This window comes from Pinus tabuliformis, chromosome 7 (genome assembly GCF_031772625.1).
Source record: "Pinus tabuliformis cultivar Carrire ecotype Pingquan chromosome 7, CPIR1, whole genome shotgun sequence".
NCBI lineage: Eukaryota > Viridiplantae > Streptophyta > Pinopsida > Pinales > Pinaceae > Pinus > Pinus tabuliformis.
Window position 1 is genome coordinate 182663369 of NC_142293.1, and position 72089 is coordinate 182735457.

Genomic DNA, 72089 nt, shown 5'->3' on the forward strand with positions numbered 1-72089 from the left:
TACAAAAAACATCAAAGAAAAGTGAGTATTTCAAAATATTTGATTTATACTTAAATTTTAGATGTGAAGAATTATTTATTATTGTTACCGAAATTGACTCATAATTTCTTCCATACCTACTTATTATTGAGAACTCCTCTTTGCAAATCACTCGCTATTATTTTCTAAATAGTTAGGAATATCTAGTTGAAATTTGCGGAGTATAAAATTCCACAGTTGATACTTGGAAACTTACGAAATACTCAAGAATATTACAAGATTGGGGTGTGTTTTGAGAGTAAAGCTCAGAGGAAATAGAACTATAATTGTAATTGTATGGCTCTGCTTCGCACGATGCAACATAAAACACTAGAACGGATCCCATGAATACTTTGGAGAGGAATATTTGCTCAGAGGAAATAGAATTGTAATTGTAATTGTAATTGAAGCCCAAGGAGGTTTGTGTTGCTCTGCTTCATACAATGCAACATAAAACAATGAAACGGATCGAGCGAATAATTTTAATTCAATGAGATTATAGGCTGAAATGAATTAAGAAGAAACTATAGAGCTGAGGAAACCAGAAGGGAAATGGAATAATAAAATTGAGATGAATGGACTGGGTTTTGCTTTGAGAGTAATGGTGGTTTCTTTAATTCAACTATTTTAATTCAAGAAACATAAACTTAGTATCATTCAAGATGAAAGAAACTACATAGAAAGAATAGAACAGAGCAGGGTTAAAGATCGAAAACTACATAGAAAGAAAGAGCGGACTATGAAGAGAAAGAAAAGAATGAAATCCAGAGAGAATTTAAAAACATTATCATCAAGCTAGTCCGGTTAAAAATTCTACTTCAATCTATGCAAACAAAAGCAATCACGGTTCCAGGAAGGTTCGCAGATAGTTGAGGCATTGGCCTTGTATCAGGACATAAGAATACAACGTGGATCTAAAAGTGAACAGAGACAAAGAACTATGCAGCAAGATCAGAGAAGAAAAGTAAGTACCTTGGTCTGGGGTTGATCTTAATGTCTGTGATTCGATTACTGCAAGACATGCTGCTTTTTCTTTTCGTACTGCCCTTTATGAAATTTGGGTTTGTTTAAGTGTGTCGTAGGGGATTCTTATAAGCTGGATATTCTGCAGCAGATGGAGAATATAGGTTCACATTGCCAGAATTATCCTTTGGCATTAGGGCCCATGTTGTTTTTGAATTTAACAGGATGTGAAACAAATCTAGGTCCGCCCCCTGCCGTTGGGCTCCTTTAGTACTGAGGTATAGCCCCATTTCATGTTGGGTAAGACCATGTTCTGCATGTGGATTGATATTCCGATACTCTAAAATTGAAATGACTCCATGGAATAGAAAATTTTTCCAAAAAAAAACCTAAACAAAAACTTTTCTAAACAGGTCCTTTCTAAACGTTGGTTGAACAAGAAAACAAACTTTTGAATTCTCTGGAATTCATTATTGAGGATAAATATAATACTTATGGAATAATGACATGGGGTGCAAATTGAGATTCTGATCATTGGTTTTAATGGTAAAATGCAGGTTATAGCCAGCAAGAAGAAGGTTTATCTAGTCATGGAATATGTAACAGGGGGGTGACCTGTCTGACAAAATTGTGAGTTGTTATCATGGCCGAGGTCCTCTCATTTTGTGTGCTGCAACTAATTTCAGATCAACAAAGTTCACTAATCGTTTTTGTTTGTACATAAGTAATGTAATTTATGTAAGTGAGTGGTGTCTTTTACTAACATAGTTTGGTTGTGGTGTGATTATGCTGGTTGCTCAGCCTTTCCCTCTCTTTGTGCAAAAAATTTGAAAAGAGTTCTCACTAGCAGTATTCTACAACATGCCTTTCACATTATGCCCATCTAAATTGCCCATCCCTGAGTCAGATTTGCCTAAACTCTCTGCATTTTAGAGTTATTTCTATGAAATAAATACCTCTCTATTTTGTCAACTGAGTGACAATGCTGTTAGACATAGTTGTTTATTGTTATCATATGGCATTTTAGAGATGATAAGTTTAAATGTTCTATCCTGGACTATTCTGTCAACCATTTTTGGAATCCAGCTATATAATTGTTGGTGATATCACAATTTTTTGTTGCTTAAATTACATTTTTGAATGCATAAATATATTGAACACCCTGAAAACTCCTTGAACACTCAAATTGCAAAGACTCAACAAATTTGTGCATCTTGGAATTATTTCTATGACATTCTCTATTTTTTTGTTGCTTAAATTACATTTTTGAATGCATAAATATATTCAACACCCCGAAAACTCCTTGAACACTCAAATTGCAAAGACTCAACAAATTTGTGCATCTTGGAATTATTTCTATGACATAAATATTTCTCTATTTTGTCAACTGACAGTGTTGTTAAACATAGTTGTTTATTGTTATCATATGAATTTCAGAAAAGATGAGTCTAAATTACATTTTGGAATAAATAAATGGATTCAGAAACATGAAAAATCTCTGGAACATTCAAATTCCACAGATTCAAAAATTCAAATCTACAATTCCAACAATTTTCTGAATAGATTTCTGCCAAAATCTAACTGGAAAATTCAAATCTACAATTCCAACAATTTTCTGAATAGATTTCCGCCAAAATCTAACTAGAAATTATTCCAGTGAAAGTTCTAAAATTAGAACATTTAGACTACACTTTTAGGAAAGTTGAGATACATAAACTTGACCACCTTATAGATATAATATTATGGTTAATATGGAGATCAAAAATCTCATTATGATTTGCTGGCTTTTGTACAGGCTTATCTTCAGAAAATCACTGAAGAAGAGGCCAGGAAATATTTTCATCAGCTTATAGATGTTGTAGATTATTGTCATGGTAGAAATGTATACCACAGAGACCTCAAGGTATGCAGTTTGACTTTCAATATTTATGAAAATTGCTCTTTGTATATGAACCCAATGAGAGCTTATGTAATTTTAGTTGATAATGCTCTGTGCTAAGATACGATTTAATGTTAAATTGGTTTCGAATTTGGTGAGCAGCCTCAAAACCTACTCCTAGATGGGAAAGCCAATTTGAAGGTGTCTGATTTTGGACGGAGTATCTTGCACCAGGTATTTTATTTGCATAATGCTTTTGTACCGACCATGAGTTCTTAAAGGTTTAACGTTTCAAAATCACAGTCACCTATTTAAACTACCGGAAACCCTGTTCACCCGCTTTTTTACCGATCATGAGTTCTTAAAGGTTTAACGTTTCAAAATCACAGTCACCTATTTAAACTACCAGAAACCCTGTTCACCCACCTAAACTACCTATAACTAAAAAACACAGAGAATAGTATGCTTATCACATGGGGCAAAAGAGCGACCAGTTGATATGCAACTCAAAACTTCAATTCAGATTTAGATAGAAAAATTCGGTCCAGGCATAAAAGCAACATCAGTGGGTCTCTGTTTATATTTTATGGAAGGGATGCCCTAGGCATTCATCCTATTATTACTCGTACTGGAGATTGATTTCATTTCATTTCATTTCTGTCTGCTCAGTTCAGAATGGATTCTTAGAGTTGTGGTTAGGAAGGGCATCAACTTAACATTTGATCACAAACCCATTTCCAAAATTCTGACAAGGAATTTTTAAAATTAATAATGTAATCATATCCCCTTTTCTTATTTCAACTGCTGTTAGATCCTAATGTTGTGTCTATACACACTTTGTGCAGATAGATCCTATACTTTCTACATATTGTGGCTCCCCAAATTATATTGCCCCTGAGGTATACAAATCAAACTCTTCATCTAGGATTTGTTAGAGATAGTATGGGAATTACACCACAGGTCTTTTTCCTTTATCAATCTAGCATATTGATTATGGTTGGCAGGTAATTTTTAGTCAGAAGTACAATGGAAGGGCAGTAGACATTTGGTCTTGTGGGGTCATTCTCTTTGAACTTCTTGCAGGTTTCTGTCCCTTTGAAGGTTCTAATCAAATTGAACAATATCGTAAGGTATACTCAAAATGACTTTCAACTTTATGGTGAACCTCAAAAATTTTGTTGCAAAACTCTTGAGTGTGTCAAATAAAAAAAAAATAGGGAACCCTGAAATTTCTGTTTCCCGTAAGGGGAAACTGGTAACAGTCATGGCTCTCTGTCTCAGATTTAAATTACATTGCAGAAAATAAATAGTCATAGTAGATCTTATACAGAGAATTTGGACCTATTGGACCTACAAAATATGACACTGACATTGTTAGTGATGCCAGTATCAAAGAGAAATGATTATGTTTCATGATTATTTAGCAAATGCAATGCTCTAAGCACGATAATGACGAACCCATAACTACGAAACACACATCCAACTGAATTATCACACTTTCAGTTCTAACTCAACAACTGTGAGTTGGGTTACCTTCAACTTTCAGCAGGGCACGAGTTGTTGAAGCGCTGAACCACTCGCTGGGCTATTTTGGTGGATCTCGTTCTGAGCAAGGATACACTTATTGACTACCTTTAACTATCAGCGGTCATGAGAATCAGGGCATCTATGTTCATATTAGATCAACCAAAACAACCCACCAAGCGGTTGAGCTCTTTCGAAACCCAGGATTCACTAGAGATCTAGCAAGCGCGATCGTTGTGTACCCAACTGTTCTTTTTCTTAATGTTGATCTGTAGTTGAAGCCAAAGATTGAGCTGATGAAAACATCCATCTGAGCCTTACCGGAACGGACCTGGCATATGTATGGAAGGCATCCAGATCGCTTGACATCAGTCTACAAAAATTTCAGACCCCTAAAACCCCTAAAGTCCAATATCTTCGAAACATGTTTGCATTGAATGCTAGTTTCATCACGTCTCTGAAAAAGGGTACCTTCTCTTCTACATGCCAACCTTGAGAGAATGACGAAACCTTATATAGATCCTCTGCAGAACCCAGAGTTGAAGGTAAGTTACTTTTATTTTTCATATAACCAGTGTCCCGCGATTCTAAGACATAGTACAAACCCATAGAAGTTCAAACTTGAATTTGTAAGAAATATGGGTCGTTTTACAAATCCTTAAAAGTATTTGCTTATACCTTAATAGATTTAATCACAGATAGCGCGTGGAAATTCCAAAAATAAGATTAAAGCATTTGGCAAGGTTTTTCCTTCTGGAACGTGAGATCATGGAGTTTCTTAGTGTCAGATCATACTCAATATTATCACTGATAAGACGCAGAAGAATATGGACCTTCTGATACTCACTGCCACCGTTATTCACTTACAGCTAAGAAGCTAGGATCAAGCTTCGCCATAGTATTTAATTTTCTAAGTATAATGCCACTTTACAACCCTATTCCTAATCCGGTTCATGTGATCAAATTAGATGAGCAGAGGACCTTGACATGTATGTGAAGAACCGTCCTTATGCCACGAGATTATTGGAAATTTACAGTGTCAAGTTTGCTGATCTTGACATTATAAAATGCCCTTTGCTGCAAGACTCAGAACTCTAGGAAGCTATTCTGAGATTCATTTTTTCAGAGTTGTATTCGTCCTATTACTTAAAAAGATTAGATTACCTGTCTAACAGGATTGAAATGGTAATGTTATTCAATCCATAATCAACAGAGACACTGTGACTGATAAGCTAAAGTAAAGGGAGTAAATGAACCATGTTCATAGTGCCAATACACCGGTTTGAGGGTAAGTGAGGTATTATAATACCTATCCTCCAGCCAGGGTAACCTGTTCAGGTAGATTGACCCTCTTGGGGAAGAAACCCCAATTTCAAAGAAAGAGCTCCATTGGGGAAACTGGGAAATCTCTGCTGTAGAAATTATATACAGCGAGAAAATGCAAATAACAGTATTCCTCAAAACGATAAGAATGAAACCCATAACCCTGTTCATTTATAGAATGAACTGTAAAGAGAGATTTCAGCAATCTTATTCATTAACTGGAAATGAGTAAACCTGTGAAACACCGATGTATACTGTGAAGTCTATGCGAATAATCTTGGAGGAATAAGTCTATGGGAAAGCCCTAAGATACATGATTGAGTTTCATAAACAAAACATTAACAGAAAACAAAGAATTACCTGTCCTTGTCTGGAGCTGGTTACCTCGGGATGAAAATCAGTGCCTATATAAAGTTCTGGTAGGAAGCAGAGCGGCTGTCATGCAGGGAAGAAACAAAGACAATCTCTGCCTATATAAAGCTCTGGTAGGAAGCAAAACGCTACGCGAGCTACGCGGCCGTCATCAGAACGCTACGTGAGCTACACGGCCGTCATGCAGGGAAGAAACAAAGACACGTTTCGTGTGGCCTGGTGGAAAAAAAGACATTTTAAATTAAAAAAAAATATTAAATCAACGGCGGAAAACATCCCAATCGTCTAACACAGAATCAATGGCTCAAGATTACACACGTCACATATTAGGGATGTCTTTCTTAGAGGGAACGCCTTACGGCGTAAATATAGATATACATCAAATTTATCATATATATTATATTTTTAATTTAAAAATCATTAAAATTAATTAAATTATAATTATAATTATTATTATTATTATTAGTAGTAGATAAGTTAAGCATATGTATGTATTTATAGTTAACAAATTTATTAACTATAAATATCCATTTCTAGTTTATCATAAAATTCTTAATTTATAAATAGGTTTTGTTACAATACTACGAGCCAATACTACATGTCAAAAAAATTATAATTAATTTCACATCACACTTGCTCATGAAACCTTTTTTTAATTAATGAATTTCCTTAAAAGTATAAAAAAGGAATCACTACTTTTCAGGTAAATCTCAAGCTTTGATTTGTATATACTACTAAGAATATTCTAAAATATTCTACGGAGGTTAACTCCCTACCATCCACCTAAAAATTAGTAATGATTAAATTACGATTGTGGAAGCCCTATTACAAAATAAATGCTTATCAGTCTAATTAACCTTGATTGTGGAGTGGTGTCAATTTTATTCATAGTGATATACAAAGTTATGTTAACATATTTAGTTAGATTTATATATAAAAGTTAAAGGGTAGTGAGAAATGTTCTTTAGTAACCTAGTTAGCCTTAAAGTAAATGTGAAACCAATTAAAACCTCAAAATGTGTTCCTATCTAGAGTGATATATAAGGCTCAAGATGTTGGATTTTCACACTCACCTCATTGGGAATCGATCACGCGGACTAACTGCCACTCTGGGATCGACCCTAGGACCACTCAAAAGGTAATGATAATGGGTTGGAAGTTTACTAATGCCTACAGTGTTTGGTGTAACAAAAAACTCAACATGGTATCAAAGCCTTGGCTCCAGTTTGATTCCCCGATTTTTGTTTGAGTGGGGGGGGGGGTGGATTTTCACACTCACCTCATTGGGAATCGATCATGTGGAATAACCGCCACTCTAGGATCCACCCTACGACCACTCAAAAGGTAATGATAATGTGTTGGAAGTTTACGAATGCCTGCAGGTTTTGGTATAATGGAAAACTCAACACAAGAAGTTGTAGGGAATGTCCTTTAATAACTTAGTTGACGTCAAGTAAATGAAGTTATTACATTAAAATTTAGAGTTTTCAAAAATATCTTAACTCTCATAAACTTAAGGTTCATAAACCATCAATTATCCACAAAATAGTTCTTACAAACAAGTCACATGTTAAGCATAAATTTAAGGTGATAGGATGTGAAATAGATCCATCTTATATCTTTTTACCTCTTCCTTATTTTAACAGTAACACATGGAAATGGAATTATAAGAAACTTGACATGATGGATTATAACATCAAAGGTGGGAGTTTATTCTCTATGGTTAGCTTTCACATGTGCCTTTGGAATACCATTAAGGTTAGGTTCATAGAAATAGTCATAATTTTGGAATACCATTAAGGTTAGGTTCATAGAAATATTAATAATTTTGGAATACCATTAAGATTAGGTTCATAGAAATAGTCCTAATTATTTTGGTCCAAAGTTTTGTTGTTTTTCTTGAGTTCTTATGTCAGTTAAGTTCTTGTTTTTATCTCCTAGCCTTATGGTTTCCCTCTAGCCTCATTTGAGAAGTGTTAGTTTTCTCCAATCTAGGAGTTGATAAGCGGTATATTTATGTTGTATATCAACAAGGCATGATTCCCAAGAAGGCCCCATAAAAATAAGACATTTATCAATGTATACTCCCCTCTAGATATCAAGCATTAGTAGGTTCCATATTTTATTATTTAAATCATCTCTTAAGTTTTGTGTGCCTATTTAATTAGTGATTTAGTTTCTAGGCTACATGTAAATAGTTATATGGTTAACGATATTTTAATGTTTGGTCAACTGATTGCAAACCTATAAAAATTCCCTCTAGCTAATGGAATAATTGAAGGAAATCATTTTGGTTTTCATTGATATAATGTGTCTTCTTTTATATGGCATTTTTCTTCTCTAATTCATGGTTGACATCATCATATTTGTTAGATCAGAGCATACATAACACAAAACATATTTATACTCAGGGACTTAGACGGCAATAGCAGAGGATAATTCACAGAGACAGACAAATGGAGAAACAACAAGATTACTTAGTAAAAAACAACGGAATAAATAAAACAATCACTGGAGAACAGAAATCACTTAGCATTACATACCAGGCTTGGGCATTGGCTTGCAATCCCTAGCCAAAGAAATTACAAATTTATAGAGGCAGAAGAAGGATTTAGAATCTTGTATGTGATTCAGATGGAGATCTAGAAACTAATGGTGCTGTAGCAGATCTAGAAACTAGTGGTGGTGTAGAAGGATCTAGAATCCTGCATGAATTTGGCTTCACACTTAACATTCTCCCACTTGAAGCCAAATAAGAGTCATCAAGTCACATTGAGTCCTACCATGCCTCTACATAACTCATGTTTATCTTGTGGTAGAATCTTAGTGAGTATATCAGCAGGGTTCCTATCTGTATGGATCTTTTCTGAGGATAGTTGTTCTTTTTACAACACATGCCGGATCCAATGGTACCTTAAGTCAATGTGCTTGGTTTTTAAATGAAATGCTGGCTTTTTTTCCAAGTGAATGGCACTCTGATTATCACAATATAACACATACTTGTCCTTCTTTACTCCTATCTCTCCTAGGAATCACTGCTTCCACAACATCTCTTTACAAGCTTCTGTTGCAGCTATGTACTCTGCTTCTGTTGTAGAGAGGGATAGTATTCTTTGTAGCCTTGACACCCAAGATATTGTTGCACCTGCAAATGTATACAAATAACCTATAGTGGACTTTCTGGTGTCCATATCTCTAGCCATATCTGCATCTATAAATCCTTCAAGCACAGTCTTATTATGGCCAAAACATAAACAATAATGACTAGTACCCTTGAGATACCTCAAAATCCACTTTACTTCTTGCTAATGTTGTTTGCTTGGATTGGCAAGGAACTTACTCACTACTCTCATTGAATATGCAATGTCTGGTCGTGTGCATACCATGACATACATCAAGTTGCCAACTGCTGAAGCATAAGGGATCTTGTTCATCTCTTCTTTCTCCTTATCATCACTAGGACATAATTCAGTACTCAGCTTGAAGTGGGCTGCAAGGGGTGTACCAACTGGCTTGGCATCCTTCATATTAAACCTATCAAGCACCTTCTTGATGTATTTCTCTTGTGACAGCCACAACCTTTTGTTTTTCCTATCACGTATAATCCGCATGCCCAATATTTGTTGTGGTAGTCCCAAAGCCTTCATTGAAAATTTGCTACAAAAATATTTCTTCAACCTATTTATCTTGTTCTTATCATGACCAACAATCAACATGTCATCCACATCTAACAATAAGATGATATACCTTCCTTGATCATACCTCTTGATATAGACACAATGGTTAGCTTCTAGCCTCTAAAAACCATGTTCCAACATGAATGAATCAAATTTAGTGTATCATTGTCGAGGTGCCTGTTTTAACCCGTAGAGACTCTTCTTCAACCTACAAACAAGGCCTTATTTGCCTTTTTATATGAAGCCTTCTGGCTGCTCCATATAAATTTCTTCCTCCAATTCACCATGAAGGAATGAAGTTATTACATCTAACTGTTCACATTCTAGATCTAAAGTAGCAACTAGACCAAGAATAACTCTAATGGATGACATTTTAACAACAAGTGAGAAGAATTTAGTAAAGTCAATACCTTCTTTTTGGGCAAAACCTTTCACCACCAGCCTTGCTTTATACCTCTCCTTATTTTCGTCACCTTGATTCTTAATCCTAGAAACCCATTTGTTTTGTAGAGCCTTTCTACCTTTTGGGAGGTTTACCAACAACCAAGTTTTATTTTCTAGCAAAGAGTTCATTTCTTCTTCCATTTCTTTCTTCCATTCTTCACTGTGCTCAACTTTACAAGCTTCTTGTAAAAAATTAGGCTCACCTTCATCAGTCAACAAAATACAGTTTGAAGGAGGATACCTCCATGAAGGCTTATGAGGCCTAGAAGATCTGCGAACCAATTGTGGTGGTGCATTATCAAGTTGAATTTCCTGTAATGGTTCCTGCAAGATTCCTTCTTCTTGTTGTTCATCATTTTCCACTTGTTGTTCTTGATGCTCCTGAATTTCCTCTTCATTTTCTTGTATCAGTGGTATGTTTTCCTGCTGCTCTTTAAACCTGTCAATAACCTTCTTTACCTCCAACTCACCTATAGTCGTCTTGAAAATTTATGACTCATTAAATATAACATCCCTGCTTCTAATAATTTTATGTTTGATTGGATCCCATAAATGATAACCAAAATCTTCATTTGCATATCCCAAAAAAATGAATTTCATAGATTTATCATCTAGCTTAGTTCTATTTTCTTTGGGAATATCTACAAATGCTTCAGATCCAAATATTTTCAAGTGAGAATAATTCAAATTCTTACCAATCCAAACTTCTTCAGGGATACCGCCATCCAAGGCTGTAGTTGGAAATCTATTTATGAGGTAGCAAGTAGTACTGACTGCTTCAACCCAAAAATTCTTCTCCAAACCGGAATTAGATAACATACTTCACACCTTTTCCATAATGGTGCAATTCATCCTTTCCGCGACACCATTCTGTTGAGGAGTATTAGGCACAGTCTTCTCATGCTTTATGCCAAGCCTATTACAATATTCCTTAAATGCATTTGAGCAATATTCTCCACCATTATCTGTTCTTAAACAATAGAACAAATTTTTAGTCTCTCTTTCAACAACGACATGAAATTTTTGAAATATTCCAAACACTTCACTTTTACTTTTCATAGGATATGCCCAAACCTTCCTGGATGCATCATCTATAAATGTTACAAAATATGATGCTCCTCCTAATGATTTGATGTTAACAGGTCCAAACACATTTGAGTGTACCAATTCTAACACATTTTTATTTCTGTCATGGCCACCTCTAAGGAATGCAACCCTTATTTGTCTACCATATATACAATGCTCACAAACATCAAGATTGTAGGATTTCAAACCTGGCAATAAATTTTTACCAACAAGGATTTTTAATCCCTTCTCAGTCATGTGACCTAAATGGTTATGCCACAGATCCGTTGAATTTCTTTCTTTTGTGACAGCAGCCAAATGTGATTTTTCTATTAGTGTCTTCAATGTGTATAATGTTCCTGTCTTGGGTCCTTTTGCCACGACCAATGCTCCTTTTCTAATTTTCCAGCCTCCTTTTCCAAATCTTGTGGAATAGCCTTCATTATCCAATCATACCATAGAGATTAAACTCATGCACATTTCCAGTACATGTCTAACATGTTTCAACAATATATCTTGTCCATCTTTCATCCTGATTTGGACATCTCCCACTCCAACAATACTGCAAAAATGATTATTCCCCAAATGCACTCTAACATAATCATCAAGATTATATGAAACAAAACTATCTTTGCATGGGGTTACATGGTGAGATGCCCCATAGTCAAGGATCCAATCAAAGCTACTGCTAGATGTATATACACATGCATCCTCTACTAAAACAGTAAGCAACACATCACCATGTGTGGCTATAGCAATAGTCTCACCTTCATTTGTGCTGTATGACTTGTGATTTGTACTGGACGGTCTCTGATCCTTTTGTCCTTGCTTCCAGAATTGACATTCTTTCTTCATGTGCTCGGGTTTTCCACAATGAAAGCAGATGATCCTGCCTCTCCTTGATTTTGATTGGCCTCTGGATCTTGATCGCCCTTGGCGGCCTCAATCCATTCTCCTACCATGATCAGCTAGAGCTAGAGCTTCTCCTCCTTGGTTTTCCACAATTGACTTGCGTCGCAACTCCTCATTCATTAAAATGCTACTGACATCATCAAACGGCACGGTCCCTATAGTTGGTGAAGTGCTCATGGCTACAATTAAATTTTCCCAACTCTTTAGCATAGAACACATTAGCAAAATGGCTCTAATTTCATCATCTAAAATGATTTTAACAAAGGCAAGCTGATTAGTAATAATATTAAATGCATTCAAGTGCTCAGCAACTAAAGCACTGTCCTTCATTTCGAGATTATAAATCTTCTTCATCAAGAAAACTTTGTTTGATGTTGTGTTCTTCTCATATAGATCATGGAGCTTCTTCCATAATCCTTCTGTCGTATTTTCTCCGAACACATTGAAATAAACATTCTTTGCTAAATATTGGTAGATTGTTGCAATCACCTTTATATCTAGCTTATTCCACTCTTCATTTTTCATCGATGAGGGTTTCTTTGTTGTGCCCTCAATCAGCAAATACTGATCCTTTAAAATCAGTATATCCTCCATCTGTGATTTCCATAGGGAAAAATTAGCCCTGCTCAACTTCTCCATATCTATGACTACTGTCTCCATTTTCAATCAAATTCACGCCCAAAAACACAAAAACTCCACATAAAAATAAAACTTTAATTATTACTCTTTAAAATTTAGTAATAATGACCTTCCTCCTTTTAAAATACCCTTTTCAAAATTCCTGCTCCTTTTTAAAATATACTTTTCAAAATTCCAACACATAATTATATATGTTTCATAATAAATATAAAAACATATATAATTTTTTAACCTTTTCACATTTCACACATATATATGTTGGTTTGAAAAAAAACTTGACGTATAGGTGCAAGATTGATGTAAAAAAACTTACGAACACCACGTTTCAACTCCAATCTCCACGGATCTCCACATTTCAACATAGGTCCATGACCTTATTTTTCTTGCAACAATTGTATTTTAGTTCCAATGTTCCACAGCTATTTCCTAGACAGATCCTTCAATAGCTCCAGAGGTACAGCTCCAATGGTAACAACCACCGTTTTAACGAACGCTGCCAAAGTAAGGCGATGGCACTAAGAGACTTGCACAGTGGATATTAGACCCTAGATTTGATACCAGTTGTTAGATCAGAGCATACATAACACAATAGATTTATACTCACAGACTTAGATGAAAATAGCAGAGAATAATTCACAGAGACAGACAAATGGAGAAACAATAAGATTACTCAGTCATAAATAACAGAATAAATAAAACAATCACTGGAGAATATAAATCAATTAGCATTACATAACAAGCTTGGGCCTTGGCTTGCAATCCCTGGCTAGAGAAATTACAAATTTATAGAGGCAGAAGAAGGATCTAGAATCCTGTATGTCATTTAGATGGAGATCTAGAAACTAATGGTAGTATAGAAGGATCTAGAATCCTGCATGAATTTGGCTTCACACTTAACAATATTAAATCCTATTGATTATTTTAAGGTTAAAGTTGATAGTGGATTTTTTTGTTTTGGGGTTCATCACTTACCTCATAATTTCACTAATGCAAGGTATTCAACTATGTCGATATAATTTGTTGGGTTTTATTTTCTAAAATTTTGATTCATTGATTTGACTAGTTATTTTATGGGTATCATTTCATCTTTGTTATTTCCTTGTCCATAGTTACCTTTCATAAAATATACGCTCACCTATATCCTTTCTACTAAGCATTTTGACATGCCACATATTCATGTAATAGACCTACCCTTATCCCTCATATAAGAGTCCCATGTTTTTAGTATCCTTTGGAATATATTGCATTTATAAAATATGGAGATGTTTAATATATTAAGAAATGAGCTAATCAAGTACTTGGACCGCCATTTTGTTTTATCTATTACAATCATCAAGGCTAGCTTCAAATGGATGGAATATATTTCCATGACACGGGGATAAAAGAAAGCACTATGTGGATTATCAAAAATACTAATCATGTACAATTGAATATCATTACCACCACTCGAAGATAGGATAATGGAAATATTTACTCCTGAATTCAGGAAGGAAAAGGGGTGGAATTTTTAGATCTTCAAGCTTCTAGATAGATCAACATTGCAATTTCTTTAGGTGATCTATAGTTATCACTAGGATCGAAACTTAGTCTAGATGTTATATCGTGTTCATACACTCTTCACCACTTGTTCATTTATCAAATATTGTGCTCAATATCTAGTAATTCTCGTTTTACAGGCACCAAAAGTAGTTTCAACTCTATTTGCTACAACATTCTCACATTAAGTTTTGAATATCAAATACCTTCATTGTGAATACTATGAATCATGTCATTGTTTATAATGGATCCATATTGACACTCTTCTTCAACGACATGTTACTTTCTCATAAAATTACTTCAATCCTTGACTAATATAATACATAGAAAATACCACACTTGTTTTCAACCCTATACCAACATATATGTTCTTAGATTTGATGGACATATGGATAATGAATGTTTGGTCTCTTCAATCCAAAGTCTACATGCTTATTCTTAGGCATTCCCTACTAGGAAAAAGAGGTTAGTGATTGCTTCTTGCTAGGATTCACCTTATTAGTATCACCCAAACTTAGCAACAATGTCACATTACTAAACATTTCATCCTTTCATCGCCAAAATATATGTCCACTTATGATGCATTTTTCCAAGCTATTAAGCCGCCCTTTTACCCTATAGTGTATTATCAAAACTCATTGAGTTAATGGTTCTAACATTTTTAATTCCCAATTCAAAGAATCTAATAATACACATTCATATTCTCTATCATTCACCTTTATATATAAAATTACAATTTTTAGAAGGTACTCATCCTTAAATTCAATTCTAGACTATTAGTTATTTGTCAATATAAAATTTCCTTATTTGATAGTCCTACAGTAAATAAGACTTTTTGATAGTCCTGATCAGTGAGCATGCAGCAGACTTGAGGCATGGTAGGGCCAAGTCCTCAGCCCTTGCTGAGCATGCCGAGAAAACTAAACATCAAGTCTCTATCTAAGAGGCTCAAGTTATCCCAAGAGTGGCGCAATTTCACCATCGTAAATTGAGGGAAGCCCTTGAGATTGAGAAAAGACCCTTGAATCTCAATAGGGATGACGGTTGGAAGATTAGTAGGTGTTGGATCCTAGCCCTTTTCCCTTAGCCTCTTCTTCGCCTGACCCCTCTCTGTTTGGTTAGCTGGTCATTGTTTATCTTTATATCATTGGTTTAGTAATACTAATATCACTCTTTTAATTATTCACCCTAGACCTAGATTATTAATAATTAACTATTGCAATTTTATTCATTTCACTCATATATTAAAAAAATTAAAAAAATTAAATTAAAATAATAATAAATTTACCTGAGACTAATATTATTAATATTAATTGGAAATTAACATTATAATATTAGCTTGGAGTTAATATTATAATATTACTAAAGGTTATTACAATAATATTACTATTAATGACAATATTTTAATAATTTGATATAAAAATAAAAATAATAATTAATAATAATAATAATAAATAAATAAATAAATAATAATAATAATAATAATAATAATAATAATAATAATAATAATAATAAGAGAATATAAAAATAAAATATAAATTACCCTAATCTATTATTGATAATAATATTCAAAAATTTTAATTTAAAATTAATATAGTAATATTAGCTTGAAGTTAATATAATACAATAATATTACTGTAAATAAATAAATAGATAATTAATTAATTAATTAATAATAATAATAATAATAATAATAATAATAATATCTATATATATATATATATATATATTATAATCGTTAAAGGACTTTTTAACCATTGCCTGTTCTTATAGCCATTCATATAGCCGTTGAAGGACCTGCATACTCTATTTAACGGATCGCTCAGATTTGTTCCTCAACTTGTCACGATGAACCACACTAGTTGGTTCGAAACGTGTCGACAAATGACTCTCTATGTGATTTTGCTGAAATCTCTAACAATAAAGTTATAGTAATTTGTATTATTTATTTTTCTATTCCTTATGGGCATGTTTTAAGTGGAAAAAATATTTTTCTATAAAAGGAATAGTATAGGGTATATTTAATATTGAGATTATATCTTTGTATGGGTTAAAGCTTTTCTAGAGACACCCAAACACTTGGAATAATGTCTATAATAGTATATAGGTAGTATTGAATCGTTGGTTATTCCAATTTTGTTGAGATATTTTCTCAATAATATTCTTCTTGTTTAGAATATGTTGGGTTTCATGGGCACTATCTATGTAGATTGTAATTTAACTTTCAATTCCAATATACTAACTAATTTATGAGTAAATTTGTGCACATAATTATGACTACTCCAATTTTCTTGTTGGTATCAGAAAATAAGGGTTTAACTCCCTTAGGGAGTGCCCAGAAAGATGGAAGAGATGTGAGGGATTGCTAGTTCTCTGTATATAAGTAGGACAACGTGTAACGTTAGATTAATTTAGCGTGTGAGAGTCTGCGTGAAGATTGGAGTTTTTTTGTTTTGGTGTGACTTTTATCTCTCTATGTGGCAGTGTGATCTACTTGAAAACGGTGGAGAAATTTTGGATCTCCTAATTGTTTTGACCAGGGCGTCAAGGCATCAAGGAGAGTCATGTTCACACTGTTGATGTGTTGAGACTGGCAGTGTGCTTGCTTTGAGTGGTGAGCGTTGTGTGGAGCCTTTGAACTATTGCATTGAACCTTGAACCTACTACGTTGAGGGCTTTGTGGATTCTTGAACGACTATGTTGAGCCGTGGATAAGGCAACGTCAAAGGCCTGGGTTGTGAGTTTCACAGCGTGGTGGACGAGCTCGCTTGTGGTGTGGGAGAAGAACTTTGACATGGTGGATAGCCTGGTGTTACATTTTCTATGGTTCATCTACCAGTGGGCATTGGATCTCATTAGAACAGAGTGGCTTTTGATCGATAGCTTGTAGAATAGCTATAAGAAAACTTTAAGATGATGCGAGTGGTTCTGGTGAAACAATAACGATGGAGAGGCTCTTGGATTTGTTGCTCTTAGATTCTTCATAGAAAATAGTGACCATCGTCATGATTCTTATTAGAAAATAGCGACCATCATCACAATTCTTATTAGAAAATAAAGAGAAACCCATTAAACACAACACCGAACACAATATATTTTATTGGTATCAAGGGTTACTTATTTATAATATCTAGATTGCTAACAACTACACATCTAAATAGCTATTACAACTCACACATTATATGGAAGAATTACTTCCAACACCCTCCCTTAATGCTTACATGTAGAAAATATAAAAAACCCACATTACAACAATAAATAAATCTTTGCAAGATTTGTCTCATATGGTCATCATTGTTGGAGGTACTACACACCTAAGACCTTCATTACTGGCACATGCAGACACTTAGTTAGAGCATTCACTGACATGCAAGGCTTCAACATTGGAATCTTCACCAGTTTGGCACCTTTGACTGTCTATGCATGCATGGGACTACATGCAAGATCCTTTCTGCATGATTTACTCCCTGATTTTCTCCTCCTTTCACTTTGTAAATGGCTAGTTCTCTCTAGAACTTGTTGTAGGTGTCAAGTCCTCTCATTGATCACCACTATGGCGCATTACCTTGGGATCTTCACCCAGTGATGTGTATTAGTTGACTCTCATGTAGTATATTATAACCTATTTTTTGTTAATCAATAATTGTTTTTGTTCTTTCGATTTTTTTTAGTGTTTATGCTCTGCAAAGCTGTGTGTTCATCCTTTACTAGCTAGATTCACCTGTGCAGATTTTCTAACACATTTACATGGTATTAGAGCCCACAGGTTGCTAGATAAAAGGTGCACCAGTACTTTATTTTGCAGGTATCACAACTTGGAGATCAAAGATCGAAAGAAAAATGGAGTTTCCCAAGGCATCAATCCTAACAATTTACAACTATCACGAATGGAAGGACCAAACAACTCAATACCTTCATCAGAAAGGGTTGTACATGATTACCATGGCTGTAGAAGTGGAACCCACTGTAGCCATAGAGAAATCCAAGTACCTCAACCGCATGGATGAGGCCCACGGATCCATATGCATGTGCATCTCCCAAGAGTTGCAGTTTCATCTATTTTCCTGCAGTACTCCCAATGAGATTGGGAAAAAGGTTGAAGAACTCTACGATAAATAGGATGAGATGAAAGGAAATCTGCTCGAAGTGGAGTTGCTCTCATTGGAAACACGGAAATATGAAAAAATTCAAGAATTCTTCACGAAATATAATGATCTATTGCTGCAACTCAAGGGTTGTGGAATTGAAAAATACGAGGAGAGTCGCCATGTTCTCTCTATTATGTCGAAGCTCAAAACATAATACTCTATCTTTTTGTCTACATTTCATTCAATAAGGCTCACAACAGGTAAATCCTACACTATGCCTTCTCTCAAAGAGTACATGGAGTCGCTCACTTTTGAGCAAGATAAACTCATTGGCATGGGGAAATCAAACCTCCAAAAGAACATGCACTTGTTGTGCATGATGGTAGCCACAATAAAAAACACAGATCTGATTCCAATCAGAAAAATCAACAGGAAAAAGACAATGGAAAAGCACATTTCCATCCAAAAAATGAAGGGTACACCAAGCCCTTCAATGACTCCTCCGAGTCCATAAATGATAAGGGGAATAAAGGAGAAAATGCACCTACTGTCACCGAGGATTCCATCCAGAATCCTCATGCATGAAGAAAAAAATTGACCAAATGGTAGAAATACTTCAGAAGCACAACCTTGGGGACCACATCCCTCAGGGCACCAAGAAGAAAATTGAGGATTCGCCACACGGGAAAGGTAACAATTTTCGTGCTTTAGTTGCAATTAACGCTTCGCCTGATGCATGGATTATAGATTCTTGTGCACCACATCATATGGTTGCTGCAAAGGAAGTCTAATCCTCTTTGGATGCATGCAAAGGACCTCCCATCCTCATGGGAGATGACTCACCTATTGAGGTCATTGGAAAAGGTAGAGTGAAACGTTTACACAGAATATTTGAAGATGTGTTTCATGTTCCAAAAATTTCGGTAAAACTGCTTTCAGTTTATTAGATCACTCATTCCAGCACCGGAAAGAGAGTGGAATTCACTCTAGATTCAGTGAACATATATGACCTACATAGCAACTCCAAAATTGCAACTGGTGAGGTAAACAATGGAGCTAGACTGTATACATTTTCTGAATTTATTGAATATGAATCCTCCTTATTGCTTACACATGATGATGATAGTAGTAGGCTTTGGCACGAGAGATTTGGTCATTTAAATTACAGGTATATGCAGCAGCTAAGCAAGCATGAGATGGTGGAAGGCTTGCCAAATATCAAGTTCTCCAAAGGTGTTTGTGAAGGGTGTATCCTTGGAAAACATCCTAGAGAAAAGTTTGATACTAACAAGACTCACAGAGCATCCTCTCCTCTAGATCTGATCCATAGTGATCTCATGGGGCCTTTTCCTCATCCTTCCATCAACAAAGCAAGGTATTTTCTTACATTTATTGATGATTTTTCACGATATACTTTGGTGTATCTTCTCAGGGCCAAATCTGATGTTTTTGCGCACTTTGAAGATTTCAAAGCACTAGTTGAGACACAGTCAAAGAGAAATATCAAAACCCTCCGTACAGACAATGGGGGGGGAATATGTTAACTCAACAATTCAGAACCTTTGCCTTGAGTCCAACATACAGTTGTAGCACACAGTGCCATACACTTTGTAGCAGAATGGAGTTGCTGAGAGAAAGAACCGATCTCTCAAAGAGATGGCTTCCTACATGTTGCATGCTAAGTCACTGCCTCATAACCTATGGGCTGAAGCACTTAATTGTGCTAACTACATCCATAACAGATCTCCTCATAGATCTATTAAGGATCAGATCCCCTTTGAGGCATGGAGCGCACTAAACTGAAGGTCACCCACTTTCGTGTTTTCCACTCCCAAGCATAAGTCAGGATCCCCTCTGAAAAGAGGAAAGCTCTTGATGCACAGAGCATTGAGTGCATGTTTGTTGGATACCCTAATGGTGTGAAGGGATACCACCTCCTAATTTCCGCTATGGATATGTTCATCATTGAGTGAAGTGTCCAATTTGAGGGAAGTATCTCACATCCACCTCAATTGCCACATGCAGACACCTTTTATCTACCTCATGACCGAGCTGATGACTCAGTACACTCAGATGAAAATACAAAGCATGCAGATGATGAGGTAGAGCATGCAGATGCAAAGACAGAGTCTTCAGATACAAATCTAGTGCATGCATATGATGATCCACATCCAAGCCTATATCAAGCTTCCAGTAGTGAATCAACTTCCTGTGTCATAAATCAGAGAATAAGGAGCTTAAGTGAGATATATGCATAGGACCACCCAGTTGCTAGAAATGGTCTTATGGGGGATAATTTTGATTCGCAGAGGACTAGCTCAGAGTTTATTGAGCCTCCTCTTTCCCTCACTTCCACTAAACCAACACCATCCTGACATTATCATTTGGTTCAGTCTTCTGATCCACAATCTTATGCTAAGGATGCTGGGCATCCCTCTTGGGAGTCCGCCATGGAGGAGGAGTACAACTCCTTCCTCGAGAACCAGGCTTGGGATCTGGTCCCCCTTCCTTCAGGAAGGAAACTTATCCGATGCAAATGGGTCTATAGGAGCAAGAGTGCTACAGATGGGCAAATCACTAGATAGAAATCCAGGCTAATAGCCAAAGGCTTCCAGCAAATGCATGGCATTGATTATGATAAGACCTTTGCTCCAGTAGCAAAGATGGATTCCATATGCCATGCACTTGCCATTGCGGTTTCCCATGGGTGGGAAGTACATCAGATGGATGTGAAGAATGCCTTTCTTCATAGAGACCTATCTGAGGAGATCTGCATGGAGCAACCACATGGTTTCATTCAGGATTCATCTTTGGTCTGCGGACTGAAGAAGTCTCTCTACGACCTTAAGCACGCCCCGAGAGCTTGGTATGTGAAGGTGAATTCTTTTCTCTTATCGCGAAACTTCAAAAGATGTAAGCCTAATCCGAATGTTTACATGCTGAGGACACATGACTCTCTTCGTATCTTAGTTTTGTATGTGGATGATCTCCTGATCAGCGGATGCTCGACTTCATCCATTGCTGCAGTCAAGAGGACCTTGCATGATAGGTTCTTGATGATGGACATGGGTCCATCACACTTCTTTCTTGGTCTTGAGATCAGCCAGGATGCCACAGGCATCAAACTCTCTCAAGTTAAGTATGCACAGGATCTCCTTGAGAGATTTCACATCACTGACTGCAAGCCTGCACCGACTCCTTTTTTGTGTGGGGTCTACCTTCAGGATGGAGGTGATACTCCATCAACTAACAATACTCTCTATCAACATCTAGTGGGGAGATTATTGTACCTCACCCACTCCAGAACAGATCTCTCATATGGAGTATGGGAAGTTTCTAGATACATGGAGGATCCGCATGAGCTACACTAGAAAGCTTCCAAGCGCATCCTCCAATATGTGGAGGGCACCATCACCTTCAGGATTCACTATGCAGCAGGAACTGCATTGAATCTCCTTGGCTTCTCAAATTATAATTGGGTGGGTGACAACGTTGATCGCAAGTCCACCTCCGGATATTCACTCAGTCTAGGGTCTGGCCCTATCTGTTAGTCGAGAAAGAAGAAGGCTATTATTGTTCTCTCTTCAGCTCAGGCTAAGTATAGAGGAGTACTCAACATCACCATTCAGGCTCTGTGGCTACATCACTTCCTCACTGAGTTGGGCGTCCAGTTCCACCAGCCCACTGTCATCTGGTGTGACAACTAGAACACTCTCAAATTTTGCAAGGATCTAGTACAGCAACAGCGGATGAAGCACATAAAGATCCATATGCATTACATCAGAGACTTAGTACATGATCGGGTCATTGATTTGTAGTTCTATCCTTCAACAGAACACACTGCAGACAACTTCACCAAGACATTCACTAAGCAGTTGTTTCACTCCCTGCGCGATTGTCTTGGAGTGAAGGACACAATTGCTTAGAAATGTCTTTTCTTCCTCTTTTATTTTCGTTACATTGTATTTTGAGGGGGGTTCCCTCCTCCTCAATTTTAGTACAAGTTGCACTGTGTTTTGGGTGACCTTTGGCCTTAGTTTCCAGGGTCCATTTTCTATTTTTCCCCATAGTGGTGTTCAGGGGGGGTGTTGGAGGTACTACACACCTAGGACCTTCATTACTGGCACATGCAGACACTTAGTTAGAGCATTCACTGACATGCAAGGCTTCAACATTGGAATCTTCACCAAATTGGTGCCTTTGACTATCCATGCATGCATGGGACTATATGCAAGCTCCTTTCTGCATGATTTACTCCCTGATTTTCTCCTCCTTTCACTCCGAAACTGGCTAGTTCTCTTCGGAACTTGCTATAGGTGTCAAGTCCTCGGGATCTTCACCCAGTGGTGCATATTAGTTGACTCTCATGTAGTAAGTATATCATGAGCATTTTAACCTATTTTTTGTTAATCAATTATTTTTTTTTTGTAGGCTAAGGTGGAGCTCATTCTATTACTTCGATCAAAGAGAACATTACATCAGTTCATACAATAGTATCTGCCCGCCCTCTAGGGGAAACCGGGACATAAGTCCATCTATAATTCTTAATAGCGGCCCAAAAAAAATATGTCCACAGTCTGATGGAATTTGCTAAATAAACTATGCAGTCCTGAAACTTACTAAAGCTATTGCTAAAGCTACTGCTTTGAATGATATGCATTCTCCTATCTTTGACAAAAACAAAGCTAAAACCACAAAAAAATTTGCCAGTTCTAAACATATCTTGAGTTATTCATGGTCTTTCGCAGGTTGCTGCAACGCCTCATCCGCTTGCTCCGGCTGGTCCCGAGGTAGCATTTGCTGGATGGTGTTCAGATTCTCCTCCATCCTCATCATGGCTTCGTCCTGTTTCAGCATGGCTACTCGCAAGAAGCTCAGTTCCCGACGGATGTCAGGGCCTCCTTTAGCCAAATTCACCATTTCCTTCGCCACTTGCAGCAACGCCTTGGCCAGGATTCCTTTCATCACCCAGTAGAGGTGAAGGGACTGCTTATATAAGGACATGCGTCCTCTGGTTTGACCCGGGTCGTGCAGCAGGAAAGTCCAGTCTTCTAATTCCTCATCAGACTGATCTTGGGTGGCTTCCACTTCAAGCTTCTGCATAACCTTGCGAACCGCCTGGTTGGAAAAGCGAAGGAAAGCCTGTTCAGCCTTGCGAACACGGTCCGTAGTGGTCTCTTTCGGTTTCCTGGTCCTTCCCGGCCCCCGCTTGGAGTTTTCCCCAGCCTCCTTTTCATGCCCCTTTCGACCGCGAGCTCTCTTTCTGGCCCGGTCATCTCCTTTGTCAGCAACGGTTCCGCGCTTCCTCAACCCATAACGCCGAATCATCATATCCTCAGCACCCGCAGGGTTCGCGTTCACTTGCTCAAATCCTTTCTCAACCAGGTGCTCGTGATGACGCCCGTTGCCCTTAGCCGCAACCGTGGTGGTGTCTTCCTCCGAGTCGTCCTGTACCTCCCATACAGAGGAGGGAGGCTCCTCCTGCATGAGGTTCTTGCCCTTTCTATCACTGGTTTCCTCACCTACGCCCTGATGCTCCATCGCCTGTCGCTGCCTCTGCCTAGTCTCCATAATTCCCGGGGGATCTTCCCTCTTCACTCCCTGGTCTTCAGGACTGTTCGCTGCTATTTTATGCCTCTCAATGGAGCCCGCCCCTCTTGCCCGGATGATGATCTCTCGCAATTCCTTCACCATCAACCCACTTCGATTATATAGAGAATTCTTTGCTGCGGGGACGCATAAGATACCGGTTATCGAGTGCTGCCGGTCACTCTCCGGTGAACCACTCTGCCCTGCCATCTTATCATTACTTATTCCCTCTGCTGTGAATCCTGATGAGCCGCCTCCATCTCCAGTCATAGTTCGAGCATTAATAACCTTGCGTTGAGTGAACTTGTTCCCAACCGTTTCACCTGCCACCGTAGTACTGTCGCCCCGAGCTAAGTCCTTCGTTCTGCTGTCTGGCATGATGTTTTTGACAAATCCCGATTGCATCCTAATCTTACATCTGGCTCTCCACGATTCCCTATTAATCCGACCCGTTGGAACGCGCATTATCCTCCGTGGCTTGACCATGATCCATCTTGATGAGGTCGGCCAGCTCCTTCCACTCCTGATTACCTTCTATGGCTCTCCACTGGCTGTCAATTGAACTACCACGTCCATTGCAGCCCCAATTCGCCAACCAATCAGCAGCCTGATTCCCTTTTCGACGCACATGGCTTATGATTCTGTAGTCTATACGTTTAATCAAGCTGGCTATTTCTTGAACAATGCCTGCAGTCCTCCAGCTTTTGGTTACTTTCTCCCAACCCTGCCCATTATTGAGTCTCTTCAACATGTCCACAGCCAACTGCGAATCCCCTGTAATTTCTAGGTTGGTATAGCCATTCCTAATGGCAATTCGTAAACCTTGGTGCAGGGCCCAAAACTCAGCCTCATTGTTGGTCATTAGACCCCCCCATTCGGCATAGATCCACCTAACTCGATTATTACTGTCTCTAAAGATCCCCCCAAATCCAGCTTCTCCCGGGTTGCCCTTCGAGGCCCCGTCAAAGTTAAGCTTGATAAATTGGTCCCTCGGGTACGAGAATTTCTCTGGGCTCTGAGTTCTCATATCATTGCTGACCGAACATTTATAGTGAACCATCTCCAGTTTTAAATTGAGTTTGTTTAGGATTTCTTGTTCCTCTGGAGTGGTCTTCCAGTCGTCACTTTCCCATTTATCCACTAGGATGGTCTCCCTCGTATACTCTATCACCTGCGCCCAAGCTATTTCTGGAGTTTTAGCCGCATTCTGGAATATCCTCCTATTCCGTTCTTTCCAGACCGTCCAAAGAATGAAGGTAGATATCAGGTTCCAAGCCCGCTGGACAACCCGGCAATGGAAGGTTTCCTTATTCCACTGAAAAATTATATCTTTAAAATCTCTATTGTTGAACCCTGGCTTATTGAACAATTGTTTAGTTAATATCCATAGTCTCTCAGCATATGGACATCGAACCAGCAGATGATCTCTATCCTCCTCGTCATTGTTGCACATATAGCATTGTGAGGGGCCATTGAAACCCTTCTTACGGATACGATCCCATGTCAAAATTTTATTCTTTGTGGCTAGCCAGACAAAAATAGACACCTTAGGCCACCAATTGGCTTCCCATATAGATTTCCATTCCCAATTCCTGTCCCCTCCATTTTGAGACCCCATTAGAAAATAGGCCTCTTTTGTAGAGAAAGTCCCCTTCATTGAACTCCCCCACCGAAGTATATCTTGCCCATGGCGAACTCTGAGTTTTCTTGATCCCATTTCTTTCCGGTATGCGTCTTGGAGCTCAGAATTGAGACCCTGATCCCATTTTTTCGGTTCCTCCCAGACCCTCCAACCTTCTGGCAAATCAATTTCCTTCCAATAATCCTTTACCTTCGGTCTGTTCCCTGCAATTTTATCCCGGACTTGGAGAAGGTTTTGAATGCTGTTCAGTCTTTCTCGTTGTTGCCAGCTATCATCCCAGAAGTTTGTCTCTGACCCTCCTCTGATTTCCCAGAAAGTGTGCTTGTCAATCAGATCTCTGTTTTGAGAGGCTAATTCCCAAATAGTGGAGCCTCGGGGAATTTCTTGTAGTCTTAAGATATCAACCGGTGAATTGGGCATTCTGTATTTAGTCCTCCAAATAGCTTTCCATAGATCACTTCCTCCACTAAGCCATCTCCACCATAGCTTGGCTCCTAGGACCCTGTTTAGAATTTCCGGGTCCCTTAATCCCAGCCCTCCTTGTTCTTTTCTTTCAGTTAGTTGATTCCATGAGACCAAAGCCCATTTTTTCTTTTGATCAGCTCCACTCCATATGAATTTTCAGATAATTTCTTTGATTTTTGCACAAACCCCAGCAGGGGCAGCCATAATCGATAAAGGATAAATAGGGATAGCCTGAAGAACCGACTTAGCAAGAATAACTCTACCTGCAATGTTCAAAACTCTGAACGACCAATTGGCAATCTTGTTATTAAGCTTGTCCAACACTCCCTGCCAGTTTTTCAACTTTTTAGAAGAGAAGTCGAGGAGATTGCCCAGGTATTTGGTGGGTAATTCCCCCCTTTTGAATCCAAGGATTCTGATTAGATGGGTTCTGACCTGTTCTATTGTGTTGAAGATGAAGATGCAAGATTTATCTTTGTTGATTTCTAACCCCGAGGCAGCTGAAAATAGATCAAGGATTCTCCTTAGATTTTGGACTTCTCTTACCGTTGGTTCCCCAAACAGCATAATATCATCAACAAATTGTTGATGGGTTAGGGGCAATTTGTTTCCCCAAATTTGCAATCCTTTAATTCTATTTGCCGTTCTTTCTTGTTTGATGAATCTCCCTAGTCCTTCAGCAGCTAGGATAAATAAAAAAGGGGACAAAGGATCACCTTGACGAATCCCTCTGGAGGCGTTGAAAGTTTTTGAAGGACTTCCATTAACCAGGATAGAGAAATGAGGAGAGGATATCAGATTGTGGATCCAAGCAATCCATCTTTGGTGAAAACCAAATCTTTCCAGGACTGCAACAAGGTAGTTCCAATTTAGTCTATCATATGCTTTGGATAAATCTAATTTTATCATCATACCTTTTTTCTTTTTATCTTTCAAGGAATGGATCACCTCCTGAGTTACAACAAGACCATCAAGGATCTGCCTACCTTCAACAAAACCCGTTTGTTCAGCCGAGATTAAGTTGTCTAAGAGAGGTTTTAATCTTTTAGAAATCAAGGACGTGATTATTTTGTATATGACATTACAAAGAGCTATAGGTCTAAAGCCATTAGCCTCCTCCACATTGTCTCCCTTAGGAATAAGAGCATAAAAGGTTGAGTTAAGAGCTGGCCATACCTTTTGATTTATTCTTGATTCCTCAACAAGATCCAGAATTTCTTGTCCCAAGAAATGCCAACTAGCCTGGTAAAAGTCCACAGTAAAACCATCCGGTCCAGGGGCAGTCCCTTTCTTCATTGTCTTCACAACTTCTTCCAACTCCTCCAAGGTCACGGCCCTCATGAGCGCTTTATTTTGATCCTCAGTGACCAGTCTAGGGATAGCAGAGCATATCTCTTGTATGGCTCTCGTTCTGTCTACTGGAGGTTCAGTTAAAATTTCCTTATGGTGATCTGTCAACACCTGTTCAATTTCATTCTGTTCAACCATTCTTTCCCCATTTCTGTCCTTAATTGATAGAATTCTGTTTCCCTGCCTGTGCTTGACCATGGCCTGGTGAAAGAATTTAGTGTTTCGTTCTCCCTCCCTTAGCCATTTTATCCTAGATTTTTGGCGCCAGAGGATCTCCTCTTGCTTTCTCCTCTCTTCCAATCTGCCGAGGATAACCCCTTCCTTGAGAATGCTTTCCTCCGTTCTTCCTTCCAGAATTATCTTCTGTTGGATATCAGCCATTTCCCTTTCCAGATTCTGTTTATCCTCCAAAATGTTGCCAAATTCCTCCTTGTTCCATTTCTTGATTTTGCCTTTCAACTCTCTCAACTTTAACTGGAACGTTTGCATTCTGCATCTGCCCTGACTAGTACTTTGTTTCCACCAGTTCTCAACTTTCTTGATGAACTCTGGGTCCCTTAACCAGAAGGCTTCAAAACGGAAAGGCCTTTTCCCCTGGATCTTTTTGATGTCAATCTCTAATCGAATCGGCCAGTGATCAGATCCTAGAGCTGGGATGATCTTGGCCTCCACAAAAACATCTTTATTCATTATGGCTTCAGACACTAAAAACCTATCTAATCTGGAAGCAATTTGATTTTTGCCTCCCCTTCTATTGTTCCAAGTGTATATCCCGTTAATGGTCTGTATATCCACTAGCCAGAGCTCTTCTATCATCTCATTAAATCTGTCCATATAGTGATCCCTCCTCCTTATCCCTCCTTTTTTCTCTTCCAAGGATCTGATCAGGTTGAAATCTCCACCAATAATCCAAGCAGCTTCAGGATAAAGATTACGAACTGATTTAACACCGTTGATGAACTGTTCCTTATTCCCAGGGGTCGGAGGGCCATAAACTCCTGAAATAACCACCTGGTGTTTGGTTCCCACAATCCTCCCCAGCCCAGAAAGGATTCCACTCATACTCACCCAGTTATCTATAGTAATGTCATTTGGATTCCACAGTATTGCGAGTCCTCCTGCAGAGCCTATTGCATCTTGCCCCGTCACTTGGTATGGTAACCTATTTTTTTCTATGATTTCTTCAAGTTGTTGAATCAAAATCTTTGTTTCCTGAAGGATCAGAATACTAGGTTTTTCGTTTTTCAGCTTATCCTTCATATACCTTTGTTTGCCTCTACTATTTAAACCCCTAATATTCCAACTGACAACTATCATTTAAAACTTTTTATATGAGGGGAAGAATACCTCCGACAGAGGTATCACTTTACCTGAGTTTATCAATATCTCTCCCACCGTCTGGATCGTTTCACTCATTGGTTTCCGGCCTCTTTTTCTACTGTTTTTTCCTGAGATGCCTGTTCCTTTATCTTCTGTCCCTTGCTCACTCTCTGACATTGCTGATACATCTGAGGGTTCTCCCTTTTTCTCTTTGTATTTCTGGAATACTTCCTTATATAGCTGCCTTTGATCTTCAGGTATGAATCTGCTGTCTAAATACTTCCACTCCTGGATCAGCCTTCTCATGATTTTCTCTTCTTCTGCTTCCGTTTCAGGTTGGTTTTCCACTTCCATCTGAGCCACTAATTCTGTTTCTGTTGCCTCTTCCTCTGTTTTTCCTTTGTTGGCTTTGTTAATAGTTGTTCCTTTCCCTTTCTCCTCTCCTGAAATTTCCATTGGTATATTTTCTGGATCCTCATCATCTTCCAGATTTACTTCATATTCTTCCTCTTCGCTCTGCAATACTTGATATTTGTTTTGATTTCTTGCTTGACTGGGTTGTTTTTGAGATTGAGTCTTCGGTCCTTCTTTATTCGGTCTTCTTTTCCTGACCACCTGTTGAAATCCTCTCTCTGGGTCCTCCGCTTTCCCGGTGGTTCTCTGTTGGTTCGTTTGACTTTTCCTGCTCTCTTCCTCATTATTGAGAGGGCATTGCCGATATAAATGGCCATACTCGTGACAGATTCAGCACCGGAAAGGGATATGTTCGTAATCAATAGGCTGTTTCCAGATTTCGTCATGGTACTCTACCTCAACATTTTCTGGTAGAGGGTCAGCTAGGTTTATGTAAACGCAGATTCTCGCATAAGCATTATACTTACCTCTTTTCGTAGCCTCTGCAATTTTGACAAAGCTGCCAATCGAGTTGCCTATTCCTTCCAAGATTACCGGATCCTAGAACTCATCAGGCAGCCCAAATAGCCTGACCCAGACTGGTGCAGCAAGCATTTTCTCCTTTTCAGGATTATATCTCTCCTCCCAATACTTCATGAATAGACCCGCATTGTTCAAGAAATAGGGACCCTCTTCAAACATTTTGTTCTTGTCCTCCAAATTCGAAAAAATTGCTGTGAAGAAACCTTGAGCACCAAGTTTGAGATCAACTTGCCCCTTAGGTCTCCAACGCTGATCAATCCATCTATAGAGTTCCCGCTCAGACGGCCAATACCCAACAAATCGGCAGATTAGAGCATGGTCCCTCATATAGCAGTTGTATTCCTCTAATTTATTATGGGGAACAACCTACCTAGGCTGTTTCTGCGCCCTCGGTAAGCATTTTCCTCTCATTCGTTTTTGCCATAAGTTGCCCATTACTGGGATTTGATTTTCCCGTTCCGTATGCTGCTCTCCTCCCGTACTTGGCTCCCCCATTACCACGTTTTTGAAGGAGGGGATCTCTCCCCCCCCCTTGATTCTCCCATTTCGTTCAGGGCAATATCACAAGGTTAGATTCACCCTCACTGGTTTTTTTTTACCTAACCCAACCCGTGCCAGCAAACTGAAATACTCTGCCCTGGCAGGTCTGCGCGTTCAGCCCGCGGCCAAAACCAGTCCGTGACCCTGTCACTCTTGTCTGCTAGCGCGAACCCTCTTAATCAATAATTATTTTTGTTCTTTCAATTTTTTTTTTAGTTTTTTTTCTTTGCAAAGCTGTGTGTTCAACCTTTACTAGCTAGATTCATCTATGCAGCTTTTCTAACACATTTACAATCATCAACACCCACATCCACTTTGGAATATTGAAAACATGCTATTTCAGCACCACATCTTCGATTTGTCACTTGATCTCCATTTAAAATGTAACCGCCTCTTACCATCGTTGATGAACTTTGCAGAATTGATGCTTCTAAACCTCCCTGAGCGCAACAGATCAGTCTTGATACTGAACCATCCTATGGAATTGCCACCATATGTGAATCCACAGCCCTTCGCAATCATCAGTTATCTAGGATAGAATTTTGTATACATAATGTCTTCTATAGACAATTCTACAAATTGACCTTATAAAATAACCTATACTAACTCTCCCAGAGCATGACGGGTCACACCAGCTTGACCTTATCAAGAACTACCTGTGACTAATGCTCCTAGAGCATGATGAGTCACATTAGTCTATGGAATAGTTGGTCTGTTCTTTGTGGTTCTACATTTTTTTCTTCTTTTTTTTACACAAATAATTTTACAGCCCACACCACAAACATCAACACGATTTCACAACTGTTATTGTTATTATTATTTTTAATTATAATCACAATACCCAAACCTGAAAACTCTTGCTCTGCCTCTTTATAATATACCAAACTCATAATATACCAAACAACCACGCCAATATTAAAATAACCTTAAATAAATAAGGTTTTCACAAATCAAACTAATAAAGGCAACTAATTCATGTGACTATCCACGAGGGATTATTTCATGAGAATTCATCATCTTGGATGTTTAAAGACAAATATGAAGTGGCTTCAACATAAAGACGTTCACCCATGATAAGCCATATGAGAAATACTTTTCGATGGCTTTACAATGTTGAAATCCAGTTGGACCTAAACATAAATCCACACTCATTGAGATAGCGCCAGAGCATTTTCCATTGAGAAGCTCCAATGAATTCATCATGTTCCGGAAATTCCATGAGAGGAATCACCCTGCAAGAAGCTCTTATCGCCATTAGACACAATGCCCAGTTCCTCCATCTAAATGAATTGTCCATTATTGATACGCGAAATCTTCTCCACACATCATTCACTGCTCATTGAAGAACGATTTCAATATTTGCTATCACCGCTGTCCAGATTTACACGTTGAAGAATTCACAACACAGGAGAAATGATACTTCAGCGGAATTCATCATGAACTCATCAAATTCACCCTTATCAACATGCTTGCACACAGTTCCATCAAAATTTTGGGTTCTGCAAGAATATGTTATGTCGTCAGGTCTCATCTTCAACATTTCACACATCTGAATTGAGATCATGGTCTGGCATCGAATGAACAGAGCCACACTTTTTTTGCGAATGCAATCACATTCCAGCAGAAGTAGCACAACAAGAAATCCCTCCATGTATCGAATTGTTTGCAGCTGCATAGGGAACCTTTGACAAAAAAAAATTCTTTGAAGACTCGTACATTCAGATCTATAAAACCCAACACAACCAATCTAGCTCAAACATAATGTGAACAAATTTACAAATAAAAATAACATAATCTACTCACACAACACAATATCCTACCCTATTTATTTATAAGATTAATATTCGGGGCTTTTTCACATTTTCCTGGCCCTCCCATGAGGGAGTCAAGCTAGAGCTAGCTTCGATACCATATTAGAAAATAGAGAGAGATTGGAGAGATCCATTAAACACAACACCAAACATGGTATATTTTATTGATATCAAGGGTTACATATTTATAGTATCTAGATCACTGACAATGACACATCTCGATAGCTATTACAACTCACAAATAGGAAACTGACTACTTCTAGATTGACACCTAGGGACTCACAATGACAACTTACACATTACATGGAAGCATTACTTCCAACAATTCTTTCGTATAATGAAAAACACATTATCTTTCGAGTTAGCAATTTGGTTGTGATCAATGTGAAGTTTAATGTTCTGAATGGTAACCAAAGAGAGATAGGGCCTAAGCCATTGATATTACTGCCATTGTTTGCCATGAAGACTGCAAGATCCATAAATCTGTGTGCAAGATCATTGAGGTAATGGTCCAACATGTTGTCCTGTTGCTGCGATGATTATTTGAAGAAAGCTAAGTCTCCGTGGATGCTGAGAAGGGTATTCGTACGGGAAGAAAGACCATGTTGTTTTCATTATAATTTTCGTACACAATGCAATGAAACTAGAGCTACACAGAGTGAGAGGAGCTGTCATCTGAAACACTCTTACCTGGGGTTGATTGTATAGATCATTAATTAAGAAGTTTGGCTCTGAAGCGGGTGGACGTTTTTCATCTACATTTCGGCTCAATTATTTTTGAAAGGGAGGAGGAGCTCAAAGATCCCTGCGACTAACAATGAAGCTATGGTATCTTCATGCTCGAAACAAGGAGATTTAATTCATGGGTGGCTAGCTATGCAAAATCATTCCATGTTGGACTCTCAACTGTTGGCATTATGATTCATATGTTGTACTTGATGGCAACCCACCCATAGAAGAAAAATATATAACTTGATAGTTCTAGAGAAGAGATATCAGATGTGACAGGATGATAGTTGTCAGTATGACAAGTTAGCTTTGCCATCAAGTCCAAAGGGGATGATTGTTGACATTATGTGACTAGTGTTGTCCTTGATGGCAACTCACATAGATAACAGATCATAGTGCAGCAGGTTAGTAGCAAAGAGTTGATGATCAGACTACAAAGAATGGAGAAAGAAGAGTATATACGCAAGTTCACTATATACCAAGTAGTGTATACATGCAGGTTATACGCAGGTTCACTATGTACCAAGTCGTGTATATACGCAGGTTCGCTATATACCAAGTAGGGTATACACGTAGGTTATACACGCAGGTTCACTATATACAAAGGCACGTATACACGTGGGATTGCTGATCAAAAGTCACGTATGCGTATGCACGCACTTTCATGCATGGAAAAGCACATACATGTGGGAAAGCTTATTTTTGGGTCTGTGGTATTTAGAACTATGGTTTTGGTCCTTGGTATTGTGTCTGAAGTATTGAACCCAGGTATTGGGTCCCTAGTATTGCTTCTCAATGGTTTTGGACCATGGTATTGAGTAAGGCCTAAGACTATAAAAGGAGAAGAAGATCATTAGGTAAAGGCATTGAGAAAGTCTTGAATATCTGATGAAGTATGAGATCCAGTATGCAGATTATGGGTTTATGATGCATTACTTGATCTAAGCTAAGGAGGAATCCCAACGGTTGATGGAGCACAAGATCTAAGGATAGATCGGGATCTAATGGCTTGGAATGAATCATCTCTATACAGTTTGATCTTGTTTAGTCTAGATATGTATACTCATGCATGTAATGTTCTGTAAATGTTATGATTTGACTGATGTCTGGAACAGCTGCAAAGCTCTGAGTTAATATTTGCAGATGTGTACGCGGGTTAGCTTTGGTAAAAGCGCGTATGTATGCAGGTTTGGTTCATCATAGTAGCGTATACATTATGAAGTACGATATTTGAAGTTGCAGTTGGGTTTGATTGTTATTGCAGAGTTCTGTTGTCTGCTCTATGTTCTAGTGATTGTAGTTTGTTGACAGGGTTTCAGTGATTCAGTATTGGGTGATTCAGAGATTGATGATGCTAGTGTTGATTAAGATGGGTCCAGTATGAAAATTGGATGAAACGTGGCCTTCAGATTATTGTGTTGAGCTTCAAGAGTATCGAGTTTGAAAATTTATGAAACGTGGTACTTGGAGGAAGAAAGAGAAGGTTGTAGCCTTCTGTAGGTCGGCACCTACATACTAGTACATCAGCTAGTACAAGAGCCAAGTGGGGTGGTAGCTCCCTTCTAGTAGCAGCTGGAAAATGAGTAAAGAGTGGAGCATTTTAGTAGGCCGGCACCTACGTACTAGTAAATAGATCAGCTAGTACAAGAGCTAAGGGGGTTGTAACTCCCTTCCAAGAGAGTCTGGAGAACGAGAGAAGGTTGTACCTTCTGCAGGTAGAAGCCTGCGTACTGGTATAAGTCTGCACCAGTACAAAACTATTGTAAAAGAAGTTTCTTATTAAAAAGAAGATTGAGACGACTCGCAGCAGGTGGTTTTCACCCACATTGGGTTTCCACCTTACATGATGGTGTTCATGTGTGCTTCTTGTGTGTGATGATCTACTCTATTTTACTGCTTCCGTTTACTATTCATATGGTTAGTAATGTTCTAATGCACTCATTAAGGATCAACTAACTGAATCATAAGTTTACTGGATATACGCTTATTGCATTACACACAGTTGCGTATACACATGGTTTTCCTTAACTGAAGTAGTGTATATGAATCTGAATATGGAAATGAAAGGTTTATATTGATTTGATAATACTAATTCACCCCCCCAGTATTATTTCCAATAATTGGTATCAGAGCAGGTCCTTTGGTAGAAGCTTGATCGCTTGAAGGAGATCTGTAGAACAATGGGAAAGAAGCTTAAGAAGAAAGAACCTAAGAAGAAGAAGACATCTTAGAAGAACTATGACATTGGGAGCATCGATTGGGGAATATGTGGAAGAAGCACTTCAGATTCAGAATCACTTCAGAATGAAGATGGACAAGATCTATCAGGTATGAATTTGTTATCCTTTGGTATCCATCCATGTGAAGATGATGAAAGTGATAGCTAAGCAACTGAATTTGCTCGTATGGGTGAGCAAGAAAGATATCAAATAGAGGCAGAATTTAAAAGGCTTACAGAAAAAATTAGAGATCAACAAGATCCTGTTGAACAAAAAGGAATGTGCCTTCAAAGAAGAGTCTACCAAACTAAAAGCTCAACTAGAGGAAGGAAACAAAGTAAGGAAGCTATTCAAGGAAAAATGTCAAAAGTTGTAGGATGAAGTGACATCATTAAGAAATGAAGTCAATGAAAGGAGCACAACAATTAAGAAACTCAGAGATAGATCCAGTTACTCTGAAAGTCTTGAAGCTACGGTCCTCTCACTAAAAGAAGATCTTGAAGAATCAAATAAGAAGAATAAAGAACTACTCCAAGCTCTTGAAAAATAGGAAAATGAAGTTCTTGAATTAAGACATCAGTTGGAAGAAGGAAGGAAAGTTGAGGAAAACATGAAGAAGTAACATCGTGAAAAGGAAGAGCATCTTCAGGTTGAGGTAAATATTCTAAAAGATAAATTAGAAGAAAAGGATAAGCTCTTACGATTTCAATATAGTACTAAGGTTTTGGATGATATTCTTAGTATTCAAAGGTCCCCTGCCATCAAAACTGGTCTTGGTTTTCATGAATCTATTGAAGGTGAATCTAGTTCACAAAATAAGACAAGGAACTCTAACACACAATGTGAAATACTCAACAAAGAGATGAGAGGTAAATCCCATCAACAACCAAGGAAAGAAATTCTTCAAAGAAAATCTTTTACTCCTCCGATGAATAATGTTGAATGTTATGTATGTCATAATCTTGGAAATGTTGCAGCCAGATGCAGAAGAAGAATGGTTCAAGACCATCACACAGAAAGATCATCACGTTCCATGTACTTTAAGGGATATTTCTTTACTTGCAATCTGTTTGGTCACAAAGTTGTTGATTGCTACAAAAGAAATATGAAACATGTGATATGTTATGCATGTAACAAGCTTGGACATATAGCTAAGGATTGCAGGAACAAAGTACGGGCACCATACCAAAAGGAGAAAACATCATCACACTTGAAGATATGGAAGAAGAAGGAAGTACAATCAGAAAGATGTGGCACAACACAGTATACAGACATAACAGACTCAAAGGGAGATAAAAGTGTAAAACTTCAATGTCCTAAATCTCATATGCAAGTTTCATAAAAGGAAGTCACGATATACGCGAGTTGGTTACTACACAGTCGCGTATATGTTAGTTTGAGGAAAAGCAGTGGGACAGACTCAGGAAAAGGGGTCTAATATGATTCAGTCCATTATTTGATATGCTTCATAATGGTTACAATCTGTTGATGTTGACTTGATACTTGTAAGATGTTTAGGAATGATTTGATCTTAACTTGTGGATGATGATACTTCTTGCTGATATATGCATGATCATATCTAACAATAAGCAAGATGGCATAGGTTCAGGGGGAGCATATGCTTTTAATAATGCATTGTTGGCATTATGGTTAATAGTCCTTTGCGATGATGCTTATATGGCTAAATGATACATCTTGCTATGATATGGTTATGAGTCGTCCATGAAAAAATCTCATATGATTCTTGGGTTTACATAGTTGGTGTTCTGATCATATTTGTGGATGCATATATGGTGCTTACATGGTGACCCTCATAAAAATAAGGAGAAGTACAAAGCTTGAATACACTTGATGATGAGTCACTCATATGTTGTTGTCATCATATGCATAAAGATCATATAATACAATTATGATGCAGGATTCCTATAGTTCTTGGCGCTCACATGGATGAGGATTGTGGCTGTTGATGATATCAAGAAGTCTTGAGCTCTAGATACATAGTGCTGGATACATGGAGTTGCATTGTTGGAGATATGATGATGATGAGTTCTTACCTATATGATGATAGGTTGATACTCACATATGTTGATTGATGATTGTCAGATAAGGGATATTCCTGTGTAATGTTACATGGATGGTATATAAGATCATGCAGATCTTGATGATGATGAGATGACTATGGTGTTTTTCACATATGATATAATGTGAATGATTTTATGATGATGTTCAAAAGGATGAGTTGATATCTATATGTAGACATACCTTGTTACAAGACATTTATAGGTTGCTGATCTGGAAGTGGTTGTACGCGAGTTTTATGAAGAACATCAGCGTATATACACATGTTTTTGTGGATACAGTTGTGTATATGTTGGTTTGATTTGATTTCAGGTGGAATGGGTGCAGAAGGAGAACATGGTTGCTGATCTGAATGATGATTGACAGATGCTGCTGATGACTTTCATATATTTTTTTAAATATTTCGTCTCTATGTCATGTATATATTTTCTTATCAAGGTCATGTAATGACCTATGTTGGTTTCCCCACTATGCCTGGGATGAATAATGTAATGTACTTATTTTTCATATGTAAACTTCTGGTGTATCCCCACTTGGTTGGGTAGATGAGTCAATTCTGGTATATCCCCACTTGGTTGGGAGATGGATGTATGTATGAGTCTTTGGTATAGAGTCATGTTCTTTCTTGTAGAACATCTTTTTGCAGACCTTGCTTACAGTCAGGGGGAGCATGAACAACACACTTCAGCAGAACAGAGCATTCAGCATGTACTCAGAAGGAGCATGGATAGATTGGTACACCTTGGCATATACAAAGGGGAAGCTCATTTAGAGATTCCAGCAGGTACTCAGGGGGAGTATGGGTAGCAGAATGTTTATCAAGGAAAGAGAATATATTGGTCTACCCTTTGCCCTTGATGTCAAAGGGGGAGAGTGATTTGGTGTTGTTGCAATCAATTCCAAAGTGGGAGATTGTTGGCATTATGATGCATGTGTTGTACTTGATGGCAACCCACCCGTAGAATAAAAATATATAACTTGATGGTTCCACAGAAGAAATATCAGATGTGACAGGATGATAGTTGTTAGTATGACAAGTTAGCTTTGCCATCAAGTCCAAAGGGGGAGATTTTTGGCATTGTGTGACAAGTGTTGTCCTTGATGGAAACTCACATAGATAACAGATCATAGTGCAGCAGGTCAGTAGTAAAGAGTTGATGATCAGACTACAAAGAATGGAGAAAGAAGAGTATATACGCAGGTTCACTATATACCAAGTAGGGTATACACGCAGGTTCACTATGTACAAAGTCGCGTATATACGCAAGTTCGCTATATACCAAGTAGGGTATACACGTAGGTTATACACGCAGGTTCACTATATACAAAGGCGCGTATACACGCGGGATTGCTGATCAAAAGTCGCATATGTGTATGCATGCACTTTCATGCACGGAAAATCATGTACATGTGGGAAAGCTTATTTTTGGGTCTGTGGTATTTACGCCTATGGTTTTGGTCCTTGGTATTGCATCTGAAGTATTTAGCCCAGGTATTGGGTCCCTAGTATTGCTTCTCAATGGTTTTGGACCATGGTATTGAGTAAGGCCTAAGTCTATAAAAGGAGAAGAAGATCATTAGGCAAAAGCATTGAGAAATTCTTGAATATCTGATGAAGTATGAGATCCAATATGCAGGTTATGGGTTTATGATGCATTGCTTGATCTAAGCTAAGGAGGAATCCCAACGGTTGATGGAGAACAAGATCTAAGGATAGATCGGGATCTAATGGCTTCGAATGAATCATGTCTATATGGTTTGATCTTGTTTAATCTAGATCTGTATACTGACACATGTAATTTTCTGTAATGTTATGATTCGACTAATGTCTAGAACAACTGCAAAGCTCTGAGTTAATATTTGCATATGTGTACGCGGGTTAGCTTTGGTAAAAGTGTGTATGTACGTGGGTTTGGTTCATCATAGTAGTGTATACATTATGAAGTATGATATTTGAAGTTGCAGTTGGGTCTGATTTTTATTGCAGAGTTTTGTTGTCTGCTCTGTGTTCTGGTGACTTCAGTTTGTTGACAGGGTTTCAGTGATTTAGTATTGGGTGATTCAGAGATTGATGATGCTAGTGTCGATTAAGATGGGTCCAGTATGAAAATTGGATGAAACGTGGCCTTCAGATTATTGTGTTGAGCTTCAGGAGTATCCAGTCTGAAAATTTATGAAACGTAGTACCTGGAGGAAGAAAGAGAAGGTTGTAGCCTTCTGTAGGTCAGAACCTACATACTAGTACATCAGCTAGTAAAAGAGCTAATTGGGGTGGTAGCTCCCTTCCAGTAGCAGCTGGAAAATGAGTAAAGAGTGGAGCATTTCAGTAGGTCGGCACCTACGTACTAGTAAATGGATCGGCTAGTGCAAGAGCCAAGGGGGTTTTAGCTCCCTTCCAAGAGAGTCTGGAGAATGAGAGAAGGTTGTAGCCTTCTGCAGGTAGAAGCGCGCATACTGGTATAAGTCTGCACCAGTACAAAACTATTGTAAAAGAAGTTTCTTATTAAAAAGAAGATTGAGACGACTTGCAGCAGGTGGTTTTCCCCCACATTGGGTTTCCACCTTACATCATGGTGTTCATGTGTGCTTCTTGTGTGTGATGATCTGTTCTATTTTACTTCTTCTGTTTACGGTTCATATGGTTAGTAATGTTCTGATGCACTCATTAAGGATCAACTAACTGAATCATAAGTTTACTGGATATACGCTTGTTGCATTACACACAGTTGCATATACACACGGTTTTCCTTAATTGAAGTAGCGTATATGAATCTTAATATGGAAATGAAAAATTTATATTGATTTGATAATACTGATTCACCCCCCCTCTCAGTATTATTTCCAACATTAGCTACTCGCATGTATGAGATATCTAGATTGTGCATAGGAGGAGTATATATGTGTCTGATATTTATTTAGTATTCTATTTTAAAGTATGTATTAGTGTTGTATTTGAGTTTGCAAATTTCATATTATGAAAGAACCAGTTATTGAGCAAAGAAACATAGTGTAAATTAGTGGTTCTCTATGTTATTTGGTGTTGAGAGAATGTATCGCTAATTTGATTATGTGAATCTATTATTCATTGATGGATATTGTTGTGCTTTGGGTTTCAAGAGCATCAATTACCGTTTATGTTATGAGATCCATGTGTGTAGAAACGTCAGTTGTGTAATTGACTGTTGGATATAGTCCAACATCTAGATTATCTTATGGTAGATCGAGAAGCATTAATCATACAAAATTATTCAAAGATGGTTAGAGGTGATTATGTCTTAAATGACTTGAATGGGAAGATCGAATATTATGGTGGTGAAAAGAGTGTTGGCATGAGGACTTCAGACTCGAGATAAGTGTCGAGGAAGACCAGTGAGACATATGTGACATGTGAATTGTAATTTGTCATTTTTTTAATTAATATATGTAGTGATGTAATGTAAGAATTAAAGGGGGGACTTGGAATAATGCTTACAATAGTATATAGGTAGGATTGGTTTGTTGGTTGTTGGAGTTTTTTGAGAGATTTTCTCAACAATATTCTCCTTGTTTGGAATATGTTGGATCTCATGAGCACTATTTATGTGGATTGTAATTTGACTTTCAAGTGCAATATACAAATTGATTTATGAGTAATTTGTGCACGTGCATGCTCCTCCAATTTTCTTTTAATACATTAAGAATTTAGATGTAATAATACATTTAGTAAAATGTTTTTTTTTCTAATGATTTTGTCAATAATTTTAGCTATATGTGGTTTTGGCTGGAATTTGAAATAATTTATAGAAATTTATAGTAATTTATATTGTTTATTTTTCTATTGTACTACTTAATTATGACCATGCTTTAAGTGGAGAAAGTATTTTTCTACAAAGAGGATGAAAAAGGGTATATTTAATATTGAGATTATAAATTAAAAAAATATTTTATATTCCCTCTAGCAGTTGAGGCTTTTCTAGAAACACCCAAACTTTATATGTACATAATATATATAAGATAACAAGGATGATGAGAGTTTCAAGATGGTTTTTTCTTATCTAATAGCCAAAGGTCGACTAGTTTACAATTATTTGCAATAAATATTCCACCCTACATTTATACTTTTCTCGATGATATTTTTTATATTTTCCATTGATCTTGTGATCACTATGGACTATGAGATATGTGTATGAAGTTACTTCCTCCAAGTTATTATTGTCATATCTATGAATGTATCTAGGTGATGTCTTTAGACTTAATTATTATAATTTCATTTATTAGTGTTCATAATCATATTTGTACTAGATAAAATGTCATTGATGATTCTTGATTTCTTATCAAATTCATAGAAACACCATGCCTTAAGAACAATATAATTTCAATAAATAAGAAAAATGATGTCTATATTAATAAGAGTTAAGCTGAATAATTTATGTGTTCCAAACAATCTTCTTGTTTGTCAATGTTTATGCCCAAAATAGTAGGGAATAACGAACAACCATGACTGATTCCTATATTAAAGTTAATTTCTTGTGAACATCCTCGAGTGTTTTCAAAGATTCCAATAACATTCTCATAAAACCTTATTGCAACATCTCTCAACTACAAAGGAATGATCCTAAGTATATCAAGGTGATGCATAGTTAAATGAGAGCTTTAAATTTCAATAACATTTAAACTCATTTTCAATTGATTTCTAGCTATATGTAGATATTATTTTGATTCTAAGGTTTAGGACATTTTTGGTTGAGGGTTAGCTTGAGGATCTTGTATAAATGAGAGATGAGAATATGTCCTCAAATTTTTAAATTTAATTTATTTCTACTACATCTATTTCAAATATAAATGCACTTAACTACAATGTATACAACTTATCTAGCTACACAAACTAATCTAATAACATCCATGATTTCCAATTAATTAGATAAAGTTTACGATGCCTACTAGGTCTATACATCCTACTTTTTCATTGAATAGTACTACACTATCATTCAATATAGGAGAATTTTTTTGTAACTCCATCCTCTATATATTGTGGTTAAAGGAAATCCATAAATAATCATTGAAAAAAATAATTGTTAGTTGTTTTAGCTCATTCAAGCTGCCTATAACACTATTCACATTTCAAGTTTACATGTTGGGATGATTCTTACTTGCGCCACTTCGTGTAGTATTGTATGGTGCATGTGGGTTTTGTGTCATATTTTTTGACATCTGCATAAATGCTCTTATTATCTCTCAATAATTGAATTTTTACTAATTACTACTAACCATTACTTACAAGTATAATTTTGCATAGATGATGGTAGAATGTTTCATAATGAAGAGTTGAAAAATTTCAACTTCTTATTAGATGGCATGATCCCCTTCAATATCTACTATTAAACTACAAACTACCCTTTAGCTATACTTTCTTTGTTTTATACTATTAGTTGGATTCCTAAGACATGATGAATGTATGTATCATTGATAGATTATGATGAATAATCTTTAATTGATGCTATATTTATATAATGATGTGTTGATGTTTTAGTACAACTATGTTGTTTTGGAAGTAAAATCCCCTATGCTTGCTTCCAGAAATTCAATGTGGTGAACCTAGAAACCTATGTCATTCTCCACATTGTGATGAGTACTAACATTTTTAAAGGTAGAATTAATTTTTCTTGGCAGTAATTATGAATTATTGGTAACTACTAGATGATGGTTAGGAATATTAGTCCATAATGATATGGTTAAGATAATATATATAATTTTTGTCTAACATTCTTATTAGTTCTTTGATGTTATCAATATGGATCTCAATATTTTATATCATATTGGCATTTGAACCCATTAAATATATAAATAGGAAAGAAATGCACTAAATGAGAAAACAAATCACACAAGAAAAATACAATGAATTTAGGTGGTAAAACTCTAATAGTGTGTCAAGGAAACCTCCATGGGGCAAGGGATTAGAATTATTATTGCTCAAGTTCCAAAATGAATCTCCAACCATTACATCCAGCCTCTCAGGAAATCATCATTTTTAACGTGAAAAACTTTGTTACATAACTTCCTGTGGTTACACAATTTCCTGAATGGTAAACCCAAATTTACTAAGACAATTACATTTTAACAATAATTATTGTCATTCTTAACAATCTCCACCTTGACAACGCTTTTCCTAATCCCTTGCCCATGCCCATTCATCATCTCTTTTGCAAGCCAAGAGAAACCAAACACCATCGTAGCTTCTCTACCAATATTGTCTTGGTGAACATGTCTACACAATTCTCCAGTGTGTGGACCTTCTTGAGAGCTACATTACCGCCATCGACCACATGTCTAAAAAATGGTATCTTACATCAATGTGATTAGTCTTCTTGTGATAAGATGGATTTTTAACCAAATGAATAGCACTTTGACTGCCACAGAATATATTCACTTTCTCCTGCATCCTTCTAAGCCCATCAAGTAAACCTTTCAACTAGATTTCCTCTTTACAAGCATCTGCAACAGCTATATAATTTGATTCAGTAGTGGAAAAAGAAACTTTTTCCTAAAAATTTAACATCCATATAATTGGTACACCTACAAGAGTGAAGACATATCCTGTAGTAGATCTCCTTTTGTCCAAGTCACCTGCATAATCAACATCCACATATCTGTAGACTAGATCCTCATTGCCATTAAATATGATACAGTGGCCACTTGTGCCTTTCAAATACCGAAGCACCCATGTCACTAATCGCCAATGTTTTTCTCCTGGATTTTCCATGAACCTGCTAACAAATTTTAAACATCTGATTTTATAGGATAAGATTCATAAAATGTTACATCTCTAATAATGACTATCTTACGTGAAGAAGGATCCCTCAACTTGTATCCTTTCACCGTATCATCACACCCAACAAATATATAGCATTTTTCTTTTGGGTTTAACTTAGAACGTTGATTTTTTTAGAACATGAGCATAGGCATCACAACCAAAAATTCTTAAATATAAATAATCACAAGACTGAACCGACAAAACTTCTTCAGGAATTTTACAATTAATGGCAACTTAAGATGATATGTTTACCAAATAACAAGCAATGGCTACTTCTTCTACCCACAACTCCTTTTGTAGGTTAGCATTGTTGATCATGCTTCTAGATCTCTCCATAAGAGTTTGGTTCATACGTTCAACAATGTCATTTTGCTGAGGAGTATAGAAAACAATTTTATATCTAACAATCCATTCATCCTTGCAATATTTTTCAAATTCTAAGGAAGTTAATTCATGGCCATTGTCATTTCTTAAATATTTAATTGCTTTTCCTATTTATTTTCCACCATAGATTTAAGTTTCTTGAAAACATTAAATACATTAGTCTTTCTTTTTAACATATATACCCAAACTTTCCTAAAGTACTCATTAATAAATGTTATGAAGTAAGATGCCCATCCATAAGATATTGTAGGAGATGGTCCCCAAAGATAAAAATGAATATAGTCCAAAATTCCTTTACTATTATGCCTACCAGCTTTAAATTTTTGTCTACATTTTTTCCATGTACACAATGTTTGCAAAAATCCAAACTTAATTATTTTGAATTAGGAAGTAATTTGCAATTCACGAGTTCCTCAAGACCCTTCTCGCTCATGTGACCCAGTCATTGATGTCATAGACAATTATCTTCTCTCGTCTTCTCAAATACAGTCACTGCCTCATTGACCTAAGTACTTCCTTTAAGCCTGTAAAGGCTTCTGATATTCTCTTCCTTCATAAAAACTAGAGCGCCCTTTGAAACTTTCAACACTCCACCTTGACCTTTAAATTTAGAACCCTCTAAGCCCCATACACAGAAAGAAATCAAATTCTTTTTAAACTTAGGTACAACATCAATCCATGTTATAATCATATCATTATACATTTTTATTCTAACATTTCCCACCCCAACAGTTTGGCAAGATACATTATTACCCATAAACACAAAACGACCATTCATAGGTTGATATGAAGTGAACCAATTTCTGGGCAAACTCATGTGAATAGAAGCATCAAAATCAAACAACCAATTTTCATAATTTTGAGAAACATTGTAAATAGGAAAAGTGTCGTCTATCATACCCGATTTAGAAGATCAAACTTCATCAATCATACCTGAATCAACTTGATTTTCTTCCTTCACTGGGTTTTCAAAAAACTCTCTTCTTTTCCAACATTCTTTCTTGAGATGCCCTATTTTGTTACAATACCAACATTTGACTTTACATTTCTTGCCTCTTGACTTTTATATGGAATAACTTCTTGATTTTTCTCCTGTTTCCTTGGACCGACCTCTGGCTACCATATCTTATGGCATGGAAGTTTCAATGCTAGACTTCCTCTGTCATTCTTCAAATAACAGAGCTCCCACAACACAATCAAATTCTAAAGATTGGTTGTGCTCAAATTGATACAATTCACAAAGTAAGCCCAACACTTAGGCAAGGAACATAACAAGGTAATAACTTTATCTTCTTCAAATTTAACATCCATATTTGAAAATTGGAAAATAATTGTACTAAATACATTTAAGTGTTTTACAATTTTAGTGCCCTCCATTCAAGGGCTATACAAATGGCTCTTTAAATAGATTTTGTTGGTTAAAGACTTGCCCATATACAATGTTTCCAATTTTCCCCAAAAACCTGCTACTGAGGTTTCTTCAACAATGTTGAATAGAACTTCATCCGCAAGGCACAACCTAATAGTACTTAGCGCTTGAGCATACAAGTCCTCCCAATCCAAATTTGTCATCCCAGCAGGTTTCTTTCTAACCCCATCTAATGCTTTGTGAAACTCTTGTTGCATTAGAAAATCTCGTACCTTCAATTTCGACAATGAAAAATTGTTCTTATCGGTGAAATTCTCCAACTCAAACTTCGAATTAGTCATTTTAGCCATTTTCTTCCTACTATGGTTCTTTCAAGATTCATTTATTAATGATTGAGTTCTTTAAAAATTATGCTATCTGTTAGGGTTTTCTCTTAAATTTCTTACTTCTTTGTTTAAAATTTATTCAACAAGGGATATTTTAAATTTCATGCTGCTAGTTCACTAGGGTTTCTCTGCTACCCTTTTACAAATTTCCAGGTATTATTTTTACGACAAAAACCACTTTAATATTATTTTTCAAAAAACCTATTTCAAACTTATTGTTCATAGAAAAATTTATTAAAAAAGAAAAAGATCGTCATAAACCCCAGAAATTATTTTCAACCAATTCTTCAAAGGATTTCTCTTTCTTCCACAGAAAGGAAAATTATTCTGTAAATTTATGCTACAAGATTTTAAGGCAAAATTAGTTGCAATTTATGCTTGGTGGTTGTCTAGGGTATGACCTCCTTTAATGATTGTTTTCACATTAACCTTGACACAAGAATTTTATCTTCCAGTGAACCAAAAATGATTGCACAGCCTTTCTCTGCGCAATGGCACTCAGTCACAATGAATCTTGGAGGCTTAACCTCATGTGTGGTTGTCAATTTCTTATTTCATTCAGACTCTTCCCCTAAATACTACAGTCAACAGATGGTTATAACTTTAAAAAAAAATAACAACTTTTCTTACTCGTTATGCACTTTAGGATTAAATTGTGGTGACACACATTCCTTTGTTTAGCTTGGCTGCTCCATTATGGACTCAAGACAAGGTTGGCTACCCCTCTAGGAATGTGACTATCCCTCGTTTTAGTCAATGGGTTTGGGTCAACGGACTTGCTTGACTGTACATTTTCTCTTCGAGTTGCACAAAAATCCAAACAAAAAGGTGGCTTTGAACAATGAATCATTTTGAACATTTACTTTATTAATTTGATGTGATGGCTTCAAACTTCTTCCTCTTCTACACACTAATACCCAAAATCGTTGGTCACATAGATGGAGACTTTTTCCTTACTCGACTATGGATTTCAAATTTCTTTTGCTAGCATACCATGGTCCTGGCACTCCTCACTCTAATACCACTTGTTGGTAGTCAAGCCCTTTAATATATAAATAAGAAATAAATGTATAGAATTAGAAACTGAATCACACAAGAAAAACACAAGGAATTTATGTGGTAAAACTCTGAAAATGTGCCAAGGAAACATCCACAAAAAAAGGGATTGGAATTTTTATTGATAAGGTCCAAAATTACTCTCCAACCATTACAACCAGTCTCTCAAAAAATCATGATTTTTAACATGAAAATCTTCACTACATAACTTCCTATGGTTATAAAATTGTTTGAATGGTAAATAAAAATTTCCTAAGATAATTACATTTTAATAATAATTTTGTCATTCTTAACATATCCTTCACGGTTGAGTAGTTGTCACTTGTGATAACTCTTGATAAGGAATATTGTTATGTCATATTATGATGTGAATCACTCTCATATGATACGTGCATATGTGGGTGGTGATTTAAGGAGCTATTCCATTATGTTTATGTAGAGATATCCTCTTATTTAAATGTTTGTTATAAAATTATGATCTGTGTGTAGATACTTTATCATGATATTTTTTATGTGAATTCCTTACTATAGATATATTTGGTGATATATTTGAACATATGTTGGATACCATTCCCTTGTATATTTGGTGATATATTTGAACATATGTTGGATACCATTCCCTTGATTGGTTTCATATTATTATTGATAATGTATACATGATTTGGACACATCACCATTAAAGAGATTTCATATCATGATTAATGATGTGTACATGTATTGTCTACCTCACCACAAACTAGTTTCATATTAAGATATATGATGTTCATGTGTCCAATATTCTCCCATTGATTGGTTTCATATTATTACTAATAATAAGTATAGTGTAGGATGCTTTGTGACTTATAGGTTTAATATTATGATGAGATTCATTATAATGAGGTTGCATATGTGTTGATATCTTGGATATGCTAACTTGTTGTAGGCTAAGATTATGGTGAAAAATGGGTGAATGCACTCAAGGGAAGGATCTTGTATCATTGAGGGTGAATATTTCATCACAATTCCTATGGAGCTTAGAAAATGAGAAAATACTTGTGAAAATAACCGTCAAAGTTAATTGCGGTAAATGGGTAGAAAGGGAATGATTGTAATTCATATTTAACTTATTATTAACTCTTGTAAACTCATATTTAATATAAAATTCTCCATTGCATGTAAAAGGGTAAGGATAAGAAAAGAATCTTTGTAGCATTTGATATTGAGATGAATTACGAAAGGAGTGACATGTCCATTGTTGGGGTTGATTGACTCATGAGGAAATGTTTTTTGGAGTTAAGTGTGATTAATGCACTCGTGTTACAAGGATTACTGGCTAGAAACAATTTTCTATGATAGTAAGGTCTATGTGGATGAAGGGGTTAGGAGAATACCTACAAATTAAAAGGGTACTTATGCTTGGTATGCCTAGGTCCTTCTAGTTTTCGTTTAAACATAGGGCACCAATAATATGTGGTTGAAATCACTAACTAAAGGTGGCAGTAACATTTTTGCAGAGTTAGATAACATTATTGTTGTGGTTTTGATCACCAACTGAAGGAAATGGTAAGAGCCTTGCTTAAAGGGGGGAACCACTATGTGGATGCAATCAATAATTGAAGATGGTAGTAAGATCCATGCAAACCATAATACTTTGAGATTCGGAGGTGTCATATGTCTAGGATTCTTTCCACTACACCTGAATTGAACCATTAAAAAATTGAATAACTTTCTCTTGATAATGTTTCTGTTGGATATGTCACATTTACTATGACTATGATTCCCATTACTTCCTCATTGTGATTGAGGCTTAAAATCAACCCTTGGTATGATTTCCTTGTTTATGGAAAATTTCTTCATGGGATATTTTAATATTTTTCTTTATGGGATTTGTTCAATACTAGTTTATTGGATCTATTTTATTATGCTTTAAGGGAGCTAAAGTGGCCCTAACGCACCCTTGGACTTTCCAAGTTATTTATTGAAGACTAGTTTGCTAAATATATTTTATTATATCTTAAGGAAGCTAAAATGTTTCTAGCTCACCTTTTCACCTCCCGAAGACATTGATTTTGGTATCTTATATTTGAATATTTAAATGTGCTTCTTAATAGTTAGTTTATTGAAAATATAGTTTTATGTTCTTTACAAACTTTTAGCATATGTTTTATATAATTTACATTATACAAGTGTCTGTGTTTTAAAGCTTGTGATATTGATAAGCCATGGCAATATAACAAAGTCTATTTAAAAATTAAATATCTCCATAATAACATCCAATGAATTTTCATAACTAATAATACTTTTACAATTTTTTAATGTATATATATATATATATATATATATAATATAATAATGATAAAATTATAATTTAATTATTTTTATGATTTTTAGAATTTTAACAAATCAAGTATTTTGATATTTATTATATATTAATACTTATTGACTTTTAGTGGCCATTTCGTGATAATACATATAATTACTGTAATATATGTATTAAGCATTTAAATGTTATTATTTTTCCTCTTACCAAATGAGTCTAGCATAAAAAATAGAAATCTGATCATCTCGATGCATGCTGAGTAATATGGATATATGTTAGTTGCCAAACCTCATTTTTCTTAAATATTAAAATATAGTATATAAAAACACAAAGTTTTTTAAATTTTGTGGTAACTATTATGGGAAAAATAAATCTATATGGAAAATAGAGAGAAAAGGAAACCAAGGGGTCTTATGCTTCTACAATTTTCCATATTATTCAATACGGATATAGAATTCCAACCTATGCTTTGCTCGAAAATTAGTGGAGCCTTATCTGCTCTACGAATATATCTGGATATATGGGTTGGATCCGACTGCATATGTAATGTTTTATATTTTTATCTATATAAATTTTAGGATATTATGTCTAAGTGTATATGGTTTATCTTTTACTTGTTTTAAAATTGTTTGAGAATATAATTGCAACCACCTGCTAGGTGTCATAATCATCCATGCAAGTGTTCTAGTTCAGTCTCACTGCAATAATTTATTGTTGATGTTTCCAATGTAATCTTATTTAACTAATTTGCAATATTGAGAAAAGAAATCTTCTTCTCCAAGATTTCTCTTCATTCTTTGTCACAGTATCTGAGTGTAGGCTGTGTAAGACTCCTTGAGAGCAATAAAGAGAAAAACAGTTACAAGAATCCGAAAAAAAAAAGTAAAAAAGTTTGAATTTCACACGGGTGAAAAAAGAAAAGTGCATCAATTTCACACCTGTGAAAAATAGTAAGCAAACCAGTGGAAAAATTAAAAAATTGTAGGAAATTTGGAATTGAAGAAGCAGAGAAGGAACAGATAGATGCTTGTGAATCCCACAATGCACAAATTAAAGTGAATGAAAATTTGATGAATCAAGCAACAATGCTTGCTCATGACAATTTGATGAATCCAACAATAGAGCTTGCTGATGAAAATTTGATGAAACCAACAACATAGCTTGTTGATGACAACTTGATGAATCCAACAACAAAACTTATTGAGGACAATTTGGTGAATTCGACAACATAGCTTGCTCATGACAAGTTTTCGTTGGAGTAGTCAATGTTATGTGAATCAAAAACATCATATCGACATAACACTATTCGGTGAGGGAAGCCGACTTGAGTCTAAAAACCAAGTGGAAGATAGTCTGTTTGCAGTGGCATAGGATAGTAAAGAAGTCAAAGAGATAGAGACATAAGTAGAGGTAGAGAAGGAAGCGCGCAATGAGAGAAAACTCTCATTGCATAGAAGAAGGAACGTAACCAATGTGGTTCTACAAATGTTTTTAAACAACGATTATGAAGAAGAGTTAAGTTTCCTTGAATTATAACTTGCAACACCATGTCTAGACTATGTTACCAGAAACGGGATAGTAGCCACCGTTCCCATTAAAAAATGTGAGAGAAACATGATGGAACCAAAAACGCCGTTTTGTATGACCATTCTCGTTTTTAGTGGTGAGAAACTTGTTTTTCAGAAACAATTCATTTCTAAGAGTGAGTTGATGCAAAACCTTCTTCAGTTTCCCTACAACATTTTGGTTTCTCCACCGTTTCAAGGTTTCCTATTCAAACTCATACAAAGTCTTGTTAACTATGGTTCCAAAAACAAACTGCATGCAAACTAGTTTCATTTTGCAGTAAAGAAATTTCTAACTATTGTTCAAAAAAACTACATGCAAAAGGCAAAAGGCACTGCAAGCAAGCTAGTTTCATTTTCTAGTAAAGCAAGTTCTAGGGCTGATTTAAGTTGCAGATAGGAGAGAAGATTCGATAGATGTAGCCGAGGTTTGGATCAGATTCGAGCAGAGAAGAGGAGGCAAATCAGATCAACGGATTCGAGCAGAGGAGAGGAGGCAAATCAGATCAACGGATCCGAGGAGAGGAGAGAAGGCAAATCAGATCAGAGCAGATGAGAGGAGGAAGTGAGTGCGCTAAGGAGCCTGAGTTAGCTTCTTGCCCTAGTGAGTTAGCTTCATAAATATTTGGTAAGATCTCACCCGAGTCAGCTAGCTTCATAAATATTTGGTAAGATAATTAAAAGGATTGTGATTAATTTGCTTTTTTCCCTTGATTGAGGTGTTTCTGAATGCTAACAAGTGCATATATTTTAAATGTTACTCCATCTTTCAAATCGTGATGCCCAACAGCCAACACCCATTTGGCTGAATTGTTGATATTTTATCACAAGAGATACCGACATTTTTGCCAACATTTTTTTCCATTTGCATATAAATTTTACACGATACTGGATTTTGTTACTTCAAATCCATTACAAATAGATTTTGTTATTCTGGAGGGTTTATGGTTTCTGTTTTAGAATTTGTATTACTTGAATGCTTCAATTTTATGGGTTTTATAGCTGATATATTTGTAGAACCTGCCTCCTTTTGTGCCTTTCAAGGAGAGTTGTTAATACTACCCACTGGAACCTGCACAAGGAGAGTTGTTAATACTACCTACTGGAACTTGCACATTTTTCTCTCTGAAGTTGGCATGCTTCGCTGCAAAACTACTACTTTTAATCACTAGCCAATGATCAAGAGCATAGTTTTGTAATGAATTCCTATTCTTCCTTCAGATTTTGGTGCTAGAATCTACAACAATCATTAAAAAACTTATTAGACTATAAACATACATCATTCGTCTAACTATGGACTAATTTATAAAATGACATAGATGACACAACACGGCTAACTATCGACTAATTTATAAAATGAAAACACTTTATAAGCCACTTTGTTTGTTAGTTATTTTTATTTTTACATTAATTTACATTTCCTCATTATTTCTTTTTATTAATGCGGTGTTTGGGAAATTTTAATGGTTCAATCCTTTATTAGAATTGTTATATTTCTTAATATAAAATATATTTTTAATACATAATTAAATTCAAAATCATGAAATTTTTTGAAGGCATTTATAAAAGTTTAATCAAAGTTTAAAATCTATGTTGTTTTTGTCATGGGTTATGTTTATAATTCAATTTGTGACATTGCAATGTAATTTTTGCGATCCCACAAAAAAGCTTGTAATGTGTTTAGATAATGAATGTTTTGTTTCATGCTTTTCATAAAAAAAATTTGTTTTTTCTCTCTCCTTGTTTCTTGAATGTGAAACCTCTAAACATTTTTCTCGTCTTGTTTTCGTTTTTCATTTCATTTCCAGTTTCTAGTTTCTGGTAACATAGTGTTTAGATGAGGTCTTCGTAGATTGTTGATCTTCTACTTGTCGAGTTTGTTGATCTTCTACTTTTTTGTTATGAACATCTGATCTAATACCTATTCTTTGTTTTAGAACATTTTTTGTTTTCTTAGTTTTTCATCCTCTTTACAACAATGAACCTTGAAGACAACTTGGATAATAAAAACATCAACAAAATTTTTGGGTATTAGAGTGAAATATTTTTTTTAATATAAACTTATTTTGTAACAAATTGATGATGAAGATCAGAGAACAAAAGATGACATGTGGAAGCAGTTCCAATCAACTCTTAAGTGTCATAACTGTCCATCAAGTGTCCTATTCCAGTGTAATTCAGTGTAATTGCAGTGATTTATTGTTGATATATCTCTCGTGTAATTTTATTGAACTGATTCTAAATATGAGAAGAGCAATCCTCATTTTTTTTTTAATGAAAACTTCTATAATAGAAGTATTTATCTATATGGCATTTAATACATTTCTGAATGCATGTGATTTATCAGTGTGTTTTGATCTTCCCCAAGAGGCGTATTTATAATCTGGCTTTGACTGTTAATAATAACCGATAGCTCAAATGAATTGCGAGACTAAGTCCAGTGTTTGAATTGTGATGCCTGAGTGTGATCCGTGTAGAGATCCAAAACAAAACGACAGTAAGCCTGCACGTAATAACAATTTAAATTTCCGATAAGGTATTTGAGTATCTTATTCTTTCTCTCAGGCAAGTGATAACCTCAGAAGTTTCTCCATCTTTTGTCGTCCTTGAGGGATAATTTTTTTTTGGCTTTTCCCCAACACTCATAAGGTAAGAGCGAGCACATAGCTTACCTCCGTTTATTGAACCCATTGATATGGTTGTTTAACTAATTCGAAAGCTACCAGCAGAGCGAATTAACGCGTCACATACCCGCTAGTTTCTACACGAGACCTAGTTTCTAAATGAGAGTAACCATCTCATATAGAACTAGGTTAAGAGTTGGCTATTGCCTGTATAGAAGTTCACGGGTTCCAAGCCAATTAATAGCGCTAAGCACCCTTAGTTTTTTTTAAGAGCTAGCTAATTTATGGGATGAAAGAAGATTGATGGGACGTGATTGTGTGAGGTTCAATTGAGCTTGATTGGTGGTTAAGTTCATTGCAATTCTAATGGAGTTATTAGTACTGAAGTAAAAAAGAAAAGGAAATAGCATCAGAGCGGAGGTTGTGGAGGTTTTACCAACTACAGCCCTTCTACCGCTTTTCGGGAGCAACCTTCACCTCGCCATTATAGCAATTTGTTGACTCTAGTTATGGTTAGTTTTAGGAAGACAGCTACTCTCTTAGTTAGAGGCATTAGTAGACAGTTGAGCACTACATGGGTTTAGTTTCAGGAATGGCGCTTACCATGTATATCCTGGGAATATGTAATAAAATTGATTTTTGTTGACTAATAACACATAGTCTTCTTGCATTTTTACCTGTATACGTATATAGAAATATTTAGGAATTGCCAGAACGTTCATACAGCTAAAAGAGGGCGTTTAGGTATGATTCCAGTATACAGATAATAGGCCTTCGGTTAACTTTGACAAGGTGGCCAATGTTGGCTCAGTGATTTCCTTATTTATTTACAAAACTATAGTTATCAGTCCAATTTAATACAGTGCACATATCCAGATTTTATTCCCACAAGAACTATAACAATGTTATTCTAAAAATCGATATAGCATAACATAAAAGTATAGTTGGGTAATTCTATTTTAGTCTGGAATCGTAATTTTTGTCCATCGTCTTTTTCAATGAAAATTTGTAAAAAACAGTCGTATGGTAGACCGGTGCCTTTGGCTATGTTTTCTAGGTGGGAAAGAACTGATTTTAAATTGGAGTTTCGTTGCTGTTGAAAAAAACTTATAATATAAAGTCATGGAGAGGCGGATAAGTGTATTAACACATTGTAGTTGTCATACTATTAATGGATTGAATTCACACCACTAATTTTCGTGTATATCTAAATCCCAAGATTAAACTTTGCTTAAATTAATTTTTTACAAAGCTCCTTTAAAAATTTACCATGCCATTTGTTAATTGACACCTACCATGATTAACCATAATGGGAATACTACAAAATGTAACACACCTCTTACACATACATTTGGCATAGTAGTGGAAAGGTGTATTTCCGAATAAGTTCGTTTCAAACCATTGGTAATGTGTGTCCAATTCTAAATAATAGGTGTTGGTAAGTTAAAAACTAACTTAGGAAGATAAAGGGCCTTTTCTCTTAACAACATGTTTAACACTTCTTTAAATTTCCTTGTAAAATAACCTATTATACATGTAGTTATAAAGGAGAAATTTTCCTTAATCTCTTTATTAAGCTAGAAAACATATGTTATCATTTAATCATTAATTTTTTCCCTAGCAATAAATTTTGTGAATGTAACTAAATTCACATTCTTTAAGGATGAAAATTTACAATGCCAATTAATTTGTATTTTTTTTTAAGAATGATTATTCCCAATATGCATAAGTTTTTTTGGCATTCACTCATTTTATGAATCTCCTAATTTCAACTTACATTTAATAATTTCTTTTCTGTAAACTTATATTTTTTGTTGTGCCAACTATAACAAGCTATCTTATTGTATATTTTTCTACCTATCCTGAAAGCATTCTTTCTTTATAATCAAAGGTAAATTTCACTATTTTTTCATAATTTACTGTATAAAAAATGCTTTGTGACATATAAATTATGTAATTATAAAATTACTTCAAATATAATATAAAATATAATTAGATATTGAGATAGAGTAATGATGAAATATTGTGAATATGTAGATATTGGAATAAAATAATGAAGAAATGTGTTGAATGTGCATATGTAGATATTGATATATAATGAGATGTTAATATATAATAATTTAATGATTATGAAGTTTTTAAGTTGTTAGAAAATTTAATTTAAGGGAAGGACAAATTATTTTTTAAATTAATTTTTGAGTTTATGGATGAATTAATGTATTAATAAATAATGATAAATATCTTGTGTCCTTCTTTACTTGATTCTAGAATTAATAATTAGTTAGCTAATCAATTGATTTTCCTTAGGTGTTCTCCTTTAATGTAATTAGTCTACAATGTGCTATTGGAAAAGCCTCATAGAAGATTCTATATTATGTCATTTAATTCTCCATTCTATACTTCGAAACTCTTTTATATTTTTTAATTAAATAATTCAATTTTTTTCTTTACTTCTCTTACTTTCACTTAATATATATCGCTTTATTTTCTTTTATTCTATTTTTTTATTAAAAAAAGTTTAAATAAACTTTAATTAAAATAATTTTAATATTTATTTTCAAATTTTTTTTTTTTATCAAACGACTCTACCAAACACTTTGTCGCTGGAAGATTACACAATCTATGTAATTCAATCGACCTTATTCACCTGCATGATAATTGCTTTTATACTCGAGTTGACTCGCTTTACAACTTTAACTAATTTCGTAGAAATGAGAATTTTGGTGATTTTAGTTTTGTTTAATTTTGGTGATTTTAGTTTTCTTTTTCGAATAGTATGATATTTTTGCTATTGCATCCTACATGAACATACACCACCCCTCCAAAGAGTTGCACATCCTTGATAACACTTTTTTTTTCTTAATTTAAGGTAAGATTAAATGAAAACAAAAGTTAAAGTTAATACTCTATATATTTTTAATTATTTAAAAAATTTAAGGGATAATAGGGATAGTGATAATGATAGTGATAGTGATATTGATAAATGTTTTTCTACCATTTTAAATTTTAGATATGAAAGTATAGTTTATGTTTTTTATTTATTAAATTGTTTTGCAATAAGATCATCATCCATTTCAAACCATTGGTGATCTGTCCAATTTGAAATAATAGTCATCTGTGGGTTCATTAAATTGTACATCAATTTCACCCTTTCATGCTATTAAGAGCATGTGTTTCCTTGTAAAAGGTCATAGGTTCAAAACCAGAAGGGGGTAGAGTATGTATGCCTTCGTAGACTTAGCAGTCAAATCGCTGTGCGGAGGTGGGTCCCTTGTTCCACAAACAAGGAGGTCTCATACACCAATTTGGTGTCTGGCTTGGTTGTGACCTTAAAAATGGATATTATTATTATTATTATTAATAACGCCAAAGAACATGTGTCTCCATAACTCCAAAAAATAGGTGTCCATCAATTCTAGCAATCATTCCAGTAATCCCCAATGGAAATATTAACTCCAAAATATATGTGTCCATCAATTTCATGATTCATGCTCTTAATAATAACTCTGCCACTCCATCTCTCATTGTAACATGGAGGAATAATAGAATAGCTCTCTCACTCCATACCATATTGTAACCTTGAGCAATAATAGAATAACACCGCCACTCCATCTTCAGCGTTTCAAATTGTCATTCAATATTTATTGTACTTATTATTCATTCCCATTCCATCTATTATAATCAAAGGTTCTGTGGATCCATGCAATTCTTTCTAGCACTTGGGTTGTTGGAATTGTTGAAGGATTACTAGAATGATTGCTGGAAGGATTACTCTAAAGATTTGAAGGGGCTTCTCTCGGCTTCTATCTGCTAAAAAAGGTGAAAAATCTTTCATAGCCTTCCTTTTCTCTACCTAGTGTTTTTTTAGGTTTCCTTCAAGATGCATTGGAGGAACCCTTTCTTAGTGATTGGGTTGTTGGAATTGTTGAAGGATTACTCGAAGGATTGGTGCAAGGATTACTGGAACTATTTGAAGGGGCTTCTCTCTGCTTCTATCTCCTAAGAAAGGTGCACAATTTGTTACCTAGATTTGTTTTCAATGGCCACTATTAACTAGATTTGTCATTACTCTAATGTGGAATGGCTTTGTTCATTTTTATTGAAGTCTTGTTAAACAATATATATATATATATATATATATTATAGATTTATGACATCCATTGTTCATATTTAAAAAAAAAAAAACTAACCCTAAACATAGCTAGCCACTTTTGACCGGATTGTATGCACATAGGATGTCGTGCCATGATTCTGGAACAACCTCAAATTTCTCACCATTTGGGAATGAGAAGCTGATCTCCACTTGCGCTGTATATTATACAGTGTCTCCATTAGCCTCCTGCTTTCCTGTTTATTACACCTTGTCTCTGACATCAACATCTTACCTTGTTTAAAAAAAACCTATATCAATACAATGTGCTAGGAAAGTGCATCCATGTCATGGTAACATATACCACATGTTTAATACCTTTAATCCTTTGGCATATGTTCAGACGAAAGCACAGCTATAGATAATGCCATCTTCAATGTTTTCAAATTATACACAACACCTATGTGATTTGGATAAATATGGAAAAGGATATTTATACCACTACAACCGAAAGGTTCTGGACATGGTTGCCATTCTTTTACCAAGCTGAGATAGTTTTCATCCCATTTTTTTTCCTTCGCTACACATTCTTTAGCTCTTAATTGATTAGACTCCATGGTTTTTAACTCTACGGCTTTCTCATAATTGCATATTGGCTTTCTAAGATGTAACAAGATTGTTTTTATTTAACAATAAGTATTGTGAATTTAGATTCATATATTAAAATGATTTTTGATATATATTTAATTGACTTAAAAAATTCATCTTACAATCGAGCAACCCATGTTATTATTTGATTTAATATTTAATTGAAAATAACATTAAAAAATGGCAATGCTACATTAAATTACTATTAAAATTATATAAAAAATTAAAACCAGAGGCCACTAAAAAACTGCTCCCCATTTCTACATGAAAATGGTGAGTAGGGGTAGGGGTAGAGAGGGAAGGGTCTCGACTCTCACCCAATTCTTCGCAAGATGAAGGGATGGAAACAAGTAACAGGGATAATCGTTGACGTATAGCTTCAATAACTGTACCAATGTCTAGTTACAAAGCATGTAGTAAAAAAAATCTCCCCATGGTACAGTGATGTGTGGTTTGACGGTAACTCACATGGGCTATGCCCAAGTAGACAGACGTTCAAATCTCATTGAGTACATTGACCTGTTGTGGTGGCGGCTAGAGGGGTGGATCTCTTGCTAAAATCATAGAGACTTAGTATACCCGACTTGCAGGTGGTTGGTTATGCTCTTGGTGTTATAGTGGCAGCGTTGAGGTTTGATCCTGGGTCTCCTTTAGATTAGGCTAGACAGTTACCGATTCACCATGTTGTAAAAAAAAAAAAAAAATCTCCCCATGACTTCTTTTTGGTTCATTGTTCGGTCGAATGCCACGTGCCCTTGTTTTATTTTTAAAGTAAGTTGATGTATGTTTAAAATGTGGAATAACCATAAAGAGGGAAAACATAAATGATTTTAATTTATTGTACCATTTCAATTTAATATTTTAATAAAATTATATATTTATGAGAAGGGATATGTAATTTTTTTACAAACTAATGAAGGATTTTTATTTACAATTTATGAGGTGTATTGTTGAAATTTTTTAATAAATTTATGATAGTAAATTTGTAGTTTTATGATTTTGATAAGTTAATAAGTTATTAAAATAAAATATATTAAAATTAAAGGTTTTTGGTAAACTTTTTTTATTAGGTATTTGATTTATATAATTAAACTAATTTCAATCTTAATAATTAAACTAATATGATACCAATTTTTGTTAAAAGAGAAAATGATTTACTATAAAATATTTTTAAATTTATTCAATTTTGTTTTGCAAATAAAAAAATATATAATTATTGATTTTTCTAAATTTATTTAAATTATCTTTTTTTTTTTTGTTTTTAATAAATCTTTTAATATTATAATTTTAAATAATAAAAATATGATTTTCCTCAAAATTTTAAATATCTCAAAAAATATCTTATAAAATTTTAAATATTTTATAATATATATATATATATATATATATATATATATATATATATATATATATATATATTTGTCGCAATAGTGACCTTCCTAGCCTTTTACGATGCCAAAATTATAGTGAGCTTGGGAGGCTTCTCTCAAAGCTTTTTGAGCATAGAAATAAAATCTTAAATCAAACTAAATAATTTGTTTCTTTAGGTCCGATAGACCAAAGTTTGGTCTCAGTGGACGCTAACCATCATCATCATCATCATCATCATCATCATATATATATATATATATATATCTATCTATATATATATATATATATATATATATATATATATATATATATATATATATATCTATATCTATATATATATATATATATATATATATATATATATATATATATATATATATATATATATTAAGAAAGATATAAACATTTAATTAAGACCATTGTATCACTTAAAATATTATGAACGATCCCCGGATGCGGGTGTTTAAAGCGATGGGACGGGAGTTGGAAGTCGGCCACATGCCGATCCATGGGCATCACGTGGCGCTCCATGCGAGAGGACGGCGAGTTCATTCCTGGTTTAATTCGAAGGGACTGAGGACGGCAGCAGTGAATGCCCGGAGAGAGCACTCGAACCAGAGCATAGCTGCAGTTATGGCGGATGGGAATTCGAGGTGGGTAGGTGACGATGAAGAGCATATATCCGGTTCTGAGCAAGGAATATTGGTCGTGTTGCATTTGGCTGGTCTCTTTGACGCTGAAGAGGTCCCCTCTCAGACGGTTGAGTCCATTACAGAGCTGGTCCTGGTAATCGACAGTCTGGTTCACTTGGCAGTTTGTAGGGAGTCCCATCCCAGTATGGTGCGACCCAGACAGAGGTTGCTGAGCCGTCGTGGTTCTTCTAGAGGTAGAGGCTCGAGCAGACCTGTGAGAGAGGATTCGAGGCATTGCTGCCACTGTAATCTGATAAGCTCCATTGGAGCCACTCCCCTGCACTCAGGCCAACATATGGATGCTGGGTCATCCAGCTCGGCCTCCTTGCCAGCTTTTGGCTCCACTATTTTTAACTTCACCAGCTCTACGGCAAACCCGAGTATCAGTGCACACGTCTCCATTCTATTCATCGAGAATCCTCCTGAGGTGGATGACCCCATAGAAGCCAGGGAGCAAGGGATAGCTGAGTTGGAGCAGGAAGAAAAAAGCCGGGCCACCGTCGAGGAAAATTCCAAGCATTCCCAAAATGCTCCTATTGCGACTACTGGGGAAGCGGAAGCAACCATGCCGACTGAAGATGAGCCGAATTACTACGGCTGGTGCCCAATTGTGGAAGAGCAACCTGATGAGCCGAATGATTAATCACGCCGGCGCCCTTGCTCCACCAGGTTACTCCAGGCTCAGTCGCCGCCTCCTGGTTTGTTGTTGGTTCTGTCAATGTTTTCTTAGGATGTCTAAGCTGTTGGTTTTTTGTGTTAATGATGAGAGTTCTCACTGTTTCCCCTGCGTGGGACGACTTGAACAGTTCTTTTTGTCTATGACCCCTGCGCGGGCTTCCGTCTTTGGACAGTCTTGGTACTTCATGGAATCACCCCTGCGTGGGCTTGCTACAGGGAATTATGTCTGGGTCTTTGTCAGTCTTAGTTTTTTGTCTATGTCTGGTGCCCTGAGAGGGCAAGAACGTACTGGTCTTACCTGATGTATTTTTGCACTCTGTACATATTTAATAGATTAGCCTTGTTACCGAGAAAAAAAAAATTATTATGAAAGATAATAATACATCAAATAAAAAATATATAAAATCAAATAAAAATGAGTAACTAAATCGAAATGTGAATGAAATCACACAATTCATTTAAATAAATAACATCAAATTTCGCACCATTTGGGAATGAGAAGTTGATCTCCACTTGCGCTGTATAATATACCATGTATCCATTAACCTCCTCCTTATTACACTCTGTCTCTCAATACAATGTGCTAGCAAGTGCATCCATGTCATCCCAACATATGCGACTCATTTTATAACCTAGTATGAAACTTGAAATTTTGTTCATCTCTCTCTAAAAAAAACTATACAAAACATTTAAATAACGTAGACTCATACAAATATTTATTAAATGAGAAAGTATTTAAATTCTAACTAATTAATAAATATTTACATCAAAATTATTTATTCAATCATCAATTGCTTATTCACATACCTAAATTAGTATAAATTACTCCTAAACCTGAAAACTAAGCCATAAAATTAGTCAATTACTCATAAGCTAAATAACTCATAGTTAATGATAATTAGTGATAAATCTAAGTTACTTATAATTCATGATTTAATTTGACAATGATCTTAATGTTTATACTAATGAAATCAGATAAGTTTTGCAATAATGATTAAAACAATATTTATTAAATGAGAAATTGTTTAAATAAAAAATAATTAATAAATATTTAAATCATAACTATTTATTAGAATTACTAGAAATTACTCATAAACCTAAATAAATCATAGTTACTTATAATTAATCATAATTATTCATTAATCTAAATTACTCATAATTAACATAAATTAATTGTTGACTATAAATTAACTATGTGGCACTATAAATTAACTTTGGCACCCAAACAAGTGGAATATGTTGTTCTATTAACTCTTCATTGTAAAGAATGTCACACCTTTTTCTACTTCTTTAAAAGCCCTGTAAAATATTTTTATGAAAAAATTTCATGTAGCTCTTAAACACTATTCTATTCAATTGGATGGATGTCTTACTCCTGAAATTATCACATTGCATCTATTAGAAAACCATCAATATATGTCACACCTTTTTCTACTTGTTTAAAAGCCTTGTAAAATATTTTTTTGAAAAAAATTACATGTAGCTCTTAAACACTATTCTATTCAATTGGATGGATGTCTTACTCCTGAAATTCTCACATTGCATCTATTAGCAAGCCATCAATATATTTCAATTCTCTTTCTGATTCTATTAGAAAATTGCATTGACATCATCATCAAAGGCATATCCATTTCTATTAGCAAGCTATCAATATATTTCAATTATTTGTTGAGATACACAACCCTTTTAAAATTTTTGGAAGTATCTATTTCTATTAGCCAATTATCAATGTAATTAAATTCTCTTTTTGATTTGATTTGTTGAGATAGATAGCCCTTTTAAAATTACTCAAAGTATTTAGATCTATATGGAATAGGAATTCAAGGTTGAATTTAAACATTTGATTTTGATATTACCAGAGAAAATCTAGAGAGAGATATAGACATTTCCTCCTTGAAGAAGGCCTTGTTAGGTGTGGATTTCTTAGTTGTATCCATTTATTTATGATGGCTGAAGATTCATCAAGTTATTTGGGATAAATATTACTTTATTGTCACAATAATATCTAATTTTCCAACATTCACATCTACTATCCATATTTCAATGCACTAAGGCGTGAGGATTATAATGGATTTCAAGAAATTTATATATTCATTTTTGTACTTAAAGTGAATTTGGTTATTGTGGTCCATTAGCATAAGGTAAATTGGTACCTAGATTTACGGATCATTTTATTTTTAAATAGAGAGCATTTTATTTTTAAATATTCTAGAATATCCAATTGAAATTGAATAAAATCTACAATAACATTATTTACATATATAATAAAAAATCTTTAGATATCAAATTCAATGGTGCATTTAATTTTTTCCTAAAATATCTACTAAAAAAAAATAATAGATAATTATCTAAAAGATGTTGAAATTTTGGATAACTAGGAAAGTATTTCAGAATAAACTCATTTTTTATTATCTAAATTTCCTAATATTTTTTAATTTAACCTCCATATACCACGTAATCATAATCATGTAGATATTAATGTACGATTACAGTGATTAAGTTGGGGTATTAATGCAGTAAATTACACAGATTATCTTATGATATAACAATCTATTGTTTTATTAATAATAAGTAAAATGATTATAGATTAATTTTAAAAATGAAAAAAAATTAATATATAACAATGTGTTGTTTTAGAAATTTAATAATATAATTATAATTTGAAACTATGATTGACTCAACAAAAATTTGTCAAATTCCAACCAAAACTTCTAGTTCTAGACAACCCATTAAAAATATTTATAAATATATAAAATTAAAATAATAATACAATTTTAAGATTAAGATCAACCTATATATCATTATTTTTTTAAAACAATGAAGACATATAGACTTAATTGTTTTAGAAACACATTTTCTTAATGGTTAAGAACATTTAAATTATAATTATTATGATTATTGTATGATTAAGTTCTATACTATTAAATAAGAAACACTATCTTAAGAAATATTAAGAAATTCAAATAAATAAATAAAATTATAAATATATAAAATTATGTTGAAAAATCTCACAAACTTAAAACAAACTACATTTTTTATTATTCAAATTTCCCAATATTTATTAATTTAACCTCGATATACCCCATAATCATAATAAAGTGGATAAAGAAATCCAAGTTTCTTGCTAATTGATAATGTCAAAGCTTATGTGTGTGTGATTGCTGGACTAAGGAAATTTTGTTGGATTCAATAAAAGGGTGTGAGGTATAATTATGAATATTTACATGTGTATTGTTGAATAAAAATTCCATCCACTAATGAACAAATATGGATTTTAAATGTAATTGGTTGTCATTAATATTGTAGGAATTTCCATGATGTATATGTGTAATATGAGTAATGTAATTGGTTGTTATTAATATTATAGGAATTTGTATAATTTATATGTGTTTAGCCAGAATGTATTAATTTAAATAATTAGATGTATTTAGTATGTTATTGAGAATTGTTTAAACATTTTTTTTTTAACTTTTTTGAAAGAAATAGAATAATATAATTATATAAGAGAATAATGAAAAAACTCTTCTCATTATATTACATACATATTACAATATGTTAGAAAAATAAGATATGGATTTTATAAAATTATATTATAAAAAGTTATATTAAATCTCTTACTGTAACCTTTTTTTTATTTCTTTCATAAATTATAATTACAAAAAAAACATTGTATAATAAAAATATGTATAAGAATAGATTAATTCAATAAAACAAATCTTTTCAATTTTTTTTAAAGAAACTTTAAACACCTTACTTAATATATGTTTAAATTCATGTGTTGTTAGATTTTATATTGTTTATAATTTGGCAAAGATTGTTTGGAATTACATGTAAATTTGGCAAAGATTGTTTGGAATTACAACTAAATTTGAGCAAACAATGAAAATTAAGATCGAGTCAAGAAAAAATGTAGTTAGGTCCAACTAGAAATTCCTAAACATCTAGGTGTTAGACAACACATTAAAATAGTTATAAAAAACATAAAGTAAAAATAATAATTCAGTTAACCCATTAAAAATATTTATAAACACATAAAATAAAAATAATAATTCAGTTTTAAGATTAAGATCAAGTTATATATCATTATTTTTTTTAAACAATGGAGACATATAAAATTAATTATTTTAGAAACACATTTTCTTAATGGTTAAGAACATTTAAATTATAATTATTATGATTGGTGTATAATTAAAAATTACATTATTAAATAAGAAATGCTATTTTAATCAATATTAAGAAATTCAAAAAATTAAAAGAATTATAAATATATAAAATTATGTTGAAAAATCTCACAAACTTAAAACATATTACATTTTTTATTATTTAAATTTCTTAATATTTATTAATTTAACCTCCATATACCACATAATCATAATCATGTAGATATTAATGTACTACATTAGAATGATTAAGTTGTGATATTAATGCACTCCATTACAAAGATTATCTTATGATATTAAGAATCTATTGTTTTATTAGTGAATAAGTAAAATGATTTAAAATTAATTCTAAATATGAAAAAAATTAATATATATCAATGTGTTGTTTTAGAAATTTAGTAATATAATTTTAATTTTATATTTTTGGATTCGTTATGATTGAGTCAAGTTTTTTTTGTCAAATTCCAACCAAAAATTATTTAGGTGGCTATTACACCTTAAAGACAATTCCTTATTTTGGTGGTTATTACAGCTAAACAAAATTGACAAATAGTTAATTATGATTCACATTACATACATAATTAAAACATATAACTAAAATAAATTCACTACTATACAAAACATGTAGCCATGTCATCTTGAATCTAGAAAAAAAAACCAAGTTGTTCCCCAAGAATTTTTTATTAGTTAAAATTTCACTCTTACATAACCATTAACATTTTTTATCCTTAACAAAATGGAAAATTGTGTATGGTAGATTATGTATGTATGTTACTTTTAATTTTATTCAACATTTAATTGTTTTGCTGATATCAAATGTGTTTTTTTTACTATTAGGTAATTTCATTATTTCATCATAGATCCAACTATTTGGAGTTGTCTTCCATTCAAAGTTCTTGAACTTGTCTTCTTGTGGCTCCCTTTATTGGTTGTGATAAAGTTTAGCATTGTTTGTAAAAAATGGAAGAATGCATTGTAAAACCTTCTTTCTTTTTACGTTGCAAGAATGTCTCTATGAATGAATTTGGATTTCTCGTTCCTTTACTCAATAGTGAAGACAATTGTTTTCCTTCTCAATACCTTAATCAGAATGGCTAGATATCTCAATTTCATTTGTGATTCATAGATTGAAGATAGAGAGTAGAGTGTATTGTTGGACCAATGGTGGTTTTATCGTTACCAACAGAATGCTCCAAAACACACAACTATTTTGTGACGAATCCATTTACAAAGGCATTTAAAAACATAGGGCCAATACGAATTGAAGAGTGGGGATTCTTGTCATTATTGGAAAATGTAAGCAGCAAAAAATATGACTGGGTTGTTCTAAAACATATGTATGATAGAAAGCAGTCTAAACTTTATGTTTGTAGTAGCCTTGAAAGGGTATGGAAAAGGGATGTTGTTCCATTTGGTGGCACTTCACCCCCTAAGAATGTAGTTTTTTTATAAAAGTAAATTGTTTTGGCTGTATCTAGACAAGGAGTATGAAGATTATCCTTGGTATGGGTATACAATATACTGGTTTGACATAATAAAAAATGATTGGGGTTTTTCATTCATTCCAATCAGTGACATATGGTGTATGTCATTAGTAATATACATGAATCAGCTGATATTCCTTGTCAATGATGGCTCCACTTCTGTATGGTCAATTGAAGAATTAGATCATTTCCAATTTGGTCAACCATGTGTTGCACGAATAATTGACTACTTTGAAGATGATTAGGTTTTCATATGGAAGTTGTTGGAAGAAATTTTTGTAGATATAAACAGTAAATGTCTTGGTTATCTTCCGTTTCGAACAGTCCATGGTCTGGTTCTTATGTGCAACTGCAGTGAAGTCCCTTTCCTATTATATGACATGATGACTCACATCTATTTTGCAGTAAATAAACTAATGAGCATATGTCTCGGTTTTGGTACCCAACGTTGGAGGATTGCAATGATTTGATTGAGTATGGAAATGTTTTTTCAGTTGCTCCCCATATCGGTTCTATTGATGAGATTCCACCATTGGATATTGATATGGATTCTTAGGATATTAGTATTCTTAGGAGTTTGTGTAGAAATTATCACTATAGATTAAACTAATTATGCAATTTACTAAAGCAAAATACTTAATCTACTTCTACAATCAAACTTGCGGAAGCTTAATCCATTTTGAGCAAGATCAAACATAACACATATAACAGAGAAGAAGATTCAATCGCACATGAAACACAGAAGAATACTCTGGGGAAAGCCTCAGCTAAAAACTCCACTATCTGTATTATCATACAAGTGGAAATATCTTAGGATTACACAAAGCTTTAGCTCTAAAGCTATCCATCTCTTAGTACAATCCCTCACTACTACTCATAGATAGAATAGTCAACACATATGCCTTCCTTTAGTCCTCCAAGCCTCCTATTTCCTCGCATAGTTTATCTTAGGTCCTCCAGCTGCCACCTGTGTGATTCTCACCTCACACACTGCTCTAACCTCTATAGTAACTGCGTAATCCTCAAGGAATGAATTCCTTTTGCATGCAAGAGATATTCTCATAGGAATATTCTAGCAACTGATACTACACTGTCCCTGCCTTTAATCTCAACTGGGTCTTTTTTTGAACTGACATGCATGAGTTATTTATGAGAGAATATTCAGTTACTTGGAGAACACTAGTTGCATGCATGCATGCATTAACTGAATGAACTCATAATTAGTTCCACAAACTATTTGGAAGTAATTTTACTAGACTTAACTCAGTTAACTGAGCTAACTAATTATAACTCAAATATGACTCATCCTTATCTCCTTAATTAAAGGATAACTGTTGCATGCCTTCACAAAGACTTCATGTTTGATTTTCACCAACTAATTAACTCAAGATGAATTAATTAATTATTTTTTAAACAACTGGTGAGACTAAATTAGAATTTTAATTCTCAATTTTAATTCAAGGACAAATTAAAATTGGAATATATCCTGAAATACTATATATAGCAATGTTATTTTTAGCATTTCTTGTTGCTATTTTCAACACTCCCTCTCAACAAGAAAGGGATTATCTGCCACCCTGATCCTATCTCTGTGGAACTCGAATTTACACTTTGACAATGCCTTAGTAAAAATGTCAACATCTTGCTCCTCGGTCGAAATATACTACAACAACAGGATCCTCCTCACCACACAGTCTCTAAGATGATGATACTAAATGTCGATATGCTTGGACCTATCATGAAATACTGGATTCTCAGAGAGTTTGATACAACTCTTATTATTACAATAGATCATAGTTGGATCCATCCTCTGATCAAACAAAGAAACTAGAATTTTTTGCATCCAAATGGCCTCACATGCTGCCTGACTTGCAGCCATGTATTCAACCTCTACTGAGGTAAGTGAAACTGACCTCTATTTCTTGTTGTACCAAGAAACTGCAGCTGAACCAAGTTTGAGAATTCCTCCTGATGTGCTTTTCCAATCTGATGGACTCCCTATCCAATTTGCATCTGTGAAGCCTTGTAGCTTCACTCCCTCTGACTGTTTGTACCATAATCCATACTGAGATGTGCCTCTAAGGTATCTCAAAACATGCTTCATGCCTTCCAAAACAGCTTGGTAGGCTGAACCATAGCTTGACTCAGCTGGTTAACCTCATAGCACAAATCTGGTTATGTGTTCACTAAGTACATCAGTTAGCCCACAAGCTGCCGATACACAATAGCTTTTACTACTTCTCCTGAAGTAGCATCCTCCTTCCTCTAGTTACCTGTTAGAGGAGTCTGCATGGGCTTGCACTTCTCCATGTGGAATCTCCTGAGTATCTCATTGGCATACTTGCCTTGAGACACGAACACTTCCCCATCCTTCTGCCACACTTCTAGGCCTAGAAAGTAGTTCATGAGACCCATGTCTTTCATCTTGAACTCTCTTGCAAGGTCCTCCTTGCAAGACATGATAAATTGATCATCACCTATCAAAATAAAATCATCAACATAAAGAACAATGATCAAATGCTTAACTTCCACCATGATGTGGTACAAGTTCACATCTGCTTCACTCTTTGTAAAGCCCAACCTGATGAAGTAGTTGTCGATCCTGGTGTACTAAGAACGAGGTGCTTGCTTCATCTCGTACAAAGATCTATTGAGTCCGCACACATGCGACTCATGATTGAAGGTATCAAAACCTTCCGGCTGCTCTATGTACACCTCTTCCTCAATCTTGACATTTAGGAAAGCAATCTTCATGTCCATCTAATGGATCTTCCAACCCATCTATGCTAATAGTGCCAACATTAATCTCATAGATGAGTACCTTGCTATAGGAGCAAAAGTCTCATCATAGTCGATCCCCTAGACCTGTGAGAAACCATAGGCAACAAACCTTGCCTTATGTTTCTCCACACTACCATCAGCGGCATGCTTTACCTTATAAAGCCAATGCGAACTCACAACTGACTTCTTCTCCATTCTTGGAACCACATCCCAAACACTGTTTTGAACTATGGATTCATACTCCTCCATCATAACATCAACCCAAACTGGCTGTTGCACTGCTTCCTCAAAGGAAGATGGTCTGGTGTCTACACATTCCCCTACAAGGGCCATGTAACCAGTGTACCACTCAGGTGACCTCCTCTGTCTGTGCTGAGAAGATGGCTTTCCCACATTCTCTCTCGCATCCCACAACAATTTTTTAGCTTCTCTCGCGTGCTTCCACCCATCTCTGGAAGACTCTACATGAGTGGATGTCTCCACTCCTAAAACCTTTACATGCAGTTGTTTTGCATTAGTCTGGGCTCCTCCTCCCTAGGAACCAAAAGTTCCTCCTCTGCCTACATCTTGAGCTCCCTCTCAAGGGAAACTTGCATGGCCTTCAGCTCATCAAACTTAAGGTTTTTGTGAACCACTGTCCTCTGACTGGTAGGAAAATAAAGCTGATAGTTGTGGGGAGTATCAGTGTACCCCACAAGTATCCCCAACTCTGCTGTCGTCTCTAGCTTCTTCCAGGCATCGTTGGTCACATGGCAATAAACTGATGAGCCAAAGATCCTAAAGTGACTCACATCTGCTCTGTTCACGTAGAAAGCTTCCTCTGGTGTCTTCATCCCAAGTATGTGATGTGGGCTTCTATTTTGCAAGTAAATCATTGTGTTGCATGAATCAGCCCACAAATTAAGTGGTAGGCCTTTGTCATGAAGCATCGCCCAAGCTGCTCCCACAATCATTCTGTTCTTCCTTTCAGCCACCCCATTCTGTTGTGGGTTATGGAGTGCATTCAACTCCCATTTAATTCCTTCTACATCACACAAGTCCTTAAAATCTTGAGAGACATACTCTCCACCATTGTCACTTTGCAAGGCCCTGATCCTCTTTCTTAATTCTTTCTCAACCAAGGATTTGAACTCACAAAACCTTGAGAAGGTTTGATCCTTCTTCTGCATGAAATAGATCCAGCATCTACAAGAAAAATCATCAATGAAAATAACATAATACCTTTGTTTAGCGGTGGAGGCTGTCGAGAATGGTCCACACACATCTGTATGAACTCGCTCCAAGATTGCTTCAGCTTGACTGTCTTGATCCTGAAAGGAATATTTTTCATACTTACTCAAGGTATAACCTCTTCATGTGTCCACTTGCTCAAGTTTACCTTTGGGAAGTCCAGTAGAAATCCGCTACATTATCTTCAAGGCCCCATGATGCAAGTGGCCCAACCTTCTATGCCATAAGTCGCCAATATCTTGGATTTGCACCAATTCTTCTTTGGAAGTCAATGCATCATATTCATCTACCTTCGGCTTATAGAGATTCTTCATTCGAATCCCAATCCTCTTGGTCTGACCCATGGCTATGTGTCTCAAGAACACTTTTCCTTTACTGAAGACTACATCATAACCTTTGTCTTCCAACATCGCAACCAATACCAATTTTTTCTTCAGTCTAGGCACATACTTTACATTAGTCAGGGTGAGAGGAGCTCCATGCTCCATTTGAAACACAACTGTACCTTCACTTGAAACACGGTACTTTCCATCATCACCCATCTTGATGCGTATCTGGAGGTCTTTCTCCTCCAAGGTACTGAATAAACTCTTATCGCTGGTCATGTGGAATAAGGCTCCACTGTCTAGGTAGCAAACACAACCCACCATCGATTAAACTATTCATGCGATGAGGGTACAATCCAATTCGAACTGCAAGGCCAGTGCCTCACCATTTGATCCTTTTGAGGATCCCTTCTTGGATTTCTTCAATGGAAAATTTGTTGCGTAATGGCCCACCTCATGACAATTAAAGCATCACACTTTAGATTTTTCAATCTTCTTCCCACCATGGGAAGAACTCGATTTGGAATGGGAAGCCTTCCCTTTCCCTTTCCGTGGCTTAGTTGCTAAGGCTAGATTTTCTTCATCATCATGCTTTGATGAAGAACCATCTCCGGTGCTTGTCCTGATCTCCTCCTACATCAGATATGACCATAGTCATTCCAAATCTGACAGTTTCTCTCTTCCATTCACTGAGTTTTGGTAGCTATGCCAGCTCTTAGGAAGACTGAGGAGAGCAAGACTCACCATATCATCATCAGCTTTCGTGATTCATACACTTCCAAGGTCATCTCTACAGGTGGTGAGCTTGTTCAGATAGGTAGAGATCATGTTGCCCTTTTCATACTTGATTTTCAAAGCTTATCCTTCAGCTCCAGCTTCCTCTGGTCTCTACTGTTCTGATATAGATCCTTCAATGTCTTCCACATTGAAAACAGAGTCTCCTTCTCATGGAGACTCAAGACAATATGGTCTCAAACTCACTCTAGAAGAATCGTCCTCTCTCTCGCCACACATTTCTTCCATTCCACCAATTCTT

The 72089-nt window shown here is 35.4% G+C and overlaps 1 protein-coding gene across 1 annotated transcript; it reads right to left on the reverse strand.

Annotated features, from left to right (window-relative positions):
* Positions 1-24468: 24468 nt before the first annotated feature.
* Positions 24469-29262, reverse strand: LOC149246458 (uncharacterized). Its single transcript, XM_089441609.1, has 4 exons — positions 28882-29262; positions 27313-28698; positions 26323-26463; positions 24469-26262 (listed from the first exon to the last, which is right to left on the reverse strand). Exons 1-4 carry the CDS (start codon positions 29260-29262, stop codon positions 24469-24471), a joined length of 3702 nt encoding a protein of 1233 aa, XP_089297735.1.
* Between the last annotated feature and the right edge of the window lie 42827 nt (positions 29263-72089).

Bases quoted from the DNA above. Each gene is read 5' to 3' on its own strand.
- LOC149246458 (XM_089441609.1), bottom strand. From the start codon at position 29,262: ATGGAAATTTCAGGAGAGGAGAAAGGGAAAGGAACAACTATTAACAAA. The intron at 28,699-28,881 runs GTGGGAGAGATA...CTGATCCTTCAG, and splicing joins TGAGTGAAACGATCCAGACG to GAAACAAAGATTTTGATTCA. The intron at 26,464-27,312 runs GTATGGCCAGCT...AAAAACTGGCAG, and splicing joins AATCAAGAATAAATCAAAAG to GGAGTGTTGGACAAGCTTAA.